Source organism: Bidens hawaiensis, unplaced genomic scaffold, assembly GCF_021521415.1.
Source record: "Bidens hawaiensis isolate Kalapana, Puna unplaced genomic scaffold, B.hawaiensis_p1.1 tig00003654_1, whole genome shotgun sequence".
NCBI classification, from domain to species: domain Eukaryota; kingdom Viridiplantae; phylum Streptophyta; class Magnoliopsida; order Asterales; family Asteraceae; genus Bidens; species Bidens hawaiensis.
In genome coordinates this window covers 2,635,550-2,707,638 of record NW_027491210.1, presented here as the reverse complement: position 1 = coordinate 2,707,638, position 72,089 = coordinate 2,635,550, and positions in this window count along the sequence as shown.

Sequence of the window (72,089 nt, the reverse complement as noted above, 5' to 3'; positions counted from 1 at the left end):
ATTCCTTTTGCTTCACAGAATTCTTGCATAACTCCATTCTTGAACTCAGTGCCATTGTCACTTCTCATCATCTTGACTGTCTTATTCAACTTGTTCTCAATCATTGTTACACAACCTTTAATCAACTCTACAGTCTCATCCTTGGTACTTAAGAAATAAACCCAAGGGTATCTTGAATAGTCATCAATGATCACCAGACAATATCTTTTCTTCCCAATACTTGGTACACTCACAGGACCAAAGAGATCCATGTGAAGTAATTCAAGAACTTGATCAACTGAATTGATGAGTTTTGACTTATGAGTAGATTTGTGTTATTTTCCCATTTGACATGAATCACAATGATCTTCCAACTTGAATTCTCTTGTAGGTAAGCCTATGACATGCTCACCTTTAACAAGTCTATTCATGTTCTTCAAGTTCACATGGCAGAGTTTCCTATGCCACAATTTTGACTCATTTTCAGTGGCTTTGGAAACAAAACATGCACCTCCTCTTGAAATAGCTTCTTTCATATTCAATTCATACAAGTTACCATTTCTTGGTGCCATCATCATAATCATTTCAGGTGGAATTATAAACTCAGGTTGTAAAATGAAACAGTGTGAATCATCAAAACTGACTTTGTAACCCTTATATCACACATTTGTGATCTATTCAGCAGATTGTACTGAAGACCTTCAACATGAAATACATTATCAAATGAGACTTTCCCATTTGTTAAGATTCCTTTTCCAACAATCTTTCCACCATTCTCATCACTCCTAAAAGCTACTGGACCTTCATACTTTTCTTCATAATTGACAAGAGATCTATTGTCACAAGTCATGTGCCTAGAACAACCACTATCCATATACCATATGTTATTTAGAGGAGTGGACTGTTCCTGCACACACAAAGAAAGTTTGATTAGTTGAGTGATGAAGTGCAAGCCTTATCAACTTGCAGCTCATCAGATTCAGTTTTAGACACAGCTTGGGAAGTGAGTGTTGTTGGTTTAGGATCTTCATGAGTCAATTCTAAGTTGTCTGAATTATCAGTTTCATAACCACACTCTCTTGGAGTTTTAACAAGTGTGGTTGGACACTGGTATTCAGCTGAGTCAGTGGCATACTCCTTTATCACATAGTCCTTCTTCTCAGAGTAGTCTCTCACATCAGCAACTTGCTCAATTTTACTCTCAGTCTTAGGTTTCCAAAGAAAACCATGTGGTTCATATCGATGCTTTAATAGAAACTTCTCATCACCAGTGAGTTCTGTTGGTTTCTTTCTAGAATGTGCATCTTTTCTTCTTGTTATCTCACTGTTTGATGATCCTTGAGAACCATCAGATTTGACTGATTGACTGTCTTGTCTGATTTCCATAGGCTGATAATTCTTCTTCACTAATTTCTCATTTTTCTTAGAAGACTCACTTCTTCTTACTGATTTAGTCATTTGTTTCTTTGTTGTTACTTCAGCTTTCTTCTCAATCTTTGTTTCCTTTGCAGATTTCTTTTCTTCTCTGTTTATGGTTTCATTTCCACACACCTTTCCTTTTCCCAGATATACATCATACTTCTGTTTGTACAGGACAAAGTCTTGGCCATACTTTGTTCCATCTGGGACATGAAATGGTTGAAATTTCAATCTCTCATTGCATGAGTCTGTGTGGTGACCGTATTCATTACAACTTTTGCACCAAACCTTTCCTTTGAATATTTCATGTTCTTTTGGTTTCTTGAATCTTTCACTTGGCTTAGGTGACTTGACTCCTAGAGTCTTCTGATTCTTTAAGCTATCAAAGTTAATTGAGAATGGCACAAACTCCTCATTCTTAATGTCTTGTCTTTCAAGTTTGCTTTTGACAAAGACAACTTTTTCAATAATCATAGGTTCTTCATCACTGCTTTCTCTAACCCTTGACTGTCTTTTCTCATACTCTTCCATAGTTTCCACTTCTCCAACATCCAACACCTCATGACTAGAAAAGATTGGATATGTTGGAATTTCATATGCCCGAGACACATATTTATATTAATGTGGCTAACTGTGTTTGATCCAAGTCGGGTCATACCCAATAACAAGCTAGACAACACCAAATGTATTCTTTTAGTGATTTGATCACTTAAACGAATACCGAACACTGCGCAATTAGAAAATTGGTTTTCTAAACAATTACACTTGAGGATTTAAATAAATTATCTGGATAATTTATTTATGTTAATTAATTATTTGATTGGTTAAATAATTATAATAGCATGTATGTTTTATAAATTTAATTTTATAAAATATGAGATGGAGATGTTTTAAATGGTTAAAAAAAAAAAAAAAAAAAAAAAAGAAGAAACCGTCCACCCCTCAAGTGGGTGGAGGTTTTGGTCCAATTAGATTGCATGCTACCTTTGCATGTTATGATGTCTTGTTTTAAAAACACTCCATACAAAATACATGCAATTAACCTACTCTTGGTATCTTTTCAAGTGTTTTTCAAGCTTCAAAAATCTCTCTCTCCCTCTCTAAAACTCACGGCAGCAGCAGCAGGTTTTGGGAGAGCTTTGTGAGCTTGTTTTGTGTTCATAAATCCTAGCAAAACAACTTGGTGTTGTCACAAATAGCTTGGGGTATCACACTCTTGAGGTCTTCTTCTTTGGAGGCTTGTCATTCATCCACCATCCCCTTCAACAACCCACTTGTTCTTCTAAAGGTAGAAGAAGGTACAATTTACATTTTGTGAGCATCTTGTTCTTGTAATTTTGATCCTTGGCTTCGGGTTTTTAGTTTTAACATAATGGTATGTTCATTAACAAGTTTTAAAACACTAGCTTCCGTTGCGTTTTCTAGTTAAATATGGTTAACTTAGACTTTGATAAACTTGCATAAAACCCAACAATGGCATCAAGAGCCGGTTACAAGGACTTATGCTTCTTTTGTGTTCATACTTTTCGGATTTTTTCATGGGTGAAAAGGGAGGTCCGAAAATTTGGTGGATTTTACCCCTCATGGTTTTGTAAGATCTTGACATGCATGGAAAGATCTTAGGAAACCATTTAACATTTGGATGATGAAATATCAAAATTGTAAAAAAAAAAAATTTTGGGGGGGGGGGGGGTGGCCGTAGCCTCATGGGGGGGGGGGCCGTTTTTTTTTGGTGAAATTTGGGCATTGGTTGCTTAGGTTGCATGCTTAGAACATTTGGTATGTTTGGATGTGTCATAACCGAAACCTAGACCTTGGATGTGTTGATTGTTGTTATGTGTATTTTGATTATGTTTATTATTCAATATGGTTGTAATAATTCATAATCTTAGGCTTGTGTAATTTATTTATTCATAAGTTGGTATGTAATAAGTAGATTAGTTGCATTTTCTTTTTTTTAGAAAAATATGTATTAGGATACATTTTGTAAAAAAATTAGAAGATGCAAGATTTGGTGAAATTGGTTGGGCCGAAATTTTGGGCTTGTTGGGCCTCACCGGCCCATCATGGGATTCAAGCCCATTAGGCCCATAAATTTCACTCTTGGGCCCAAGAAGACTTTTGGAAGTTTGGAGCCCATTAACAAGCCCAACAAGAACACAACAACTTGGAAAGGATACTTGAAGCATTTGGATGCAAGATCAAGTGGGAGTCAACATTCCATCCTTGTGTCATGTTTTGTCCCTTAGGTGTGACTAATGACCTATACTTGTTTCGGCTAACAAGTATGGTCAAATTTAGCGGTTTTCGGTTATGACTATATTTTGCATGTGTATGCTTGGTTGTTTGTTTTACTTAATGTAATGTGTGGTTGATAGATATTAGGATATCCAAACCGTCACATAGGAACGACAACAAGCATAAAACGGGTTCTAATATATATTTGGTAATATCGCGTCAATTAGTTTAATTAAATGGGTTTATTAAAACTAAGCGATCACTCACATATAATAAAATTGGTTTTATTATATCTAGAACCTTGAAAATTGGTTTTCAAAATCGCCATATTACTAAATGCATGTTAGGATATGGCATAATGTTTTTCAACTAGAATATTTGAAAATTTAAAATCCCTTTTTCATATTACCAAGGAAACAAGTCTAACACCATCCTTTTGTATGACACTTAACGTATTAGGGAACTTTTAATGGGATAAAGGTCACCTAACCATTTTGAGCAAACTAATATACTTAGGGTAATATTAACATATTTGTGGGATAAAGGTCACCTAACCACTTGTATGTTAATCTTACATGTTTATACAAGAAGGACGACTTGAATTGGAAACCATGTGATAAAGGTCACCTAAGCATGGGATCCAATGGTGTTGATGGGATAAACATGCCAACACGAAATAAGGATTTCGAATGGTCCCATACATCTAGAAGTTGCAAAGGGTTGCAATTGTCAAGGTTGACTACCTTGTTAAATCAAATAACGGGATAAAGGTCACCTAACCGAAATTTGATTTATCGTTGGATTCTAGAATTTAATTATTATTTTAAAATCTGGAATAAAAGGGTATTAATAATTAAATTGTTTATAATACTAAATTAGAATTTTGTTAAATTTTGTAGATGGCCGCTAACAATGCCAACACCTCTACCCATAACACCCGTAACCTATCCTTAAGAACCATCCTTGAAAAGGATCGTCTAAACCATAATAACTTTATGGATTGGTATCGCAACTTGAGAATAGTTCTCAAGCAAGAAGAGATATCATATGTCTTAGACGATCCCATTCCCGACGAGCCTGACGTGGAAAATGAGGAGGCTTACAACGATTGGGTCAAGTACACCAAAGATTCGGTACAAGCCTCTTGCCTCATGTTAGGGACTATGATTCCCGAAATCCAAAAGGATTTCGAGCATCATGGGGCATACGACATGATAACTCAATTGAAGGAAATGTTCCTTCAACAAGCTAGAGCGGAACGTTTCGAAACGGTTCGAGCGTTTCATGCATGTCGTATGGAGGAAACCCAAACCGTCTCATCTTATGTCCTAAAGATGAAAAGCTACATCGAAAAGCTTCGTAGGTTGAATTGTCCCGTGTCTAATGAGTTGGCTACGGATTTGATCCTCAACTCTTTGACCAAAAGGTTTGAAACCTTTGTCATGAATTATAACATGAATGGGTGGGACAAAAGCATTGGTGAGCTTCACGCAATGCTAAGAACGGCCGAAGCGGGAATGGGTAAAAAGGCTTTACCCGTTCTAACAATCGATGAAGGAAAAAGGGGACATAACTCCAACCCCAAAGCAAGTGTTGCTAAGGGCAAGGGCCACGTCCGAGGAAAGGGAAAGAGGAAAGCCATCACGCCCACCAAACCGAAGGAAAAGAAGCAAAAGGTTGCGGCGCAAGATCCATGCTTTGAGTGTGGAGAGATAGGTCATTGGAAAAGGAATTGTCCGACCTATCTCAAAGCGTTAAAAGATAAGAGGGATGCGGGGCATACCTCAGGTATTATCTTTACTATACATATTGAACTAAATGTTATTTCTTCAAATACATGGGTACTTGATACCGGATGTGGAACTCACATTTGCAATTTGTTGCAGGGGTTCAAAAGAAGTAAACAACTCAACAAAGGGGACATTAGTCTCTTTATGGGCAATGGAGCAAGAGTTGAAGTCCAAGCCCAAGGAGACTACATGTTAAAGCTTCCAAGTGGTTTGGAAGTAATTTTGAAGAATGTTTTGTATGCTCCTAAGTTAAGAAGAAACATTATTTCCGTGTCCCTTTTAAAACAATGTGGCTTTGATCTTAAATTTATAGATTATGATATTCATGTTTTGATGAATGGCATATTTTATTTTAAAGCTATACCCATGAATGGTATATATGAAATAGATCAAATTGGTGCGTCACATAGTAGTTCAATGTACAATGTCAACACCAAGAAACTCAAGAAGGACTTGGGTGATTCCTATCTTTGGCATTGTCGCCTTGGACATATAAGCAAGAATCGCATGCAAACTCTTCGCAAGAATGGTATTCTAGAAACAAATGAGTATGATTCATTTGATGTATGTGAATCTTGTTTACAAGGCAAAATGACAAAGCAACCCTTTAATAAAACTTTTGAAAGGTCAAAAGAATTATTGGGTATCATACATTCGGATGTATGTGGTCCTTTTAGACCAATGACTAGGAATGGTGAAAGATACTTCATTACCTTTATTGACGATTATAGTCGATATGGTTATGTGTACTTAATGAAACACAAAGATGAAGCTTTTGAAATGTTCAAAGAATTCAAAACTGAAGTAGAAAGACAACTCAAGACCACAATCAAAGTACTTCGTAGTGATAGAGGAGGTGAATACCTAAGTGGTGTTTTTCAAGATCATCTTAAGAGTTGTGGAATTATTTCACAACTTACTCCACCTGGAACACCACAACATAATGGTGTGTCTGAAAGGAGAAATCGTACCCTATTAGATATGGTTCGATCGATGATGGCTAGAAGCACTTTACCTCTATCATTTTGGGGCTATGCTTTACTTTCCGCCGTTCGCATATTGAATATGGCTCCAACCAAGAAAGTGGAGAAGACACCTTTTGAAATATGGCATGGAAGGGTTCCATCGCTATCATTCTTAAAAGTTTGGGGTTGTGAAGCTTATGTAAAGCAATACACCCCAAACAAATTAGAAGTCCGATCCACTAAGTGTATCTTTATAGGTTATCCTAAAGATGATTTAGGATATTACTTTTACGACCCTAGTGAGCAAAAGGTTATTATTGCTCGAAAGGGTAAGTTCTTGGAAACTAAGTTCCTTAAGGAAGGAACTAATAATAGAACAATGAAATTTGATGAGGATCAAGAACCACAAAATGATACAGAATTGGTTGATACTAGCACTCAACAAGAGGTTGTTGAAAGTGATCAAGTGGTTGATCAAAACACACAAAACGTTCGCAGATCTGGTAGAGTTAGCAATCCACCTGAAAGATATGGATTTTTTGTAGAAGGTTGCTACGTGGTAGATTCGGATGAACCAACCACATACCGTGATGCAATGTCCAAGAATGATTGTGACAAATGGCTTGAAGCCATGAACGTTGAGATGCAATCCATGTATGACAACCAAGTTTGGGAATTGGTTGAACCACCACTCAACTCCAAAGCTGTTGGAAGTAAGTGGGTTTTCAAAAGAAAAACTGATATGCATGGAAACTTGGATACTTATAAAGCAAGACTTGTAGCTAAGGGTTTCACTCAAACTCAAGGGGTTGATTATGATGAAACTTTTTCGCCTGTGGCAATGCTAAAGTCTATTAGGATATTATTTGCCATAGCTGCACATTATGATTATGAAATTTGGCAAATGGATGTCAAGACCGCTTTCCTAAATGGATATCTTGAGGAAGATGTCTATATGGTTCAGCCTGAAGGTTTTGTCGATCCGAAACATCCTAATAAAGTATGCAAGTTAAAGAAATCAATCTATGGATTGAAACAAGCATCTAGAACTTGGAATCATCGTTTTGATGAAGAAATCAAAAATTTTGGATTCATCAAGAACGCTGATGAGGCTTGTGTGTATAAGAAAGCTAGTGGGAGTATAATTACCTTCTTAGTATTGTATGTCGATGACATTCTACTATTTGGAAATGACATTCCAACCATGGAAAGCGTTAAGGCTTGGCTTGGAAGTAGATTTTCCATCAAGGATCTTGGTGAAGCTGCCTATATTTTGGGAATAAAGATCTATAGGGATAGGTCAAGGCGCTTGATAGGTTTGAACCAAAGTACATACATTGATAAAATCTTGAAAAGGTTCAAGATGGAAAGCTCCAAGAAAGGTTTGGTACCTATTCAAAGAGGGACTATATTAAGTTCAGCTCAATGTCCAAGCTCAAAGGGTGAGCAAGAGATAATGAAACAAATCCCATATGCTTCTGCTATAGGATCCATCATGTATGCGATGATATGTACTAGACCGGATGTGTCATGCGCTTTGAGCATGACAAGCAGATACCAACAGAATCCAGGAAACAGTCATTGGATGGCTGTTAAGAACATATTGAAATACCTTAGGAGAACTAAGGATATGTTTCTGATATATGGATCTGGTGAGGAGGAACTCGCTATAAAAGGTTACACGGATGCGAGCTTCCAAACTGATCGAGATGATTCTCGATCACAATCTGGGTATGTGTTCACTCTTAATGGATGAGCTGTCTCTTGGAAGAGCTCAAAACAGGAAGTGGTAGCATTGTCCACTACAGAATCAGAATACATCGCCGCTTCATTGGCAGCTCAGGAAGCTGCATGGTTGAAGAAATTCATTACTGATCTAGGGGTGGTCCCTACCATTCAAGAACCCCTAGAAATCTTTTGTGACAACGAGGGTGCGATTGCTCAAATCAAGGAACCTCGTTCGCACCAAAAGACAAGGCACATAGAGCGGAGATTCAACTACATAAGGGATGAAGTTGAAAAAAGAAAGATATGTATTCGCAAAGTTGGAACTGATCAAAATCTTGCGGATCCATTCACGAAGCTCCTAGAAAGACCGAAACATGAGCGTCATGCGAGTGGCTTAGGACTTCGATATTCTAGTAATTGGATTTGATCTATTTTGTATTTACGTTTAAAAGACTTTTGTAATTTAACTCTTTTATATGATTATGGAATCTTGAGTTAAATTCTAATTTTGCATGTTTAATCCATGAATAAATTATCTTATTCTAAAAGTCCGTAGTCGATCATATTTGTGGGAACAAATATGAAGCAAGACTATTATGAACTAGGATTGGTGGATATTCATAAGGAATGAATATGGAGCATAGGTTTGCTGCCAAGGTTCATAGATATTTGTGGGATACAAATATTGGACTGACCCGCTCTCAATATTACTACATGGAGTCGATGGACCTGATCATTAGTAATTTTGAGTAAAGGAGAATTTCATATTATCCTTAGACCTGAGATGTATACTGGGTCTTGATTTTCACCAAATATTACACTTTGACTCTCCCCTTCGCTATTCGTAAAAGATGGTACATAAGGATGAGCTCGGGTGGAATATAAAGTGATAATGAGAGGCGTATACAGTCAAGATGGAATTTATTCCTCTTATGTGTTGAGAGTTTAGATGTCTAAGGCCTGATAAAGTTGAATTGTAAAGAGAATGATCGCCTATGTCTCTTAGATCCAACATGACATCTAGTAACAAAGGGATATAATGATAGATTCACCTAAATCATATCAAGTAAGGGACTTGAAGGGATGATGTTATTGAATGGCACTTCGTCAAACACATTAGGGGTGGTGAACTTTTGTTAGGCGGTATTCACCACTTGCATTAATTTTCTATGTATCTCGTGCAAGTGGGAGATTGTTGGAATTTCATATGCCCGAGACACATATTTATATTAATGTGGCTAACTGTGTTTGATCCAAGTCGGGTCATACCCAATAACAAGCTAGACAACACCAAATGTATTCTTTTAGTGATTTGATCACTTAAACGAATACCGAACACTGCGCAATTAGAAAATTGGTTTTCTAAACAATTACACTTGAGGATTTAAATAAATTATCTGGATAATTTATTTATGTTAATTAATTATTTGATTGGTTAAATAATTATAATAGCATGTATGTTTTATAAATTTAATTTTATAAAATATGAGATGGAGATGTTTTAAATGGTTAAAAAAAAAAAAAAAAAAAAAAAAGAAGAAACCGTCCACCCCTCAAGTGGGTGGAGGTTTTGGTCCAATTAGATTGCATGCTACCTTTGCATGTTATGATGTCTTGTTTTAAAAACACTCCATACAAAATACATGCAATTAACCTACTCTTGGTATCTTTTCAAGTGTTTTTCAAGCTTCAAAAATCTCTCTCTCCCTCTCTAAAACTCACGGCAGCAGCAGCAGGTTTTGGGAGAGCTTTGTGAGCTTGTTTTGTGTTCATAAATCCTAGCAAAACAACTTGGTGTTGTCACAAATAGCTTGGGGTATCACACTCTTGAGGTCTTCTTCTTTGGAGGCTTGTCATTCATCCACCATCCCCTTCAACAACCCACTTGTTCTTCTAAAGGTAGAAGAAGGTACAATTTACATTTTGTGAGCATCTTGTTCTTGTAATTTTGATCCTTGGCTTCGGGTTTTTAGTTTTAACATAATGGTATGTTCATTAACAAGTTTTAAAACACTAGCTTCCGTTGCGTTTTCTAGTTAAATATGGTTAACTTAGACTTTGATAAACTTGCATAAAACCCAACAGGATAAACTGAGATAAAATTTTATGTATCAACTTTTTCAGTCACCATCTTCCTTTTGTTGTTCTGCTTTATCCTACCCAATACAGCCTTGCTTGGTGGTCTGACTGCATTGTAGTTTATCTTCCTCCTTTCACAAATGTCAAAAGAAACATGTTCTCTTTTCATTTTATCATTCTGTTTCTTCAATCTTGGTGGGACTGGTGGATACTTTGGAAGTTTATTAACAGATTCCGGTTTCTTATATTTTCTTCCTCTTTCAGCAGCTTTGATTTCCTCTTCAGTAATTTGGTCACTCAAATCACTCAAGTCATCTTGATCCAATTCAACTGAATCAAAGTCATTCTCAGAGACTTGAAATACAATTGACTTATCCTCTTTTACTTCTTTCTTAATCACAAATTCTCCTTCTTCATTCACTTCTACCTTTTTGTACAAATCACCAAATTCTTCCTTGTCTTGAAAGACATCTCTGAGTTGTTGCAAGTATGCATCTCTTTTCTCTTTGTCAACTTTTGGCATGAAGTTGTTGTTGAATGGAGGTGGAACTGCTTTGTATTTGTCTTGGTCCTTCACCTGGTTCAGTATACCACATATGTTGCCTGTTGAGACCAAATTCTTCAGAAATTCAGTTTCAACCTTCAGTCTTGTGTTTTGCACCTTTTCTTCAACCAACATCTTCTTTAATCCATCAATCTCAATGATGTATCTGGTTTGAGTTCTGTAATTGATCATGCAATCATCTTCAAGGCTTTTAATCTTTTCTTCACTGATCATCTCACTTGCCTCATTCCCATTGATGATACTTTGTTTTCTTAAACACTCACTTTCCAGCTTGCCTACTTTTGTTTTCAATTCAATGATAAGTTCATTTAAATCAACAGTAGGAGCAGAGTGTACCTGAGATGATGATCCTTTTTCTTTCTCAATTATGGCCATGAATGCCACATTTGCTTTCTTGATATCATCTGCAATGTCTTCTTCATGATTGCTCCAATCAAAATTTCCTTCATGTTGTGTAGTCACTGCCACATTTCCTTGATTTCTGATCTGATTTTGATTTGCTGGAACGGTGTTGTTAGGAATATTTTGAGCTGCTTGAAGATTTTGATTGTTATTCATTTGAAAACCTTGAGTCTGTTGCATACTTTGTTGTTGATTATTCATTTGAGGCTGAAAGTTGTTGAAGTTGGGGTTAATTGTTGTTGGGATTGAATTTGTTGTTGAATCTTAGCTGATTTTGTTGGTAATGCTGCTGACCTCTTGGTTGATTTTGTTGATATTGCTGCTGACCTCCTGGTTGTTGATTATGGTATTGATTCATTTGAAAGTTTCTTGGTTGATTGCATTCTCTTGCAAAATGACCAGGTTGCTGAAAATTGTAGCAAATTGCTTTTGACTTGTCAAATCCAATCCTGTCATTAGGACCAGAAACCAGAGACCTACCAGTTCTGTTATACAACCTCTTACTTCTCAAGGCTAACATTGCAGCTTGCCACTTCAAATCCATGTCCTCCAAGTCATCTGCATCAATTTGCTCTAAATCATCTTGTACCACACTTGTGTGAATTAGGTTCTTTGCAACAAATGCATTATATGACTCAGTAAACATAGACAACAATGCATTTGTTTCATTTTTTTGACCATTTACACCACTAGAGTGATGCACATTCCCACTTATCATTGAGGCAGTTTCAGTATCATCAATCAGTTGCACATTGAACCTCTGTTGATTTCCTTGATTACTTATGCTACCTCCAATGAAAGATTTTGGAGTAACAACATTATGTTCAGCTGGTTCTTCAATAATGGGAATTTGCTGTTGATTCTTGGTAGACAGATTTTCCATGGGTGCAATCAATGCATTTGAAACATTGAAGCATGGTCTATCTTCCTTAATCATCTCATTCTCTATCATTTCAAGTTCTGCAGCCTGAAGAAAGCATACTACATCATCCAATTTCAATTCATTGAATTTATGCTTCTGAAGGATGAACTTGCAAGCAGTATACCATTCTTTTGGCATTGAGTTGAGTAACTTTGTATTTAAATCAAAGTCAGTCATTACATAATCAGTTGTCCTCAACTCATTCACAATACTTAGAAAACGTTCTAGTATTGATTTCAACCTCTCTCCTTCCTTATACTTGAACCTTTCCAACTGTTGCTTCAATCTTTGCTTCTTTATGTTCTTTAGTTCAGTATTCCCTTCATACATCTCAAGGATGGCATCATACATTTGCTTGGCAGTTGTGTGATGTGCCACCTTGGTCAAAATCTCCCAAGATAAACCTAGCTTAATCATAGCTAAGGCTTTGTCATCCACCTTTCTCATTCTTTCTCTTACTGCAGCAGTTGCAGCTGCATTTGCATCTTCTTCAACAGCAGCTTGTGGACCATTCTTGATGGAGTTCCACATATCAATATCATTGTAGCATACAGCTGCTTCAAAGAGTACTTTCCATTTTATAAAGTTTTCCTGTCCATACAACCTTGGTATCTTGTTAGTAGACACCTCTTGTTCCTCATCTCCAGACATTTTGAGAAATCAAAAATCAGTTTCTTTATAAACACAGAGTTTCAATATAATCAGATCTGAAAACAGAATGCTCAGATCTGATGTGTCTGATGTGATTAGAACAAAATTTAGATATAAAGATTAGAACTTTAATTGAAATAAGGAAGAGAAAACACCGGTAGATTGTAGATCTGGATAAAAAATAAAAAACAGGGCTGCTGACGTCACAAATCAATCGAACAGTGGTCTGCTTACGTCATTCTTCTTCAAATCTTCAACCAGCAAAAATCTTTCCAAAATAGCAGTAACAAGCTCTGATACCACTTGTCAGGCCCCTCGATTTCAGCTGGATCTTACTTAATCATGTCATAACTCACACAGATTAATGTGCCGACAAGAGAGTTAATGACGGGTTGCTCTATTTGAAAGATATCCGTTTGTTAAAGGCGGAGTCAATAACAAACATACGGTTACAATGAATAATCAATGGTAGAAAGCACACACAGGATTCACTCAAAAGATTTCCATCTATATAATTTTCATCATACAAAGTGGATAATCGATTTAGGGTTTTAGGAATCCTAGGACAGCCGTCACACGATATTCTATCTCAATAAATGTGTCTGTCTATCCTTATTGTGCCTCCTTTTGGCGACGTGCCCTAAACATTGTATTTATAGGCCTGCCAACCTAGGACAGATGTTATTCCTTCTAGAAACCCTAAATACAATCATATATATTCAAATTACATATTCAAAATACAACTAAGTTTAAAACAAGTCTTCCGGGTAGGCTTTTCATAAATCTTCATTTTCTGAGTACGCTGTGTACTCTGCCATCCTTCAGGACTTGGTAACACAGAAGTGTACTCTGAATCAATTTTCGGGTAGACTTTACTTGAAGAGTATTTTACCATGTAAAATACTCACCGGGTAGACTTCAGTCTTCTTGACTTTGCCAGACTTTGCCCGATAAACCCTTACGAGCAACCTTGTTCTTCAATGATCCATTTCAGCTCTTTGCTATAAAATAACTTATTAGCAAAGTGTACTCGGGAGTACTGTTCCTTGCTTGAGCTGAACCTTGCCCGATATTACTTAGAGATATTCCTTTAGATCATCAAGCATACTTGGACCATACTTATTAATGAATATCTTGCCCGGTCTTCCAATCACTTGGCTTCTTGGACTTGGTTAACCAAACCTTACTCGGAAGAGTAATATACTTGGCTCTGAAGAACAAACATGCTTGATAAAGTGAACCTTGCCCGGATTTACATAAACTAGTGTACCTTGCCCGGAAATGCACTAATTTGCAAACCCTGCTCGGATATCCACTAAAGAAGACTACTTGAAGATAACCTTGCCTGATAGACAAAATGTCGTACCCGGGTAAGTAAAACCTTGCTCGGATGTCTAAGGTGTGCCCGGATCCATACTTAGCGAATTCTGAGGAGGTTGAGAAGATTCCAATCTTCCATATACTTCATTATGGTCAAATCTTTGACTCAACAATCTCCCCCTTAGGTCAATTGTTTGACTCAACACAGAAAGTTTGATTTTTAACACTTATGGTCCTTGAACTTAAATTAGATGTGTTTCTAGCTAACGAGAATGAGGCGCAAGATGGAAAAAAGCACATAAATAAATAAGTTCAACCGGGTCGGGTTTCAGAAACTGATTTTGACGAATGTCATAGTGATTGTAATGATTTTAGCGGTCGTGCCTCAACTGAGAGTCCTAAGTTTTCTGAGAAGCATGATGAATGGATGTGTAAATATGCGAGAAAATCACGAAGAACATAATAAGCCATGCTGTTGGTTTAGATCTATACTGACGACAAAGTAAAAATGAAGAAAGCGTTGTCAGAGAAAGAGTGGAAACACAGATCATCGTCACTTGAGGGAGCCGCACTTGTGGAAGAGCTCACCTAGCTGATGGTTTCTGACTTTCTGATGTTAAGTTCCAGGAAGACAAAAATACTAGGGCTTTTAGAGAGCATATTCAGGGGAAAATTAAAAGAATAGATTGATTCAACTCTACATTTTATTTCTTGAAGACAAGCAATGTTCTTGTTGGATGATGTGTCACAATATATACATATAATTTATACATAATTTTCCATATTTAATGGTTTTGTATTGAAAATTCAATAAGATTGTGATACTTATTGTCTATCAATCACTAACTAATGAATGGATTCATAATCTATTGTAGGATCTAGTCTTTGATATCGTTAATGGTGGTTAGGTATTAACTATGAGTTAGTATGTGTTTTATGGAGAGAATTGGATAGAGTAACGAGGCAATTCAATAAATTGATTGATTCGTTAATTATAATATATGTTATTGGGGTATATATTGGATATGAGCCATTTGCTGATATCCCTCAGCGAATGGCCTCTCATTCGTCTACCCATTCGTCTACAAATCAGACGAATGAACCAACTAAAACTAAACAAATGGTCCATACGCCTACATTCCAGGCGTATGGCCTAACCAAACCTCATACAATTATCAACCAAGCGTATGAACACAAAAGAGGTCCACTCTCCTACAAGCCAGGCGAATGGCCTTTCATAAATTACGTTTAAGCCCCTAAACTTATTACAAAGACCAAAACTCGATTACAAAGACCAAGACGACACACAAATGCAGTAGCAAACCCTTCTCGTCTTGAGCTTTGTCTTTATGTCTACCCATTCGTCTACAAATCAGACGAATGAACCAACTAAAACTAAACAAATGGTCCATACGCCTACATTCCAGGCGTATGGCCTAACCAAACCTCATACACTTATCAACCAAGCGTATGAACACAAAAAAGGTCCACTCTCCTACAAGCCAGGCGAATGGCCTTTCATAAATTACGTTTAAGCCCCTAAACTTATTACAAAGACCAAAACTCGATTACAAAGACCAAGAAGACACACAAATGCATTAGCAAACCCCTCTCGTCTTGAGCTTTGTCTTTATGTTTTTTTTACTTCCATTAGGTCTTCCACGTTCCCCTGACGTGAATATCAAAAGCAAAACAAACATGAACCACACGCTGAAACTGCAAAGCCAACTAATTGTCTTTACTATTGATGTATTAGAATTTATACATCTTTTAAACACTAAAATATCTTCATATAAGTGGAATATCAAAAAAATTTATTAGAATAAATAACCACTAATGTCTATAACTTCTATCTATAGGTAAATATAGCCCCGAGGAATAAAATGAGCTGATATATGAAGAAAAACGGAGATCAATGGTGAAAACAGACTCAACACACCCTATGGTGAATCAAGAAATAGCCATACCTAGACCATACAAAGTAAAGACAAAACTCAAGAAGCAAAACATGGCCATGTTAACCTAGACACACCCATGTTATCAAGAACAAGAGGAAGAGACAAAATAGAAGGTTTTGAATCAAAACATGGCCATGCCTTCAGTACAAGAGAAAAGGACAAAACTGGATGAGATTTGTACTGTTGTGGACTCAACACGGTCGTGCCTAGCTTAACACAGCCATGTTAACCCATGTTGTACGAACTATTGATGAAGCATTTAATACAACAGGACATAAAAAGTCATCACGACCGTGCTATACTCAACACGACCGTCACCTGGACAGCCTATAAATTGAACGCTCATCTTCATCATTCAATACACATCACAACCTCTTTTACTCCACCTCAACCACCTCTTTTCACCACCATTAATAAGGGAATTAATCTCATCCATACAACCCTTGAAGATTGAGTAGATTTAGCTCTTGAAAGAAATCATTAGCATCAAAGATTAGTCATCCAAATTGGTTAGATTGTTTCAATTTGATCATGTTTGTATTTATTACTTTGATGCTTAACACTATGTTTGCTATTGGCTAAACTTTCATAGTATCATCTTGGTTTATAATGATCTTAATTGAAGTTTAATGATGATAGCTAACATGTGATTGGATTTTAATATTTAATGGTTATTATTCAGTTATCACTTGATGAGGAATGCTAAAATACTTTTAAAAGATACCTCAAGGGCCAAGCTTGACAATAAATTGAGAAATTGTTAGTCTTGCGAAGCCTTGACGAACCTTAAAACAGACACCAAGTTCTGAGCTTGACGATAATCCGGGGAACTGCCACTCTTGTGAGGACTTGGTTGTTAAATTAATAATCTTTAAATGAGCCGCCAAGTTCCGAGCATGGAGATAAGTCGAGGAATCGCCATTCTTATAAGGGCTTGGCTAGGGAAAAAACGTGAATCCTAGTATTGACATGGACCAAGTGGAATATTTGTAGTAATCAATCATTTTTAGAATGGGAATCCTCAGTAATGTTTATAGAAATGGATTGTTTATATTCATCCACTAAGATCGGTTAATTACTCATTAAGTGAGTGTGCAACATAACCTATTTTAACAAATCTTGGGTGGTTATTACATGAGTTCTATAATTGTCCAAGAGTTGGGTGGATTAAGATTTGGTAATTCAAGATTAATCCTTTACAACTCACTTGGTAATTTAAAGGATTGTCTCATCTTAAGAGTTATATATTTTATAAATACTTATCATAAACCACCTTCTTACATATTGTAAATTCTTTCAATTCTTTCCATCTTAATTAGCCCTTACGATCATTCAACCATCGCCACTGACTCCATTGCGGACTTCATTTCAGTTGAATTGATAATTTGAAAACTGATTTCAACTTATAGAAGTCTAAATACCTTCCAAATTTGTTCATATGATGAAATCGATTGTCGATTGACAATTTCTTGATGATTACGAGATTATATGTAGTGCTTTCAGCGTTCATTTTCATGTTACAGATAGTTTAATTTCAAATCTGAGCTTCTGAGTGTTTAAAGGTTTGTTTAGAGTGTTTAAAGTTTTTCACCCGAGTGTTCAAAATTTTTCCTGAACTTCTTAACTTTTTTTGTTTATGAAGTTCTTGAACTTTAGTTTTGAACTTCTAAACTTCTTATCCTTTTGTTATAAAGTTCTTTGATTTTTTTTCTGAACTTCTAAACTTAAACGTTTAAAGGTGTTCGTTTTGGTCAGAACGTTTACATGTACATAGTCTTTTACCCGCAAAGGCAATGTAGGTATTGGGTTCAGCAATAATGATATCCCCCAACATACCAAAACTAGCTGTCACCCCACCGGTAGTAGGAGATGTAAGGATTGGTACATAGAATAACTTTTTATTGGATTGAAAATCATATAAAGCAGAAGAGATTTTAGCCATTTGCATCATGCTCAAACTTCCTTCTTGCATGCGTGCCCCTCCAGAAGCACACATTATAATAAGAGGTAGAAATTCTTTAGTAGCGTATTCAATCAAGCGGGTAATTTTCTCCCCAACTACGGATCCCATACTACCCCCCATAAACTTGATGGGTTTTATACAAGCTTATCAAAGAATCAAGTTAACCATTTTAACAAGAAAACGCAACGGAAGCTTAGATTTTATAACTTGTTATGAACATACCATTATGTTAAAATTAAAACCCAATGAACAAGGATCAATATTACAAGAACAATATGCTCACAAAATGTAAATGTACCTCCTTATACCTTATAGGAAGATGTAGGTTGTTGAAGGGGATGATGGATGAAAGGCAAGCCTCCAAAGAAGAAAACCTCAAGAGAGTGATACCCCAAGCCTTTTGCAACAACACCAAGTTATTTGCTAGGATTCTTGAACACCAAAATTAGCTTACCAAGCTCTCCCAAAAAGCCAAAGTGGCCGTGAGAATTAAGAGAGAGTGAGGGAGAGTTAGTTGTTTTCTTGAACCAATTTCAAAATAATAACTAACTTGCATGTATTGAAAAAGGAGAGAGGAACCATTTTGCATGTCTTGTGATTGGAGAAGGGGTCAACACAAAAGGACAAAGTTTTAAATGGGACCAAACCTTCCACCCACATGGGTGGCCGGTTTTGATTTTTTTTTTTTTTTTTTTATTTTTTTTGTTATTTTGTTTTAACATTTAAAACATCTCCATCTCCATTCATTTTATAAAACTCACTTATATAAAATGTACATACATATATATATAATTATTTAACCAATTAAATAATTAATTTATATAAACAAATTATCCAAATAATTTATTTAAATCCTCAAGTGTGTTTGTTTAGAAAACCAATTTTCTAAACGCGTAGTGTTCGGTATTCGTTTAAATGATCAAATCATCAAAAGAATACATTTGGTGTTGTCTAGCTTGTTATTGGGTATGACCCGACTTGGATCAAACACAGTTAGCCACATTAATATAAATATGTGTCTCGGGCATACGTAATTCCAACAATCTCCCACTTGCACGAGATACATAGAAAATTAATGCAAGTGGTGAATACTGCCTAACAACAGTTCACCACCCCTAATGTGTTTGACGAAGTGCCATTCAATAACATCATCCCTTCAAGTCCCTTACTTGATATGATTTAGGTGAATCTATCATTATATCCCTTTGTTGCTAGATGTCATGTTGGATCTAAGAGACATAGGTGATCATTCTCTTTACAATTCAACTTTATCAGGCCTTAGACATCTAAACTCTCAACACATAAGAGGAACAAATTCCGTCTTGACTGTATACGCCTCTCACTATCACTTTATACTCCACCCGAGCTCATCCTTATGTACCATCTTTTACGAATAGCGAAGGGGAGAGTCAAAGTGTAATACTCGGTGAAAATCAAGACCCAATATACATCTCAGGTCTAAGGATAATATGAAATTCTCCTTTACTCAAGATTACTAATGATCAAGTCAATCGACTCCATGTAGTAATATTGAGAGCGGGTCAGTCCAATATTTGTATCCCACAAATATCTATGAACTTTGGCAGCAAACCTATGCTCCATATTCATTCCTTATGAATATCCACCAATCCTAGTTCATAATAGTCTTGCTTCATATTTGTTCCCACAAATGTGATCGACTACGGACTTTTAGAATAAGATAACTTATTCATGGATTAAACATGCAAAATTAGAATTTAACTCAAGATTCCATAATCATATAAAAGAGTTAAATTACAAAAGTCTTTTAAACTTTAATACAAAATAGATCAAATCCAATTACTAGAATATCGAAGTCCTAAGCCACTCGCATGACGTTCATGTTTCGGTCTTTCTAGGAGCTTCGTGAATGGGTCCGCAAGATTTTGATCAGTTCCAACTTTGCGAATACATATCTTTCCCTTTTCAACTTCATCCCTTATGTAGTTGAATCTCCGCTCTATGTGCCTTGTCTTTTGGTGCGAACGAGGTTCCTTGATTTGTGCAATCGCACCCTCGTTGTCACAAAAGATTTCTAGGGGGTCTTGAATGGAAGAGACCACCCCTAGATCGGTAATGAATTTCTTCAACCATGCAGCTTCTTGAGCTGCCAATGAAGCGGCGATGTATTCTGATTCTGTAGTGGACAATGCTACCACTTCCTGTTTTGAGCTCTTCCAAGAGACAGCTCCTCCATTAAGAGTGAACACATACCCAGATTGTGATCGAGAATCATCTCGATCAGTTTGGAAGCTCGCATCCGTGTAACCTTTTATAGCGAGTTCCTCCTCACCAGATCCATATATCAGAAACATATCCTTAGTTCTCCTAAGGTATTTCAATATGCTCTTAACAGCCATCCAATGACTGTCTCCTGGATTCTGTTGGTATCTGCTTGTCATGCTCAAAGCGCATGACACATCCGGTCTAGTACATATCATCGCATACATGATGGATCCTATAGCAGAAGCATATGGGATTTGTTTCATCATGTTTTGCTCACCCTTTGAGCTTGGACATTGAGCTGAACTCAATATGGTCCCTCTTTGAATAGGTACAAAACCTTTCTTGGAGTTTTCCATCTTGAACCTTTTCAAGATTTTATCAATGTATGTACTTTGGTTCAAACCTATCAAGCGCCTTGACCTATCCCTATAGATCTTTATTCCCAAAATATAGGCAGCTTCACCAAGATCCTTGATGGAAAATCTACTTCCAAGCCAAGCCTTAACGCTTTCCATGGTTGGAATGTCATTTCCAAATAGTAGAATGTCATCGACATACAATACTAAGAAGGTAATTATACTCCCACTAGCTTTCTTATACACACAAGCCTCATCAGCGTTCTTGATGAATCCAAAACTTTTGATTTCTTCATCAAAACGATGATTCCAAGTTCTAGATGCTTGTTTCAATCCATAGATTGATTTCTTTAACTTGCATACTTTATTAGGATGTTTTGGATCGACAAAACCTTCAGGCTGAACCATATAGACATCTTCCTCAAGATATCCATTTAGGAAAGCGGTCTTGACATCCATTTGCCAAATTTCATAATCATAATGTGCAGCTATGGCAAATAATATCCTAATAGACTTAAGCATTGCCACAGGCGAAAAAGTTTCATCATAATCAACCCCTTGAGTTTGAGTGAAACCCTTAGCTACAAGTCTTGCTTTATAAGTATCCAAGTTTCCATGCATATCAGTTTTCCTTTTGAAAACCCACTTACTTCCAACAGCTTTGGAGTTGAGTGGTGGTTCAACCAATTCCCAAACTTGGTTGTCATACATGGATTGCATCTCAACGTTCATGGCTTCGAGCCATTTGTCACAATCATTCTTGGACATTGCATCATGGTATGTGGTTGGTTCATCCGAATCTACCACGTAGCAACCTTCTACAAAAAATCCATATCTTTCGGGTGGATTGCTAACTCTACCAGATCTGCGAACGTTTTGTGTGTTTTGATCAACCACTTGATCACTTTCAACAACCTCTTGTTGAGTGCTAGTATCAACCAATTGTGTATCATCTTGTGATTCTTGATCCTCATCAAATTTCACTGTTCTACTATTAGTTCCTTCCTTAAGGAACTTAGTTTCCAAGAACTTACCCTTTCGAGCAATAATAACATTTTGCTCACTAGGATCGTAAAAGTAATATCCTATATCATCTTTAGGGTAACCAATAAAGATACACTTAGTGGATCGGACTTCTAATTTGTTTGGGGTGTATTGCTTTACATAAGTTTCACAACCCCAAACTTTTAAGAATGATAGCGATGGAGCCTTTCCATGCCATATTTCGAAAGGTGTCTTCTTCACTTTCTTGGTTGGAGCCATATTCAATATGCGAATAGCGGAAAGTAAAGCATAGCCCCAAAATGATAGAGGTAAAGTGCTTCTAGCCATCATTGATCGAACCATATCTAATAGGGTACGATTTCTCCTTTCAGACACACCATTATGTTGTGGTGTTCCAGGTGGAGTAAGTTGTGAAATAATTCCACAACTCTTAAGATGATCTTGAAAAATACTACTTAGGTATTCACCTCCTCTATCACTACGAAGTACTTTGATTGTGGTCTTGAGTTGTCTTTCTACTTCAGTTTTGAAGTCTTTGAACATTTCAAAAGCTTCATCTTTGTGTTTCATTAAGTACACATAACCATATCGACTATAATCGTCAATAAAGGTAATGAAGTATCTTTCACCATTCCTAGTCATTGGTCTAAAAGGACCACATACATCCGAATGTATGATACCCAATAATTCTTTTGACCTTTCAAAAGTTTTATTAAAGGGTTGCTTTGTCATTTTGCCTTGTAAACAAGATTCACATACATCAAATGAATCATACTCATTTGTTTCTAGAATACCACTCTTGCGAAGAGTTTGCATGCGATTCTTACTTATATGTCCAAGGCGACAATGCCAAAGATAGGAATCACCCAAGTCCTTCTTGAGTTTCTTGGTGTTGACATTGTACATTGAACTACTATGTGACATACCACTTTGATCTATTTCATATATACCATTCATGGGTATAGCTTTAAAATAAAACATGCCATTCATCAAAACATGAATATCACAATTTATAAATTTAAGATCAAAGCCACATTGTTTTAAAAGGGACACGGAAATAATGTTTCTCCTTAACTTAGGAGCATACAAAACATTTTTCAAAATTACTTCCAAACCACTTGGAAGCTTTAACAAGTAGTCTCCTTGAGCTTGGACTTCAACTCTCGCTCCATTGCCCATAAAGAGACTAATGTCCCCTTTGTTGAGTTGTTTATTTCTTTTGAACCCCTGCAACAAATTGCAAATGTGAGTTCCACATCCGGTATCAAGTACCCATGTATTTGAAGAAATAACATTTAGTTCAACATATATAGTAAAGATAATACCTGAGGTATGCCCCGCATCCCTCTTATCTTTTAATGCATTGAGATAGGTCGGACAATTCCTTTTCCAATGACCTATCTCTCCACACTCAAAGCATGGATCTTGCGCCGCAACCTTTTGCTTCTTTTCCTTCGGTTTGGTGGGCGTGATGGCTTTCCTCTTTCCCTTTCCTTGGACGTGGCCCTTGCCCTTAGCAACACTTGCTTTGGGGTTGGAGTTATGTCCCCTTTTTCCTTCATTGATTGTTAGAACGGGTAAAACCCTTTTACCCATTCCTGCTTCGGCCGTTCTTAGCATTGCGTGAAGCTCACCAATGCTTTTGTCCCACCCGTTCATGTTATAGTTCATGACAAAGGTTTCAAACCTTTTGGTCAAAGAGTTGAGGATCAAATCCGTAGCCAACTCATTTGAGACGGGACAATTCAACCTACGAAGCTTTTCAATGTAGCTTTTCATCTTTAGGACATAAGATGAGACGCTTTGGGTTTCCTCCATACGACATGCATGAAACGCTCGAACCGTTTCGAAACGTTCCGCTCTAGCTTGTTGAAGGAACATTTCCTTCAATTGAGTTATCATGTCGTATGCCCCATGATGCTCGAAATCCTTTTGGATTTCGGGAATCATAGTCCCTAACATGAGGCAAGAGGCTTGCACCGAATCTTTGGTGTACTTGACCCAATCGTTATACGCCTCCTCATCTTCCACGTTAGGCTCATCGGGAATGGGATCGTCTAAGACATATGATATCTCTTCTTGTTTGAGAACTATTCTCAAGTTGCGATACCAATCCATAAAGTTATTATGGTTTAGACGATCCTTTTCAAGGATGGTTCTTAAGGATAGGTTACGGGTGTTATGGGTAGAGGTGTTTGCATTGTTAGCGGCCATCTACAAAATTTAACAAAGTTCTATTTTAGTATTATAAACAATTTAATTATTAATACCCTTTTATTCCAAATTTTAAAATAATAATTAAATTCTAGAATCCAACGATAAATCAAATTTCGGTTAGGTGACCTTTATCCCGTTATTTGATTTAACAAGGTAGTCAACCTTGACAATTGCAACCCTTTGCAACTTCTAGAGGTATGGGACCATTCGAAATCCTTATTTCGTGTTGGCATGTTTATCCCATCAACACCATTGGATCCCCATGCTTAGGTGACCTTTATCACATGGTTTCCAATTCAAGTCGTCCTACTTGTATAAACATGTAAGATTAACATACAAGTGGTTAGGTGACCTTTATCCCACAAATATGTTAATATTACCCTAAGTATATTAGTTTGCTCAAAATGGTTAGGTGACCTTTATCCCATTTAAAGTTCCCTAATACGTTAAGTGTCATACAAAAGGATGGTGTTAGACTTGTTTCCTTGGTAATTATGAAAAAGGGATTTTTAAGTTTTCCAATATTCTAGATTGAAAAACATTATGCCATATCCTAACATGCATTTAGAAATATGGCGATTTTGAAAACCAATTTTCAAGGTTCTAGTTATAATAAAACCAATTTTATTATATGTGAGTAATCGCTTAGTTTTAATAAACCCATTTTATTAACTAATTGACGCGATATTACCAAATATATATTAGAACCCGTTTTATGCTTGTTGTCGTTCCTATGTGACGGTTTGGATATCCTAATATCTATCAACCACACATTACATAAAGTAAAACAAACAACCAAGCATACATATGCAAAATATAGTCATAACCGAGAACCGCTAAGTTTGACCATACTTGTTAGCCGAAACAAGTATAGGTCATAAGTCACACCTAAGGGACAAAACATGACACAAGGATGGAATGTTGACTCCCACTTGACCTTGCATCCAAATGCTTCAAGTATCCTTTCAAAGTTGTTGTGTTCTTGTTGGGCTTGTTAATGGGCTCCAAACTTCCAAAAGTCTTCTTGGGCCCAAGAGTGAAATTTATGGGCCTAATGGGCTTGAATCCCATGATGGGCCGGTGAGGCCCAACAAGCCCAAAATTTCGGTCCAAGGCCCAAATCCACCAATTCTTGCATCTTCAATTTTTACAAAATGTATCCTAATACATATTTTTCTAAAAAAAAAAAATGCAACTAATCTATTTATTACATACCAACTTATGAATAAATAAATTACATAAGCCTAAGATTATGAATTATTACAACCATATTGAATAATAAACATAATCAACATACACAAACAACAATCAACACATCCAAGGTCTCGGTTTCGGTTATGACACAATCAAACATACCAAATGTTCTAAGCATGCAACCTAAGCAACCAATGCCCAAAATCACCAAAAGGAATCGGCCCCCCCCCCCCAAGAGGCTACGGCCCATCCCCCCCCCCAAAATTTTTTGCAATTTTGATATTTCAACATCCAAATGTTAAATGGTTTCCTAAGATCTTTGCATGCATGTCAAGATCTTACAAAACCATGAGGGGTAAAATCCACCAAAATTTCGGACCCCTTTTTCACCCATGAAAAACCCGAAATCTATGAACATGTAAGGAGCATAAGTCCTTGTAACCGGCTCTTGATGCCATTGATGGGTTTTATACAAGCTTATCAAAGAATCAAGTTAACCATTTTAACAAGAAAACGCAACGGAAGCTTAGATTTTATAACTTGTTATGAACATACCATTATGTTAAAATTAAAACCCAATGAACAAGGATCAATATTACAAGAACAATATGCTCACAAAATGTAAATGTACCTCCTTATACCTTATAGGAAGATGTAGGTTGTTGAAGGGGATGATGGATGAAAGGCAAGCCTCCAAAGAAGAAAACCTCAAGAGAGTGATACCCCAAGCCTTTTGCAACAACACCAAGTTATTTGCTAGGATTCTTGAACACCAAAATTAGCTTACCAAGCTCTCCCAAAAAGCCAAAGTGGCCGTGAGAATTAAGAGAGAGTGAGGGAGAGTTAGTTGTTTTCTTGAACCAATTTCAAAATAATAACTAACTTGCATGTATTGAAAAAGGAGAGAGGAACCATTTTGCATGTCTTGTGATTGGAGAAGGGGTCAACACAAAAGGACAAAGTTTTAAATGGGACCAAACCTTCCACCCACATGGGTGGCCGGTTTTGATTTTTTTTTTTTTTTTTTTTTTTTATTTTTTTTGTTATTTTGTTTTAACATTTAAAACATCTCCATCTCCATTCATTTTATAAAACTCACTTATATAAAATGTACATACATATATATATAATTATTTAACCAATTAAATAATTAATTTATATAAACAAATTATCCAAATAATTTATTTAAATCCTCAAGTGTGTTTGTTTAGAAAACCAATTTTCTAAACGCGTAGTGTTCGGTATTCGTTTAAATGATCAAATCATCAAAAGAATACATTTGGTGTTGTCTAGCTTGTTATTGGGTATGACCCGACTTGGATCAAACACAGTTAGCCACATTAATATAAATATGTGTCTCGGGCATACGTAATTCCAACAGGTTGTCAAACACACCTTCATCCATACCCTTAGTAAGCATCAAACCTTTGAGGGTCTGATCTTGTTTTCGTCTTCCCATGGCTCAACATACTCAACTGGCTCATCCTTCACAAACACCAACGGAGGAGCCTTAGAAGCTTTAGATGATTCAGTCTTTACACGATCAAATTTCTCCTTCTCAAACTTATACATGGATAGATTTTCCTCCTTGCTCAAGCTCTTTGTTTCATTACCTCTACCCCTTGCCTCCATTAATCTATAAAATAATTTGATCTGTTCTTCTTCCACTGCATTTTCTCTTTCTCAGCAAGAGTCATAATTCTAGGCCTTTTTGTTGATGCTTCAAATTGTATTTTTCTTGATAATTTTTAAAGTGTGTATCCACCTATTCCCTGCTCAAACTATCAACAAGTTCTATTGAAAATCCATCATCAATCAGCAGTTTACACTTTCTTCCAAATTTTGCGTATAATCTTTCAAGTCTTACAAGTTACGTACCAGCCTTCTTCATTCTATATTTTATCTATTTTAAGAGCTTCAACAGTTGTATTTTTAGGCATTTTCCATTTCTCCAAACTTCATGTGGCTTAGCTGTTTTTCAGAATGGCCATGTATTCTCAAATAAGCCCTGAACTTCTGAGAATCTCGGTTTTTCTTCTCCATTTTTTTCATTATATCTTCCACCTCGTCATCTAATAATTTTTGCAACTCCTAATCAGACATGGGAGCCAGAGTATCAAACTTGTATCCACGATTGATCAGCCACAAAATTTTTCGATCATTTCTTTTTGCTTCATCCAACATAATCTGAATGATTTCCCAATTTTCATTAGTCATATCAACATCCGGGGAATCAACAGTATTATTCTCTTCCTCTTCAGATAAATATTCATGTGCATCAATTTTTGGTTCATTGACCTCAGGTTCATCTTCAACTTCATCAGGTCTGACCACCTGAAGGGGTATTGCATGATTAGGAACATCCTTCACAGGATTCTTCTTTTTTGGTTCATCATCATTATCATTTTTGTCATCCCTCTTCCTTTTTCTTGAATACTTATTACCAAATTTTTCTTCATCATCCCTATCTCAACTATCCTTCTTCATAGACAAGTCTTTTGCATATTTTACCCATTTTTAGATAATGTCTTGGTTATAGACTCTCCAACTTCATCAGTGGTCAACTACTTGTTTGAATCATCATTAACATTTTCAGCAGTTATTGGGATTGTTCCCTAAGGTTCAGACTTTCTTGATTCAGCTTGCTTGAGGTTAACAATGACCAGGGCTAGGGTGTTGTCAACTTCTTCAATTTGTTTGAGTTTAATAAATATTTCAATAACCCCCTGGTCCGACTCCCCTCTTCATTCAAAATTTTTTTAATCTCAGCCTTCTCTAACAAAATCTCCTGTTCAATCTCCTTATCATTTAAGAATCTTGTGATCCTTTCTCTTTGTATAATTTCATCAAAGATATTGTTATGCGTTTTGGCAGCTTGTTCAACACTTTCATAAATATCCAAGATATCATCAATGGATTTGGTCTTTTGAGATTTTAAGGGTTGCATTTGATTTTCATTTTCAGCAATTGATTTCCCCTTTGCTTTCCTCCTTTCCTCCTCATCAGTTTCCCTCACCACTTCTGGTTCACTGGGAAAATTATCAATCTTAGCAAAAAGGTCTTCCATCTCCACATCTATAGTTTTAACATTTCATCTGTTAAGACAATCTCCTCTGTATCTCCACCCTCATCAGCGATCATATCATTTTGTGGTTCAGTAGCTATAGCATCAGTTTCTATGGCTTCAGTTAAAGTATTTTCATTTTCATTATCAGCCACATTCTCACTAGACTCAACCTCCTTTTCAATCACCTTCTCCAACTCCTTCTCTATCATCTCATCATTTACATCATAAACTGCTCACCCCAGTCGGATTTTTCGCCTTCATATTCATCTTCCTCATTTCTCTCCTTATCACTCTCATCACCACTACTTCCATACAAGTCACATAAATGTTTCAAACTATCCTCCCTCACCACAGAAGTATCCACTTCCATAATATCATCCCTTATTACATTGACCACAGGCGGATTCTCCCCTATATTTGGTATCGATGAGGTCTTCTCAACCTCAACTATCATGGTATGAATCCTTTGTTGTACCTGTGCCAATAGGGATTCCAACTCAGCATTACTCTTCCTTAACTCTTCATTCTCCATTCTCAACCCAGTATTTTCAATCGATACATCCAAATGTCTTCCAAATAAATGTTCACCAGGGGAAGGGGATCTAATAGGAGAATCTGAGAATGGGTCTGTTTGGTTGTTTTGGGTTAGTTGGTTTCATGTGGTGGGCTTTCAATGAAGTTGGAACTTGTGGAGGGTAATGGGTTTAGGGTTCTAACGGTCGGAATGTGAGTGTGTATAATTTCAAATGTTGGTTGATCTGTTTTTTGGGATTAGGTTGGGGATTGATATGGTGTGTTAGGCTGGTTTATTAGGTTGGCTGGAACATATTAAGGAATATATGGTTCATGGATAGGCTGGTTTTTGATTTGGGTTAAAGGTTGGTGTAAGGTATGGGTTTGGGTTTGAATTGGTGATTGGGTAGGGATTTGGGTTTGAGGTGGGCTTGGGTTTTGCCTTGTGTTGATGTTGGTGGAGATGGGATATGATTTGGGGAGGTGATATGGGTTGGTTTAGTGGCTGGTTTTGGGGTGAGGTTGGTGGGGTAGGGATGGGTTGGTTCTCCCTTGAGCCTCTGCGTTAGTGTTTTCTTCATCAATTGCTAAATCACCTCCTCCATCATGTTCACCATTACCTCCATCATCACCTCCATCATCAGAATCATCATCGTCATTATCACTCTCCTCCTCATAAGTCACACGTGGTGATTCTGGAACTGCCATGATTTCCAAATCATTGTTAAACAACCATGGTACAATATCAGAATCCACATCTAGATTGAAGTTTCATGTTGCAGCCAACTTAGCTATCCTTTTATAAAAATTTGGATCTTGTAATGTATGTGTAATGCCCATGGTTAGCAAATCAGGTAACACCCGATTAAAGATGATCTGCAAGAATCTTGAATAAACCAAGAATTTTTCTTTATCTGCTTTCCTCAAATTTGCAGCCCATCCATCAAATATCATCTTTGAAAAGTTAAATGGATGTCTGAAGACAATAACCACTGTAGCATTGGCAAGATCTTGACTCATCAACGTCCATAACCCCCTTCTAGGTACAAAACCCTGAACAATGTGGTGTCTCAAGAAACTGTAAAGATTAGGGAACATGCCCTTTTTGAACTGTCCTTCATGGACATCACCCTGGTTGCCCGTAGTCTCCTAGAATATTGTCAATAAACGGTTTGTTCGAGAAATGGATTGAGGCTTCCACAACATCATTTAATTAGAGACTGGCCCTTATGAGTTGTTCAGTGATTATAATCTCCTGCCTGGCAACAGTATCCTCTATACGCCTACCTCCAGCATCTTCAATCACTTGTGCTGAATGCCAGAAATCAAGTTGATGATTTCGATGTTTGACCGGGCACACTGTCAATGAATATATTAGATTTGATTTTTGAAGCCATCTTATCATCAGAGCAAAGGTTGATTATCATGAGTTATTTGGAGCAGCGCACACATGTTGGGTTTCTTTTCAAATGGATACATCGCCATAACTTTTCAAACACCAACAAAAAAACATTCAAAGTAAAAAATTAGTTATAAAGTTCACAACTTTGATATGTTTTAAGTTACAATTTAAAGAATAAATGAAAGATATTCTTTATTAACCTGTGCTTCGATAAATGGTAAACCTACATGGAAAAACAGAGATGTTAGTTAAGATGAAAATTAAAGCCCCAATTCCATATAATGAGTGTCAGAAAATATTCAATTGATGCTTAATATAGTTTTCATGTCCTAACTATCTTGGAATTTTGTTAGTTGACACCTCTTGTTAATCCACTATTCCAGACATGTTTTTGGTACTTTAAAAGATTTTTGAAATGTAAAATTATGTAAAATTTAATAAACATTGAAAAATAATCAAATATGTGAAATAAATCCTCAGATCTGATGAATCTGGATGGATAATACCAATATCTAGACACAAAAGGAAATAAATCAAAGTTAATCTGAGTAAAGAGCACTTTTAAACCTTAATAAAATAGTAGATATGAGAAAAATGAAAACAGGCCAGCTGACGTCACAAATCAATGGAACAGTTGTCAGCTAACGTCATTCTTCATCTTCAAAATCAACAGTTTTCAGCAACAAATCAACAATAGTTCTTCACAAATGTAGCAACACAAGCTCTGATACCACTTGTCGGGTCCTGCTTATCTCACTTATTCACCCACTAATCAGTCTCTTAACCAAAACAAACGTTTTGACAATGTGGTTACGAAATTATTCTTTTGTGAAAAACCAATGAATATTTAAGGAGGAATCAGTAATACTCAAAATATTGCTTAACGGACAAAAATGTAACAAACACATTAAGTAACTCAAAATGTTTCCATTTATATTGTGAGTAATATAATGCAAATCAGTTAGGGTTTCTTGGTGGAATGTATGAATTTTTAGCAGCTTCTCCATACAAAGATATTATTTTCAAGAAAGAGTTAGCCGTTAAATCACAATATTCGCTCTATGTCAGTTGTCATAGGCGTGACCTAAAGTTTCCATAAATAGGCCTGCCCTTACACCTTCTAGAAACCCTAGTGATTGATTCTTAACATATTCAAACAAATTACAAAATATTACAAGTGTAAACAGATCTTCGAGTAAGCTAGTAAGCTTTTGTCCTTGTCGAGAAAACATGATAACCATCAAGTATGCTTGGAACAGTTCTCCGAGTAAGAATATTTTCCTTCAAGCATACATTAAACTTCATGTTAATATCAAACTTTGCTCGATATATATCCTACGAGCAAACTTGTACTTTTTTGGGTCCCTTCAACCTTTTGTAACTTAACTTATTGAACAGGTTCAAGTGTGCTGGTGACACTATAGCCTGGTGAGGTTGAACCTTTGTAACGATTCCGACGAAACCAGGTATACTCTAACCGGTAGACTGTAGTTACGTCATATTTAATGTCGGGTACATGAATTACCATAGTAATCATACGAGAATACATGGTTCATGGTACTGATTGTACGTGAATATATAATTCACCGTATTGAATATGCGATCAATCGATCGATAGTTATTGAAACCCGAATGGATCGAGGGTTCAATTATAGACGAGATATATGATATTTAGTGATGTTACGAAGTATTAAAGCTTCGGGATAAGTGGATTAAAGCACAGAAAAAGGATTTCGATTTAATAGTGCGTCGGTACGTTAAACGAAACCTTTAATACCAAACCGAGCAAGAGATGATCGATCAAGCCGATAAAGATGCACAATTATTAATACTATGATGTTTTAAGTTAATAAATGTCATGGTTTGAGTTTTTAAATCGGTTTTATATAAATTTCATTTTTAGCCGAAAAACGACCGTTTTAGCCTCGTTTTATGCCGAATTAAACGTTTAACCGAAAAACGAACTGAACCAGATTATCCAAAACATTATCCGGATTACGAGAATCCAAACATGTGGCTAGAATTGAAGGGGTGGGTCCCACCCCACCCCATTAACAATTCCGATCGGAATCCCTATCCCCATTCCATTCTTTCATTTTTTTTTCACAAGTATTCCATATTATCCATCCTTCCTCTCCACAAGATGATTCAAAAACCGAGATTTTAGCAAGAGAACCGAGGTAAAAAGTCGACTTATGTACGTTTCCATCTTCGTTTCTTGAGTTTATTTGCAAGAAAATGAGGTTTCAAAGATGAAAACCGATTCTTGCATGATCAAGTGATGTATACAAGTTATACAAGGGATCTTGGTCCAAGAAAGGAGTTAAACGAGCCAAGAACGAATTTTTACGGTTAAAACCTTTGTTTTTATATCATAACCGAAACTATAGTGTAAGAGGCTTGATCGTGAATGTAACTTGCTTGGTATTGTGGTATGTTGATTGTAGGCTCTGTATTTAGTGGTAGATAAGGCGGAAAGACGAGTTTGTAGCTCGTAGTGGCGGAAAACGAAAGGTATATTCGGTTATGTTCAGTTTTGGGAAATTTGGACAGATTGTTGATGCTTTAGAGTTAGGTCATGAAATTTTACAGAGGTGTTAAACACATGAAAATATGAGTTCTGTGAATTTTTGGTAATTTTTGGATAAAGGATGAATATTTGGTGAATTTAATGCTTGTTTTTGGCCAAAAATGGAGAAAAATAGTTAAATATCATGAAAAATTCTGGAAAATTTCAGATAAACTTTTCATATCATGTATAAGTCACACACAAAATTTGAGGTCCGTTGGAGGAGTCTAAGTAGGCTTTTCGGATAAACGAGTTCTTGGAATTTCTAGCTCGGTTTTAGTAAAAAGGGCATGTAAAATTAGATTTCGGTTCTGGAAAAATTACAGGGGACTATGTGGATGGCAGGGGACATCCAGGAAAAGTTTGGGATTTTTCTAAGATCGTTTGGTATTTACGAAATATTTAGTGTTTAAATGGTGTTTAAAAATAGATAAATAAATTTTAAATATAGAAATTAATTCTGGAAATATTTTTATAAAATTCCCCACTGTTAAAAAGTGATTTGTGCAAAATTTCAAGATCCGAGAGTGAACGGATAATTATTTGTGCTAATTATCAAACTTTTAAAGTTAGAACGCGTAAACCGGTGAAGTTCGCTTAAGCGAGCTGACTGGTGTATAAAAACCCTAAAAATGAACTATTTTCATGTAAATGAATTAAACAAGTAAAAATAAATCATCCGAAAATAATTCGGATGATTTGAGTAATTTTAACATATTTTAACAGTTTCCGGTATGCTAAAGACAGAAACGGGTCCCGCGGCCAAACGGGGCGTCTAAATCGAGCTCAAATTTCACAACTTTACTTAAACTATCAGTCAACGACTATTTTCGGGTCGTGTGTGACCAAACTCATTTTTGAAACATAAAAACGAATAACCGTGCTAGGCACGCAAAACGAGAAAAAACGACTGATAGTAATGGTGACCATGGAACTCTAAACGACATCACAATCTGAATCCGGAGAAGTGTTTATGGGTTAACATTGCCCCCGGAACAGGTACAGTACTGGGTTAACAGTGTCCACAGATGTACCAATTAATAAGGTTAAAGATTATGTAAACAATAATTGTATAGTAATGATCGTAGGGATCATATTACAGATTGGACGGGTTAACTGATATTGATTGTTGTTACCTGCTTGCATGTGCTAAGGTGAGTTTCACGAGCCCATTTTTACTGAACTGTTTTAAATATTTTCCCTGGGCGGGAAGCATGTTTCTATCAAAATGTTTAAGTACATACTGAACGCATGGATTTGCGTGGATTTTACTGAACGCATGGATTTGCGTGAATTTATATATATTGTTTTTTGTACGGGAATCGTACGGAAATGTACTAAGATGGTAATTGTCTGAGTTGTTAATATTGTAAGGTCCCGCAACAGTGTTTCTGGGTTAACAGTGTCCCCAGAGGATATTAAATGGGTTTCTGGGTTAACAGTGTCCCCAGAGGATATTAAATGTGTTTCTGGGTTAACAGTGTCCCCAGAGGTTATTAAATGGGTTTCTGGGTTAACATTGTCCCTAGAGGGTATTAAATGTGTTTCTGGGTTAACAGTGTCCCCAGAGGATATTAAATGTGTTTCTGGGTTAACAGTGTCCCCAGAGGTTATTAAATGTGTTTCTGGGTTAACAGTGTCCCCAGGGGTTATGGGATGTGTCTCTGGGTTAACAGAGGTTGCACTTGGGGGCTCAGCATAATTACATCGATAATATATGATTATTATAATGATTTGTCATCGTTTACTTAACTTAGTGAAACTCACCAACTATTCGTAGTTGACCCGTTTTCTCACATGCTTTTCAGGTACAATTAAGATGAACTGATTGCTTACGTGCTAAGTGTTTGATGTGTGTAAGATTTGCGTGCGGGATGTTAGGATACATTATGACAGATAGAATTATGTATCGTATGGTATGATGTGTGTATCACCTAGACGGTAATGAAATACGAGATAATGTAATTTTGAAGTATATTAATGCATTCAGTTTTCTTTATAAACAATGTGGTTGATATCAGAGGTGTCTGTTGCATCCCGTTTACGTTTCCGCTGCGGTTGCGGGGTGTTACAGAACTTGGTATCAGAGCCATTGGTTATAAAAGAATTAGGATGTCTTTAAAAAGATACCTAAAATATAACCAGTAGCTCAAGTATTATAGGATCTGAATATCAACTAATAATTTATAGTGACGAGGTCTGGATGAACTTGGATGGACAAGTGAGTTGTTATGGTCCGGAACATAATAACAGACTTGTCCGCACGAGGGAATTCAGGGGAAGTCACGGGGTACATTAATAGGTAAAAATGGCAACATATGTGTAAAGTATATAATATTATTTATGTGTGCTAATGTGTATATATATATATATATAAGTGCATATCTTGTGGGTACATGTATTGAGAAATGGGACCCGGATAAGGAACCGGGGGATGAAATAATAAAAGTACCGAGGATGCCGAAATTTTTAAGAGCATCGGTTGATGATGAGTCTGACTTATCGGGTCATAATTATGATAGTACCAAGTTAGATCTCCCGTTTGACATTAACCAGAAATATCTAGTAACCGTCACTCCCAACCAAAATTGATTAATCCCTTACCCTACCAACACCGGTACCGTATATTCTAATAACCCCAGATGTTCACTCGAACCGTCGACCCTCACGTACAGACGGATCCGTACCTGAACCCATTCTTATTCCATTAAGGTAAAGGAGTAAATAAATAAATAAAATAAAATAAAATAAAATAATATATAGAAATATATATATATGTATTGCTCACTCACAAACATATGAGACAGACCAACTTCAGATCGAGAATTGCCGATTTTAGCAAACCTAGAACGCCTGAGGACATTGACTGAGCAAGTGTAGAGTTTCCCATAATAGTAATTAATAATATTTGAAGGCAACCCATGTTGCGCAATTACCTTGAACCTTGCAACTCCCTATGTTATCCTTGCATCCGTTAGATGTCTACACCCATGTATGCTCGAATAGAATGATTACCTATACACAAAGAAGTGCTGGAATCATTATAGCATAGTTGGTTGTTCGTTCGTAGGAGGTATACTGTGTATGCCGGATATACGAATAAACACGGACATTATAACTCCATGGTATGTAATCGTTTAGTGCTCATGGTGAGCATGTAACGGTTATGCTGACATGCAGAAGGATATTGAACTCAAGCATATTAAACATTGATCTTTGTTGAGAAAGATCTCTATGTCAGTTGGTGACAAGGGTTATGAAGCGTATTTAAAAGTTAACCGACGTCAGGTTAAGTCCATATGTTATTATACTTGTGGGACATATATACTAGATACTGGTATGTGTAATATGTATGATAATATTTGATGTGTATGTGTACCTGCTGTTATGATTGAACTGGTAACGAGTTATACGGTGAGATTAGTATTGATTACTGCGTACGGGATGAGTACGGCAGAATGACATAAAAAGAGTAACTCCAATGATGGAGATTGATATGATTCGGTTGATTGCTCAAAGATAGCAGATGATACCGAATGTGGTATCACAGATCACTGCTAGTGTTGATGCAAATGTAATCGCAGAATTATAGATCGAGCAATCACATGATTATGAATATTTCAATTCTTAGTGGTATTACTAAGAGTGATAATGTCCCAACGAATGCTATTATGACTACAAGTATTAGTTATAAACTAAACATGAATAGTAGTCGTAATGAATTAGATCCGGTATGAAGGATATGTTTATCGGTTGTGTTAAGGGGATTATTAATAGTTTACTGATGGTAAAGGGAGGAATAGATTAGCGAGTGGATAGAAAAGATCGAAATGGTTAAGGATATTGGTAAGAGTCTAGAACATTGTGTAGTGATGTATGCTACAGATATGTTGGTAGATTATATTGTATCGTGATGGAACACGATGGTACAAAATAATAGTTAGAAAATTTTTGCTCAGATGATGTGGTCGGAATTTAAAATTCTTGTGCTAGAGTACTTTTATTCGAGTAATTAAGTTCAGAGGTTGGAAACTGAACTATGGAAGGTTGAAATGTTGTATGCTGATCACTTAGAAAACGCTAATCGTTTGAAGGAATTGTCATGTCTGGTAACATGGCTAATTACTCCTGAAACTAAGCGAAGTGAACGCAATATTGGGGACTAACTCCATCGATAAGGAGTATAGTCAACCCTGTAAAATATACAACTTTTGGAAGGGTTGTGTCACAAGCCAACCTTGATATATTTGACTCTATGGGAAGCGGAATGGAAGGACGTTAGGTGAGACGTCGAGTGTTAAAGAAGAGAAATGATAAAGGAAGAAGAATGTCGAGTGATAGTAGGCCACATGTGTGGTAAAGATGGACGTAATGCCACAATTGTAGAACCAAGTGAAGCCCTGTGAACCGACGACCCCAACCCATTCGTGTACAACCACTCCGAACCCAACAACTTCAATAACAATCCATCCAAAGAAATCAAATTATGCCAAACAGTTGTACTTGCTATGAATGTGGCAGTACAGAACGTTTCAAGAGAAATTGCCCAAAGTGAACCAAGGTGTTGTTGGAAGATGAACCTCATGTCAAGCATCAACCTCTGATCAAGCAAGGAGCCGTGCTTTTGTGAGTAATTCAAATAAAGCACGTCATGATCCAAAAGTGGTATTAAGTACGTTGTAATTTTAAATCAATAGGCTTCAGTGATATTTTTACGGTCGTCGATAGAAGTTAGTTCCTGCTAACCACCTACCAATTGGAAAGATACCGATTAGTGAAACTATAGAACCCCATACGGTAAAATCGCTAACGGTAAATCCCTAATTGTTAATTAAATTGTTCGGAATTGTCCTATTATTCTGAACGATTAACCTTCCCTTATTAACCTACGACCAGTAAAGTTAAGAAGTTGTGACGTATAGTTAACGTGGATTGGCTAACTCAACATGAAGCTGAGATCAAATAGGACAAGAAGATGATTAGAAGCTCTCTTTCGGTCGATCAAGCGATTAGATACAGAGAAAAGTGTACGGTATTATGTTACCACTCTAATCTCATCTTGAGATGTTATAATATTTACGACAGGAAGACGTGGTGTATTTAACAAACGCGATTGCCAAAGTATTTAAAAGGAAACATATAGAAGATGTTTCGGTGATACTTAGATATCTAGAAGTTTTCCCAGAAGAACTTCCTGGATTACCGCCAACCCGACAGGTCGAATTCAGAATCGATTTAATACCTCAAGCTGGCCCTGTTGCTAAAGCATCCTACCGACTTGCACCGTCCGAGATGCAAGAATTATTCTATCAGTTACAAGAATTGTTGGATAAGGTATTATACGACCTAGTTAGTCACCATGGGGTGCACAGAGTTATTTGGGAAATGAAGGACGGAAGTGATAGGATATGTATTGATAAGGGAGAATTGAATAAAGTGACGATCAGGAATAGGTATTCACTTCTTCGAAGTAAATGATCTATTTAACCAATTGCAAGGGGCGATTTATTTTTAGAAAATTGATCTTAGATATAGTTGTCACCAAATGAAAAATCCAAGAGGAGAACGTTGCAACAACAGTGTTCGGACTCGTTACGGCCATTATGAATTCTTAGTTATGCCTTTCGGGCTAACAAATGTGCCGGCAGCATTCATGGAACTCATGAACCGAGTCTGTAAACTTTATTTTGACAAATTTGTCATAAAAATTCATTGATGATATCTTGATATATTCGCAACGTGAAGAAGAGCACGAACGACGGATAAGGAAAATTGTGGAAATGTTAAAGCAAGAGGAGTTGTACGCGATGTTTTCGAAATGTGATTTTGAATAAAGAAGGCATAATTCCTTGGTCATATTGTAAAGCAACAAGGATTTCACATAGATCCAAATAAGATGGAAACCATTAAAATTGGCAGTCACCCAAGGCGCCAAAGGGAATGCGCCAATTTTTAGGACTAGCCGGAGACTATCAGCGGGTTATTAAAGAAATTTTAGTATTACCCAACCCATAATCCTTTGTACGACGCAATTATACAAATTTTATAGATGATAAGAGACCGCAGTCTCATATTCATCGAAGATGGGTTGAGTTGTTAAGCGATTATGACTGTGACATCCGTTATCACCCCGGCAAGGTTAACGTCGTAGCCGATGCCTTGAGTAGGAAGGATCGGTTTAAGCCTTTGCGAGTGCGAGCGCTGGGGATGATAGTTCAGTCGAACCTTCCGGACCTGATTCGAGTCGCTCAACGTGAGGCGTTGAGAGAGGAACAATTGGAAAAGGAGGAACTTTACGGCAACGAGAAGAATACGAACAAGCGCGTGGACGAAATTCTCTATTTCAAAGATCGGGTTTGGATCCCGACCCTCCATGACCTTCGTGAATTAATCATTGACGAAGCGCATAGATCGAAATAATCCATACATCCGGGATCGGATTTGACTATTGATGATACGGATATCTGAAAGGATTTTTATTAATGGTCGAGTTTGGAGAAAGATATGGTTACGTGTATTGGTGAATATTGAGTTATGCAAGAGATAAGGCTGCACACCGAAAACCCTAGGGAACGCCGCAACGAAAGAAAAAAATTCGCCAATGATAGTGGGAATAAATTACAATGGATTTCGGGACGCAAATTCCCATGATATATCAAAGGCATGAGGTAAGTTAGGTAATCGCGGATCGATTAACCAGTCCTCGCATTTCATCCCAATCTATGACGATTACCACAATGAATTCTCGCCCAAATTCATGATGATGAAACGGTAACTCGTCGTGGAGTACCATTTTCAATGATCTCAGATCGAAATAGTCATCCCACTTCCATTATTGGAAGGAGGGGAAGGAAGCATCGAGAGCTTGAAGCTTTCTATGGGTGAAGTAGTTATCACCAATTTGTTAAATTGAAAATGGGCGTCGATCAAGACATAAGATCTGAATTGATTCGAGAAACAACCAATCGGATTTATAATATTTAAGACAAGTTGAAAGCAGCGCGTGATTGGCAAAGGGTTTATGCCAACGTTCAAAGGAAACCATTGTCACTGAATAGAGGTGACAAGGCATTTTAAGGCATCACCTTAGAGGGAGGTGATATGAGGTTTGGCAAAACCGAAAATAGCTTCTTAATATATTGGACCCCATGAGAACTATCTCCATGGTTGGTCATTTAGTTTATCGATTAAAGTACTCCAGGGGCTAAGTACTATACATGATGTTTTGCCATGTATACGGATTGAAAAGTGCCTAAGCGATGAGGCAACGAAAGTACTAGTAATAGAGGTACTCATAGAAGACATGCTTGATATCATAACTAATTCCGTAGAGATAGTAGACGGGAAAACTAAACAGTTTGAACATACCAAGCTTTATTGATTAAAATTAAGTGGAATTCACAGCGAGGACCAGATTATACTTGGTAACGCGAGGGTGAATTCTGAAGGAAATACCCCCCACCTTTCTCTCGAAAGGGGATAGTGGGCGTGTAAAATTTCGAGGACGAAATTTCTTAACGGGGGGAGAATGTAACGATTCCGACGAAACCAGGTATACTCTAACCGGTAGACTGTAGTTACGTCATATTTAATGTCGGGTACATGAATTACCATAGTAATCATACGAGAATACATGGTTCATGGTACTGATTGTACGTGAATATATAATTCACCGTATTGAATATGCGATCAATCGATCGATAGTTATTGAAACCCGAATGGATCGAGGGTTCAATTATAGACGAGATATATGATATTTAGTGATGTTACGAAGTATTAAAGCTTCGGGATAAGTGGATTAAAGCACACAAAAAGGATTTCGATTTAATAGTGCGTCGGTACGTTAAACGAAACCTTTAAATACCAAACCGAGCAAGAGATGATCGATCAAGCCAATAAAGATGCACAATTATTAATACTATGATGTTTTAAGTTAATAAATGTCATGGATTGAGTTTTTAAATCGGTTTTATATAAATTTCATTTTTTGCCGAAAAACGACCGTTTTAGCCTCGTTTTATGCCGAATTAAACGTTTAACCGAAAAACGAACTGAACCAGATTATCCAAAACATTATCCGGATTACGAGAATCCAAACATGTGGCTAGAATTGAAGGGGTGGGTCCCACCCCACCCCATTAACAATTCCGATCGGAATCCCTATCCCCATTCCATTCATTCATTTTTTTTTCACAAGTATTCCATATTATCCATCCTTCCTCTCCACAAGATGATTCAAAAACCGAGATTTTAGCAAGAGAACCGAGGTAAAAAGTCGACTTATGTACGTTTCCATCTTCGTTTCTTGAGTTTATTTGCAAGAAAATGAGGTTTCAAAGATGAAAACCGATTCTTGCATGATCAAGTGATGTATACAAGTTATACAAGGGATCTTGGTCCAAGAAAGGAGTTAAACGAGCCAAGAACGAATTTTTACGGTTAAAACCTTTGTTTTTATATCATAACCGAAACTATAGTGTAAGAGGCTTGATTGTGAATGTAACTTACTTGGTATTGTGGTATGTTGATTGTAGGCTCTGTATTTAGTGGTAGATAAGGCGGAAAGACGAGTTTGTAGCTCGTAGTGGCTGAAAACGAAAGGTATATTCGGTTATGTTCGGTTTTGGGAAATTTGGACAGATTGTTGATGCTTTAGAGTTAGGTCATGAAATTTTACAGAGGTGTTAAACACAAGAAAATATGAGTTCTGTGAATTTTTGGTAATTTTTGGTAAAGGATGAATATTTGGTGAATTTAATGCTCGGTTTTGGCCAAAAATGGTGAAAAATAGTTAAATATCATGAAAAATTCTGGAAAATTTCAGATAAACTTTTCATATCATGTATAAGTCACACACAAAATTTGAGGTCCGTTGGAGGAGTCTAAGTAGGCTTTTCGGATAAACGAGTTCTTGGAATTTCTAGCTCGGTTTTAGTAAAAAGGGCATGTAAAATTAGATTTCGGTTCTGGAAAAATTACAGGGGACTATGTGGATGGCAGGGGACATCCAGGAAAAGTTTGGGATTTTTCTAAGATCGTTTGGTATTTACGAAATATTTAGTGTTTAAATGGTGTTTAAAAATAGATAAATAAATTTTAAATATAGAAATTAATTCTGGAAAAATTTTTATAAAATTCCCCACTGTTAAAAAGTGACTTGTGCAAAATTTCAAGATCCGAGAGTGAACGGAAAATTATTTGTGCTAATTATCAAACTTTTAAAGTTAAAACGCGTAAACCGGTGAAGTTCTCTTAAGCGAGCTGACTGGTGTATATAAACCCTAAAAATGAACTATTTTCATATAAATGAATTAAACAAGTAAAAATAAATCATCCGAAAATAATTCGGATGATTTGAGTAATTTTAACATATTTTAACAGTTTCTGGTACGCTAAAGACAGAAACGGGTCCCGCGGCCAAACGGGGCGTCTAAATCGAGCTTAAATTTCACAACTTTACTTAAACTATCAATCAACGACTTATTTCGGGTCGTGTGTGACCAAACTCATTTTTGAAACATAAAAACGAATAACCGTGCTAGGCACGCAAAACGAGAAAAAACGACTGATAGTAATGGTGACCATGGAACTCTAAACGACATCACAATCTAAATCCGGAGAAGTGTTTCTGGGTTAACATTGCCCCCGGAACTGGTACAGTACTGGGTTAACAGTGTCCCCAGATGTACCAATTAATAAGGTTAAAGATTATGTAAACAATAATTGTATAGTAATGATCGTAGGGATCATATTACAGATTGGACGGGTTAACTGATATTGATTGTTGTTACCTTCTTGCATGTGCTAAGGTGAGTTTCACGAGCCTCTTTTTACTGAACTGTTTTAAATATTTTCCCGGGGCGGGAAGCATGTTTCTATCAAAATGTTTAAGTACATACTGAACGCATGGATTTGCGTGGATTTTACTAAACGCATGGATTTGCGTGGATTTTACTGAACGCATGGATTTGCGTGAATTTATATATATTGTTTTTTGTACGGGAATCGTACGGAAATGTACTAAGATGGTAATTGTCTGAGTTGTTAATATTGTAAGGTCCCGAACAATGTTTCTGGGTTAACAGTGTCCCAGAGGATATTAAATGGGTTTCTGGGTTAACAGTGTCCCCAGAGGATATTAAATGTGTTCTGGGTTAACAGTGTCCCCAGAGGTTATTAAATGGGTTTCTGGGTTAACAGTGTCCCTAGAGGGTATTAAATGTGTTTCTGGGTTAACAGTGTCCCCAGAGGGTATTAAATGTGTTTCTGGGTTAACAGTGTCCCCAGAGGTTATTAAATGTGTTTCTGGGTTAACGGTGTCCCCAGGGGTTATGGGATGTGTCTCTGGGTTAACAGAAGTTGCACTTGGGGGCTCAGCATAATTACATCGCTAATATATGATTATTATAATGATTTGTCATCGTTTACTTAACTTAGTGAAACTCACCAACTATTCGTAGTTGACCCGTTTTCTCACATGCTTTTCAGGTACAATTAAGATGAACTGATTGCTTACGTGCTAAGTGTTTAATGTGTGTAAGATTTGCGTGCGGGCTGTTAGGATACATTATGACCGATAGAATTATGTATCGTATGGTATGATGTGTGTATCACCTAGACGGTAATGAAATACGAGATAATGTAATTTTGAAGTATATTAATGCACTCAGTTTTCTTTATAAACAATGTGGTTGATATCAGAGGTGTCTGTCGCATCCCGTTTACGTTTCCGCTGCGGTTGCGGGGTGTTACAACCTTACTCATTAGAAGTCCTTTGAGTAATATCTTCATTAACATACTTCAAGTTTGCTTGGACCACTGTTTATTAACAAACCTTGAACGATCCACCAAATTACTTGGTTTTAGCTTTGTTTAGTCAAGGGTTTTCTCTTAAACCAATCATGCTTGAATTGAAGAACAACCTTGCTTGATGAAGTGTAGTTTTCTCGAAATAACACTTAGAAGACTTCAAGAAGATTACCTTGCTCGTAAAGAAAAATACCTTGCTTGACTAAGTTTAAGCTTGCTCGAATGTCTAAGTTTGCTCGGTTCCATACTTAGGCGTTTTCCAATGAGGTTGAGAAGATTCCAATCTTCCTTTACCATATTATTATCCCAACAATCTTGTCATTCTTTATCTATCTTGGATAACTCACTAAATCACTGTCGTAACCCACACCTAAGTGTCGACAAAAATGTTAATGACACTACTATTTTGTGAAGAATGCTTGAGTATTAATGGCGGAAACACTAACACTCTAATTGTTGCACACTGAACACTAAAGTAACAAACACACAAAATAACTCAAAAGATTTCCATTTAATATTGCGAAAGATACAAATGAAAGCCAATTAGGGTACAAAGGTGGAATGCGACGATTCTTTAGCAGATTTCCGTACAGGATTTGGCCTGCCGTCAAAATCACTATTCTATCGCAGGTGTTAGGTGTGTCATAGGCGTACCCTAAAATATTCTTTTTATAGGCCTAGCCCTGACATATTATATTCCACTTTTGGAAACTCTAATCATTGATACATGATCAAATGTATTACAATAAATTCTAAGTGTAAAACAGGTCTTCGGGCAGGATTTGTAGCATTTGTCTTTATCGAGCAGACCTGGTAACCATTAAGTGTGCTGGGAACAGTTCTCCAAGCAACTTTACTTAGAATGTTTTCCTTAGAAAATATTCACCTAGCAGACTTCAATCCTCTTGACCATATCAAATTTTGCTCGATATAGTCCTACGAGCAAACTTGTTCGTCAGAAATCCCTTCAACCCTTTGTTAATCTTAACTTATTGAACAAACCCCAAGTATGCTGTAACACTTTAGTTTGCTCTGAGTTCAACCTTTCACGACAGAAGTCTTCAAATAATTTCTTGATCAACTTCCTTGAAGCTTGCTGAGACTACTGTATATTAAGAATAAACCTTGCTATATTTACCAAAAGACATTTCTAGGAAACAAACCTTGCTTGACTTGAAGAACAAACTTTCTAGACAAGGTGAGACTTGGTCGGTGTAACACTTAAGAGGAATTTTAGAATATAACCTTGCTGGGAAAGCAAAATACCTTGCTCGGATACGTAAAAGCTTACTAGGAAGCCTGAGCTTGCTCAGATTCCATACTTAGCCGTTTTCAGAGAGTTTGAGAAGATTCCAATCTTCCTTTGGTATTTTATCATCTCAACAATCTCCCCCTAGATTGGAACAACATCAGTTGTACCAAAACACCTCCAAGGTTACTTACACTTAGCCAAAATACACATCAAATTTCAAAAGAGAAATTACATATCATAACGAATAAATATTACAATTTGGAATTATGTCCCATGGACATTACAAAGTAAGCCTAAGCTAAAAATAATCTCATCTTCTTGAGCTTGAGGCTTCCATCCTTCTATCAAACCTAACCATTGCGGCACTTTCTTTGAATATGAATAACTAATTGTGGTGAGGATTCTGATAGGGTAGAGTCCATCTGGTTATATACTCTAGATCCTCCACATGTAGAATTCCATATCAGTGTCTTCCTTGATGACGTCCAAGGCCAGTCCATCTTTCTAAGAATTAATGATTCATCTTTAGGTTCAAATACAATTTGTGTAATCCTTCAATTCCTATGGACTTCATAAGTGGTCCTTGTCATCTGCCGCCTCATGCTTATGCACTTCATCATATTAGCAAGAGGGTTGTGGTGCTTTCTCTTCTGATGGTAAGAAGCTTTAGTGAGTCTTATATCCAACATCCTCCTCTGCCTCTTCTTCCTTCAAACTCCGATAACTCCCACTTCCTCTTCAAATTCAGCATCGGGAATCCTTTCCTTTCTTGATCTCTGAGATGTTTAGAGAGTTCATTATGTTGTCCTCTAGCAATGGAATTCCTGTTATGATAATCAAATAGGCTCATTCTGGCCATTTCTTCCAATTGCTCCCTTTTGATGTCCACAAAATCATCTCTGAATATTTTTTCCCACAACTCACCACTAGTTATAATGACTTTCAAAGTTTCAGTTTTAGCATCGAAGTATAGCTTCCTTGGCAGGTCCTCTTTGTTCTCTTTCATGTGAAGCTATAGTGGTTGGGATCGGGACATTTACAGTGGAAGGCCTAGAAGTGTATTTCTTTTTGGGAATTGGCCTTTGCACAAGCATGGACTCTCAAACATGGCAATAATCATCTCCCTGGTCAACATGATCAGCTCCAAATAATTTTCTCCTTCTTTAGGTAATGTTGGGATCATGCCTATAATGTCCTCATCAGTTTGACCTGCCGGGACATGTCTTTCACCCTTGGGTCTACATTCAAAGTTCATTAAATTTCTCTGTTCAGCCTCTAACTTCTCCCACTCAGTCTTTTCTGAATAAAGAAGTTCTTTCTGTTGACTTGTACCGAGGTTGTCTAACACACCTTCAGCCATATCCTTATTAAGCATCAAACCTTTGAGGGTCTTGATCTTGTTTTCGTCTTCCCGTGGCTTATCATACTCAACTGGCTCATACTTCACAAACACCAACGGATGAGCCTTAGGAGCTTTAGATGATTTAGTCGTTACACGATCAAATTTCTCCTTCTCAGACTTATACATGGATAGATTTTCCTACTAGCACAAGCTCTTTGTTTCATTACCTCAACCTCTTGCCTCCATCAATCTATAAAATAATTTGATATGTTCTCTTCCCACTGCATTTTCTCTTTCTCAGCAAGAGTTATAATTCAAGGCCTTTTTGTTGATGCTTCAAATTGTATTTTTTTATATTCTTTTAAAGTGTGTAACACCTGTTCCCTGCTCAAACTATCAACAAGTTCTATTGAAAATCCATGATCAATCAGCAGTTTACACTTTCCTCCAAATTTAGTGTATAATTTTTCAAGTATTTCATTTTGGGTACCGGCCTTCTTCATTCTCTAGTTCATCTCTTTTAACAGCTTCAACAGTTGTATAGTAGGCATTTTCCATTTCTCCAAACTTCATATGGCTTAGCGGTTTTTCAGAATGGCCATGTATTCTCAAATAAGTCCTGAACTTCTGAGAATCTCGGTTTTTCTTCTCCATCTTTTTTGTATATCTTCCACCTTGTCATCTAAAAATTTCGGCAACTCGTCATCAGAAATGGGAGCCAGAGTTTCAAACTTGTATCCACGATTGATCATCCCCAAAATTTTTGGATCATTTCTGTTTTGCTTCATCCAACATAATCTGAATATTTTCCCTATGTGCATCAGTCATATCAACATCCGGGGAATCAACAATATTATCCTCTTCTTCTTTAGATAAATATTCATGTGCATCAATTTTGGGTTCATTGACCTCAGGTTCATCTTCAACTTCATCAGGTCTGACCACTTGAAGGGGTATTGCATGAATAGGAACATCCTTTACATGATTCATCTTTTTCGGTTCATCATCATCATCATCATTTTTGTCGTCCCTATTCCTTTTTCTTGAATACTTCTTACCAAATTTCTCTTCATCTTCCCTGTCTCAACTATCCTTCTTCTTTGACAAGTCTTCTACATATTTTACCCATTTTTTAGATAAAGTCTTGGTTGTAGACTCTCCAGCTTCATCAGTGGTCAACTGCTTGTTTGAATCATCATTAACATTTTCAGCAGTTGTTGGGATTGTTCCCTCTGGTTCAGACTTTCTTGATTCAGCTTTTTTGTGGTTAACAATGACCAGGGCTAGGGTGTTGTCAACTTCTTCAATTTTTTTGAGTTTAATAAATCTTTCAATAACCTCCTGGTCCAACTCCCCCTCTTCATTCAAAATTTTGTTAATCTCAGCCTTCTCTAACAAAATCTCTTGTTCTATATCCTTATCAGTCAAGGATCTTCTGATCCTTTCAATTTGTATATTTTTATCCAAGATATTGTCATGCCTTTTGGTAGCTTGTTCAACACTTTTATCAATATCCAAGATATCATCAAAGGATTTGGTCTTTTGAGTTTTTTGGGGTTGCATATGATATTCATTATCAGCAATTGATTTCCCCTTTGCTTTCCACCTTTCCTCCTCATCAGTTTCCCTCACCACATCTAGAACACTGGGAAAATTATCAATCTTAGCAAAAAGGTCTTCCATATCCACATCTACAGTTTTTTCAATTCATCTGTTAAGACAATCTCCTCACTATCTCCACCCTCATCAGCGATCATATCAGTTTGTGGTTCAGTAGCTATAGCATCAGTTGCTATGGCTTCAGTTAAAGTATTTTCATTTTCATTATCAGCCACATTCTCACTAGACACAACCTCCTTCTCAATCACCTTCTCCACCTCCTTCTCTATCATCTCATCATTTTCATCATAAACTGCTCACCCCCGTCGGATTTTTCCGCTTCATATCCATCTTCCTCATTCATCTCCTCATCACTCTCATCATCACTACTTCCATACATGTTTTATAAATGTTTCAAAGTATCCTCCCTCACCACAGAAGTATCCTCTTCCATAATATCATCCCTTATTACATTGACCACAGGCGGATTCTCCCCCTGTTTTGGTACAGCTAAGGTCTTCTCAACCTCAACTTCCAGGTTTTGAATCCTTTGTTGTGCCTATGCCAACAGGGATTCCAACTAAGCATTTCTCTTCCTTAACTCTTCATTATCCCTTCTCAACCCAATATTTTCAATCAATACATCCAAGTGTCTTCCAAATAAATGTTCACCAGGGGAAGGGGATCTGATAGGAGAATCTGAGAATGGGTCAGGTATGGTTGTTTGGAGTTGGATGGGTTCATGTGGTGGGCTTTCAATGATGTTGGTACTTATAGAGGGTAATGGGTTTATGGTTCTAATGGTAGGAATGTGAGTGTGTACAATTTCAAAGGTTGGTTGATCTATTATTTGGGACTGGGTTGGAGATTGATATGGTGTGTTAGGCTGGTTTATTAGGTGGGCAGGAACATATTGAGGAATATATTGTTCATGGATAGGCTGGTTTTGGATTTGGGTTAAAGGTTAGTGTAAGGTCTGGGTTTGGGTTTGAATTGGTGATTGGGTAGGGATTTGGGTTTGAGGTGGGCTTTGGGTTTGGTCTTGTGGGAATGTTGGTGGGGATGGGATATGATTTGGGGTGGTGATATGGGTTGTTTTAATGGTTGGTTTTGGGGTGAGGTTGGTGGGGTAGGAATGGGTTGGTTCTCCCCTTTAGCCTCAGCATCAGTGTTTTCTTCAACAATTTCAAAATCACCTCCTCCATCATGTTCACCATCACCTCCATCATCTCCTCCATCATCAGAATCATCATCGTTATTCTCACTCCCCTCCTCCTCATAAGTCACACGTGGTGATTCTGGAACTGCCTGATTTCCAAATCATTGTTCAACAACCATGGTAGAATATCAAAATCCACATCTAGATTAAAGTTGCATGTTGCAGCCAACTTAGCTATCCTTTTATAAACATTTGGATCGTGTAATGTATGAGTAATGCCCATGGTTGGCAAATCAGGTAACACTCGATTAAGGATGATCTGCAAGAATCTTGGATAAACCAAGAATTTATCTTTATCTGCTTTCCTCAAATTTGAAGCCAATCCATCAAATATCATCTTTGAAAATTTAAGTGGATGTCTGAAGACAACAGGCACTGTAGCATTGGCAAGATCTCGAGTCATCAACGTCCATGACCCCCTTCTAGGCGCAAAACCCTGAAAAATGTTGTGTATCAAGAAACGGTAAAGATTAGGGAACATGCCATTTTTGAACTGTCCTTCATGGACATCACCCTGGTACCCATAGTCTCTTAGAATATTTTCAATAAACAGTTGGTGGAGAAATGGATTGCGGCTTCCACAACATCATTTAATTGGAGACTGGCCCTTATGAGTTGTTTAGTGATTATGATCTCCTTCCTGGCAACAGTAGCCACTATACGCCTACCTCCTACATCTTCCATCACTTGTGCTGAATGCCAGAAATCAAGTTGATGATTTCGATATATAACCGGGCACTCTGTCAACGAAAATCATAGATTTGATCTTTCAAGCCATCTTATCATCTGAGAAAAGGTTGATTATCAGGAGTTATTTGGAGCAGCGCACACATATTGTGTTTCTTTTCAAACGAATACATCGCCATAACTGTTCAAACACCAACAAAAAAACATTCGAAGTAAAAATTTGTCATAAAGTTCACAACTTTGATATGTTTTAAGTTACAATTTAAAGAAGAAATAAAAGATTTTCTTTATGAACCTGTGCTTAGACAAATTATAAACCTACATGGAAAAACAAAGATGTTAGTTAAGATGAAAATTAAAGCCCCAATTCTATATAATGAGTGTCTGAAAACAGTTAATTAATGCTTACCGAGTCGGAATTTGTGGACTGACAAATTTCGGTTAGGAAATTTTGATGAATGAGTGTTTAGGCAATAATGCCATTGTGGGAAGAGAGAGAAGTGTGAAATGGAAAATTTCTTTAAGTCCCTCTTAAATACCTTTTGAAAGTGGATTTTAAATGCATTTTATCATTTTTTTAATGAATAGTGCCAAAAATTCATTTTTAAATGTATTATCATTAAGCTTACTTGTTAAAGATTATTTTCCAAAGCTTGCTAGGTATAGTTAAAATTACAAAGCTTGCTCGTTCTAGAATTGTTCAGATATTTAAAGTAATTAAAAATAACACTAAGTGGATAAGATGAAAGAAGGTTACTCGAATATACAATATTGCTCGAGAAATAAATCACAAGACAAATAATCAAGTATAAAGCATCAAATAGGCAACCTTGCTATGAGTCAATAAAGAATCCACAAATAATAACTTAGGGATACTTCTAATTGTCAACATTGCTCGAATATTTGAAGTTCACACACCTTACCCGATATACTTATAAAGTTAACAAATATTCATTCAAGTATACTTTGAAACAAAGGTATGCCCCAAAATACTTTAGGAGTGCAAAGTGTACTAGAGAAGACTTATTTATCCTTTGATATACAAGTATGCTCTAAACACAAAGTGTACCCGAAAAGTGAAGTCCGCTGGGGATTTTCTGAAGTTTACAAATATGCTGGGAGAACACTTGTAATGGGTCTCCATTTGACAAGTGTGCTCTGAGCATGAAGTTTGCTCGGTAAACAAAGTTTACTTGAAAACCCTTGTAATTTCAGAAAATAACACAAAAACGATGAAGTATGCTAGACAAATACAAATTTCAACTAAAACACTTAAGTTTACTCGAAACAGACATGTAAAGCATATTCATGCATGTATCACATAATTATCAAGTGTGCTAGATAAAAACAACTTTCTAAACATCCAAGTTTACTCGAAAGCATAAAGTTATCAGAGTCAACCCGATAATACATGAATAATTAATTTAAGTACATAAAATCATTAAGCTTGCTCCAATATCTTAAACATTCAATCAAAACAACTAAGTTAGCTAGAATAGTTCAGAAACAATTAAGCTTGCTAGAATCAACAAATTCAGACATATTCAAGTATTAAGCATGCTCGAATGAGTTCGAAATCCTATCAAAACAACTAAGTTTGCTAGAAAGTTCAAAAATCATTAAAGCTTGCTGGAAGTAACATATTCAGACATTTTCAAGGTTAAACTACAATTATTTTGGTCTTAAACCATATTTCAAACAGTTTTATCATTGAATTTCAAAGTCTAAGAGCAAATGTTGCATTAAGAGATCAAATTTCAGTTATTTCTTTTCAAATCTTTTTCTTTTATGAAAATATCTCAACATGGGATCATACTGATGAAGTCACCTATCAATACATCATTCTTAACATTATTATAACATATCAAACAGCTTAATAGCAAGTCCAGACTTAGCATGAATTTCATTACATATTGGTGATATGATTAAGGTTCAACTAATTTACATAATTCAAAAATGGATAACACTTATTATGTAATGATGTCCCATATCTATTCTCAAAGCCTATTTGGCTTTCCCCAGATCACCCCAATTTGACTAAAACCCCCTAATATTTGGTCAAAATATTTTGTATAACAGAACGTATAGATTTTTATGGATTTTTTTTTCAATTCAAAGATTTCAAACATATTGAGGTTGAACGTTGTACAAACATGCCATGCAATACGGACTTACACGCCTTTCATTCAAGATGTGACAGGACTTATTTTTGTGCACCCCATCTTTGTAGTTCTATAGTTAACCCTCATGTTTGCATTTTTCTCAAAATTTGTAAACATTTTTCAACTTTTGGTTGATAATAAAACTTTGCTCACATTTGTTCTTTGTCATATGTATAAAATGTTTCATTTTTGGTGAGCAAATATCAACAGGCTCGTGAATTAATGGGTAATCACTTTTCTGCCTATCATTCGGAGAGATTTATCTTGAAACATTCATATTCAACAATGTATCTCCACAATAAGATTTGCATTTTCATTTTGTTTATATCACCTCGGTTTTATACATCATGGAAAGCAACCATACGTATTAATGACTGCACTAATAGTCTTTTTATCCTATTAAATCCATATGATTAGCATAAATAACCAATGTACTATCATTTCCAAAAAGGTTGGATCAATTTTCATTGAAAACCTTTTAAGCTTCTACAAAGCTTTGAACTGAATAATCTTATCATGTACCTGCACCATACAACTTGCTCACTTTGTCAAAAACAATTTTCTTGGAAAAACTTTTTTTGGAATATATTCATTTAAGCATACAAATTTGACATACAAACTTAGTATTGACACAAGCAGTAGGTAACATATTCATGAATAATCAAAATATCAATGACACATTTAAAACAAGCAGACTTAACATAATGTACATCCAAGACAGCTAATGCAAAGGCTATCATATTCTAATCACTCATCAGTTCAAATTATCCAAGTAATCAAGAAAATCAGATAAGCACTCAGATTCATTATTCAAGTCATATTCAAACACACTTATCCTGATATCACACATATTCACCGAATATAAGTAACCTAAGCATCAAAAACACTTAAGTCACACAAATGATTATTCAAAGCACATATCAGTTAAACATGCACATAGTTACAACTTTTACTCATAAGACCATCAAAGATAATCGGTTAGCACAGTGAGCACACATCGTTAATCAGATCTCATCAGAGTTGGTCAATCCCAATGCTTTCAGGAGAAAGTTGAATTTGGTTTTATCTAGTGTCTTGGTGAATCGGTCAGCCATGTTGTCACTAGTGTCAACTTTTTTTCGTTTCAATTAGTTCTTTCTAATTGCAATCTCTAATTAAATGATGTCTGAGTTCAATGTGCTTGGTCTTAGAGTGTCGGACCGGTTTCCTAACGATTAACAAAGAAGCAATATTGTGAATAAATATAGGAGTGTTCATGAATGTCAAAACATAGTCCAGCAGTTGGTTTTGAATCTAAAGGACTTGTGCACAGCAGGCAGATGCAGCAATGTACTCAACTTCAACAGTTGAGATAGACACTGTAGTTTACTTCTTGCATATTTCAAATAGTTTAATCATTAAAATTCATTGAGAGAAAATAGTGCATTAAGAGATCAAATTTCAGTTATTTCCTTCCAAATCTTTCTCTGAAAAGATCTCAACATGGGATCATATTGATTAAGTCACCTCTCAATACTTTATTCTTAGCTTATTATGACATATCAGACAGGTTAATAGCAGGTCTAGACTTAGCATGAATTTCATTACATATTTGTGATATGATTAAGGTTCAACTAACTTACAAAACTCAAAAATGGACAACACTTATTGTGCTATGATGACCCATATCTCTTCACAAAGCTTATTTGGTTTTTCCCAGATCACCCCAATTTGACTTTAACCCCCTAATATTTGGTCAAAATATTTTGTATAACATAACGTATAAATTTTTATGGATTTTTTTTCTTTTCAAAGATTTCAAACATATTGAGGTTGAACATAGGACATACATGCCACACAATACGGACTTACACGCCTTTCATTCAAGATGTGACAGGACTTATTTTTGTGCCCCCATCTTTGTAGTTCAATAGTTAACCCACCTGTTTGCATTTTTCTGAATGTAAACATTTTTCAACTTTTGGTTGATAATAAAACTTTGCTCACATTTGTTCTTTGTCATATGTATAAAATGTTTCATTTTTGGTAACTAAATACCAATAGGCTCGTGTATGAATGGGTAATCACTTTTCTTCCTATCATTTGGAGAGATTTATCTTGAAACATTCATATTCAACAATGTATCTCCACATTAAGATTTTCATTTTTATTTTGTTTATATCACCTCAGATTACACATCATGTAAAGCAACCATACATATTAATGACTGCACTAATAGTCTTTTTAGTCTATTAAATCCATATGATTAGCATAAATAATCAATGTACTATCATTTCCAAAAAGGTTGGATCTATTTTCATTGAAAACCTTCTAAGCTTCTACAAAGCTTTGAACTGAATAATCTTATCATGTCTCTGAACCATACAACTTGCTCACTTTGTCAAAAACAATTTTCTTGGAAAAACTTCTTTTGCGAAATATTCATTTAAGCATGCAAGTTTGACACACAAACTTAGTATTGAGACAAGCAGTAGGTAACATATTCATTAATAATCAGAACATCAATGACACATTTAAATCAAGCAGACTTAACATAATGTACATCCATGACAGCTTATGCCAAGGCTATCCTATTCTAATCAAATCATCTGTTTAAATTATCCAAGTAATCAAGAATATCATATAAGCACTCAGATTCATCATTCAAGTCATATTCAAATACACTTATCCTGATATTACACATATTCACTGAATATAAGTAACCTAAGCATCATAAACACTTAAGTCACACAAATGATCATTCAAAGCACAAATCAGTTTAACATGCATATAATTATAACTTTCACTCATAAGACCATCAAAGATAATCGTTTAGCACAGTGAACACACATCGTTAATCAGATCTCATCAGAGTTGATCAATCCCATTGCTTTATAGAGAAAGTTGAATTTGGTTTTATCTAGTATCTTGGTGAATTGGTCAGCCAAGTTGTCACTAGTGTCAACTTTTTCTCATTTCGCTCAGTCCTTTCTCATTGCAATCTCTAATGAAATGATGTCTGATTTCAATGTGCTTGGTCTTAGAGTGTTTGACCGGATTCCTAACAATGAACAAAGTAGCAATATTGTCAATAAAGATAGGAGTGTTCATGAATGTCAAACCATAGTCCAGCAGTTGGCTTTGAATCTAAAGAACTTGTGCATAGCAGGCAGATGCAGCAATGTACTCAGCTTCAGCAGTTAAGATAGACACTGTAGTTTACTCCTTGCATTGCCAAGAAACCAGCCTGTCTCCCATATTTCAAAACAGTTTTATCATTAAAATTCATTGAGAGAAAATGGTGCATTAAAGATCAAATTTCAGTTATTTCCTTCCAAATCTTTTTTTGAAAAGATCTCAACATGCTGCATTACTCACACTGTTTCATCTTAAAACCTGAATTTGTAATCCCACCTAAAATGATTATGATGATGGCACCTAGAAATGGCAACCTATATGAGCTCAACATGAAGGTAGCTGTTTCAAGAGGTGGTACATGCTTTGTTTCCAAAGCCACTGAAAATGAGTCAAAATTGTGGCACAGGAAACTACGTCATGTGAATAGGAAGAATGTGAACATACTGGTTAAGGGTGAGCATGTCATTGGCTTACCTACAAGAGAGTTCAAGATGGAAGATTATTGCAATTCATGCCAAAAATGCAAGTAGCACAAATTTTCTCATAACACAAAACTCATCAACTCAATTGATTAAGTACTTGAATTACTTCACACGGATCTCTTTGATCCTGTAAGTGTACCAAGTATAGGGAAGAAAAGATATTGTCTTGTGATCATTGATGATTATTCAAGATATACTTGGGTTTATTTCCTAAGTACAAAGGATGAGACTGTAGAATTTGTTAAGAGCTGTGTAACAATGATTGAAAACAAACTGAATAAGAAAGTTAAAACAATGAGAAGTGATAATGGTACAGAGTTCAAAAATGGAGTCATGGAAGAATTTTGCACAAAAAAGGGAATATTCCAGCAATTCTCAGCTCCTAGAACTCCTGAACAAAATGGTGTTGCAGAAAGAAGAAACAGAACACTTATTAAAGCTGCAAGAACCATGTTAGCATATGCAAATCTACCAGTTACATTTTGGGCTGAAGACATCAATACTTCCTGCTATGTTCAGAACAGGGTACTTGTTAACAATAGGCATAACAAGACACCATATGAAATTTTCAACAATAGAAAGCCTTATATCAAGTTTTTCAAGCCCTTTGGATGCAAATGTTTTCTTCTGAACACCATTTGAAAGTTTCAAACTAAATCCTTGGATTGCTTCTTTGTTGGATATTCAACACACTCAAAAGCCTACAGAGTATATGTGAAAGACCATTTGAGTGTTATTGAATCATCTGACATAATCTTTATTGAGAATCTGTTCAACACAGTTGATGGTGTAGCATGGTTGTTTGATTATGAAAAATTGATAAGGTCTTTCAAGATTTATCCTGAAGACTTTGATGACTCATTCTACAAGACCAGTGTACGTGAAGAGAAAAAGAAGAAAACATTGGACTTAAAAGGGTTATGGAAGAAGGTTGCTAGAAAAGAAAAGGGGTATACATTTGTTAAGGGTATCTCAGGTGACATTGTTTAACAAGAAGAAGATAGTGAGGACAATCAAAGTCCAGAACAAGATCATGCAGATCTCAATCAAGACAATCAAGAAGTAGAGAATGATCAAGTTCAGACTGAGGAGAACCCAAGCAACCAAACAAATGAAGAAGCTGTGACTACTGCAATATTTCAAAATTTGATTGAAATAATGAATCTAGACAACTCTGGTGCATCTACTTCAAGACAGAATCATGAAGAAGCACCATGTAATGAAAGTGAAACAACTGATTTGATCATTGAAGAACAAGAGCTCAATGAATCAAATCTTGACACAACTGTGTCTGTTGATATGATAGTTCAAACTCCCTATGTAGAAAAGAATCATCCCTCTGAAAACATAAATGGAAGAGTTACAAGAAGCCACTCTGAAACTGCAAACATTTGTTTATACTCCTGCTTTCTATCCCAAATAGAACCAATGAACATTGTTCAAGCACTAAAGGACAACAGTTGGGTGGAGGCATTGAAGGAGGAATTGGCATAGTTCAGAGATCTACATGTTTGGGATCTTGTTGATAGGCCAAGAAACAAGGCAGAAATTGGCACAAAACGGGTTTTCAGAAACAAAAGGGATGAGAGGCGTTTGGTGATTAAGAATAAAGCTAGGCTTGTGGCACTGGGATGCCTTCAAGAAGAATGATAGACTTTGAGGAAGTCTTTGCACCAGTTGCAAGACTTGAGGCTATCATGATTTTTCTTGCATATGCTGCCTCAAAGAACATTAAGGTGTTCCAGCTTGATGTGAAGTCTGCATTCCTAAATAGAAAGATTGATGAAGAGGTGTATGTTGCTCAACCTCCAGGTTTTGAGGATCCCATGTATCCAAACAGGGTGTATAAGCTACATAAAGCCCTTTATGGACTGCATCAGGATCCTAGAGCATGGTCTGATGAGCTGTCAAATCATCTTCTTGAAAATGGTTTCCAAAGGGGAGCCATTGACAAGACACTCTTCTACAAAAGAAAGGGATCAGATTTGCTGCTATTACAGGTCTATGTAGATGATATCATCTTTGGTTCAACAAATGAACAAATATGTATGGAGTTTGAAGGGGTAATGAAGTCCAAATACATCATGAGTTCTATGGGAGAAATGAACTTCTTTTTAGGACTTCAAGTTCAACAGAAAGTTGAGGGAATCTTCATTCACCAAAGTAAATATGTGCAGGACATTTTGAACAAGTTCAAATGTCATGAATACAAGACATCGTTAAATCCAATGGACACCAAAGAAAAGATGATTGCTGATGAAAATGGGGAGCCTGTGGATGAACATGAATATAAAGCCAAAATTGGATCCCTGATGTACCTAACTGCTACAAGACCTGACATTATGTATGCTGTATGTGTATGTGCAAGATTCCAAGCAAGTCCAAAAGTCTCCCACATGAATGCTATCAAGAGAATCTTTAGATACTTGAAGGGAAAACCAGACTTAGGAATTTGGTATCCAAAGAATCAATCTTTTGACCTCAATTGCCTACACAGACAATGATTATGATGGCTGCAACTTGAGAAGGAAGTCAACTTCAGGTGGATGTTAATTTTTGGGTGAAAGGCAGGTGTCATGGCAAAGCAAGAAGCAAACGACTGTCTCAATCTCAAACGCAGAAGCTGAATATGTTGTTGCATCTGCCTGCTGTGCCCAAGTTTTCTGGATTCAGAACCAAATGCTAGATTATGGTTTGAACTTTCTGAACACTCCAATTTTCATTGATAATACTGCTGCATATTTTACTGTTAAAAATCCAGTGCAACATTCTAAGACTAAGCACATTGAAATCAGACATCACTTCATAAGAGATTGTAGTGAAACAAGTTTGATTGAAATTCAAAGAGTTGATACAAGTGACAACTTGGCTGACCTATTCACCAAGCCACTTGACAGAACCAAATTCAACTTTCTTTTGAAAGCCCTGGGAATGATCAACTCAGATGAGGATGTGTGCTTAGTGTGTGTCTCTATGTGCTAATTGATTATTCTTGAATAAAGTCACACGCACTGATGTTGATTGAATATGTTATGAATATGTTACTTGTTTGTTGTTAACTGATATGTGTTTAAGTGATTATCAGTGCAATTTAGATGTCATTTGCTAATTTTGATTGCTTAACAGTTAACTATATTTGATATTATGATAAGTAGTTTAGATTGATTAAACTGATTAAATGCTTATGTAATGTCATGAATGATTATGTGTCAATGATTGCTTGAATATGTATGTTATCTGATCATCTTGATGTTATTAGGATAGGACATACTATGAATGTTAGAAATGTCTACTTTTTTTGATGATGTTAAGAATGATTATGATTTGAATATGTTGCAACTGTTTGTGTCAAAATGAGTTTAATGTCAAAATTAAATGATAAAATGAATTTTCCAATAAATTTTGCATAATAACTAAATTTTGGTCAAAACATGAGCAAGTTGTTAATGGTGAAGAGATATGATAATACTATTCAGTTCAAGCTTTATAGAATCCTAAAAGAAGGATTTTTCAATGAAAATTCTCAAGTAGTCATCTTTGCTGAAAATTATGTCATTTGCCCAGTTGGAAGGACATACACTTGTGTATGATTGGTCCTGTAATCTGCAAAGATTAAAAGGATAGCCAGTAACCAGAAAACTGAAAGCATTTGGGGAAATTATAACTTGTTTTCTATTCATTCACTTAAAACTTTGTCAATAGCTCTGACTTTGAAAGAACATATATTCACATGTATGTTTGGTCCTGTTGACCACTTGTGGTCAAAAAGGTTAGCCATTTACCTGACAATTAAGAGACATTGGGGTGATTGAATATTAAACTGAATATTAATGGGAAATGATAGTACATTGGCTACATAGCCAATCATATGGATTTATTAGGCTAAAAAGACTTTGAGTACAGTCATTAACATGTATGGTTGCTTTCTCATGATATGTAAAATCTTAGGTGATATAAACATAAAGAAACTGCTAAGATTTATGTGGAGTTACATTGTTGTCTATGCATGTTTCAAGATATATCTTTTCAAATGATAAGTAGAAAAGTGATTATCCAGTTATACACAAGCCTTTTAGTTTTTGTTTACCCAAAATTGAAACATCTTTTAAAGAATGACAAAGAACAGCTGTGAACTACTTTAATTTCAAATATTTAATCAACCAAAAGTTGATTTGTGTTCACAACTTTTTATTAAGAATATACAAACATGAGGGTTAATTCTAGAACTACAAGGGTTGAGGCAATCATATAAGTCCTATAAATATCCTGAATGAAAGGCCTGTAAGTCCGAATTGCGTGGCATGTATGTCCAATGTTCAACTTCACATATGTTTGTAAATTTGAAAAGAAATATCTTATAAATTTTCAAAAATATGCTACGTCATTAAAAGTTTTAGACCAAAACCATGGGGTCAAAGTCAAATTGGGGTGATTTGGAGAAATCCAAATAAGCCTTGAGGATAGATAAGGAGCATCAGAATACAACATGTGTTATCCATTAAATTTTCTGCAAACTTAATTGAAACTTATAATATCACCAAAGAGATGAAAATCATGTTAAGTCAAGACCTGATGTTGACCTGTGTTTGTAGTCATAATAATGCTAAGGATGAAGTATTGAAAAAGCTACTTAGTCAATATGATCCCACTCTTGAGATCTTTTCAGTTAAAGAAAGAAAATATTTTGAAAAGAAAAACGACTGAAATTTGATCTATAAATACACCATTTGCTCTTAAACTATGATCTGTAATGATACATAACTGAAAATTGTCTTTGACAAGTGGTTTAAGTCAAAAAGTGTTGCATTTTGCCTTAATTAGGTTGAATATGTAGGTTCGGGCAAGGTTTGATGTTTGCTAACCTTCCCGGGCACAAAACAGTTGAATATGATTGAATATGTATTTTCGGGTAAGGTTTAATGTTTTATAACCTTTCCGAGTACACTTAGATACTTTTATCTAAGTTTACTATTTTCGGGCATGCGTTTAAGTATTTGATAATTTTCGGGTAGAGTTTACTAAGATTAGTCACTTTCCGGGCAAGCCTGACTGTTTATGATTGAATATGTTTTTCGGGTAAGGTTTTATGCTTTTCAACCTATCCGGGCACACTTAGATGTTTTTATCTAAGTTTGTCATTTTCGGGATTTGAAGTTTTTCTGGTAGACTAATCTGTTTAGTTTAGTTTCCGGGCATACCTGATGTTTTGAATATGATTATCCTAGCAAGCTTTGTGCAAACATAGGATTTCAGGGAAAGCTTTGAAAATTTAGACTATAGCACACTTAGGTGTTTTATGTTTAGTTCCAAGCATGCTATGTGTTATTTGTGATTATGATTTCTTTGAAATTACAAGTGTTTCCAGGCAGACCTTATCTTCCAGGCACACGTTGTTGGGTCAAGCGTTTAACCCAAATGAGGAGATTTGACCAAAATGAAGAATATGGATGATTGGAATCTTCTCAACCTCCTCAGAAACGGCTAAGTATTGAATCCGAGCACACCTTGGAACTCCGAGTAAGCTTTTACTTAAGTGGATATCCGAGCAAGGTATGCTTTTTAGTGATTTCCCGAGTAAGGATCACTGATTTGGCATCTCCGAGCAAGGTTAACTTTGTCAAGCAGGGTTGTTCTTCAAGACCAAGTATTTTACTCATCCGAGTAAAGGTTTGGTTAACCAAGTCCATGAAGCCAAGTGATTGGAAGACCGGGCAAGGTATTCTTTAATAATTATGGTCCGAGTATACTTGATGAGTTAATGGAATATCTCTAAGTTATATCGAGTAAGGTTCTGCTCAAGTAAGGTATGTACTCCCTTGTACGCCTTATCAACAAGTTATTCAATGAAAATGAGCCGAACAGGACCATAGAAGAACAAGGTTGCTCGTAAGGATTTGTCGGGCAAAGTTTTATAAGTTCAAGAAGATTGAAGTCTACTCGGTGAATATTTTACTTGGTAAAATATTCTTTAAGTAAAGTCTACCCGGAAACTGATCCCGAGTACACTTCTATGTTTACCAAGTCTGAAGGAAGGCCGAGTACACTGCGTACTCGGAGACTGAAGATTAATGAAAAGCCTACCCGGAAGACTTGTTTTACACTTAGCTTATTTTGAATATGTAATTTGAATACGTATGATTGTATTTTGGGTTTCTAGAAGGAATGACAGCTGTCCTAGGTTGGCAGGCCTATAAATAGAATATTTAGGGCATGCCGCCAAGGGGAGGCAGATGGACACATGATACGGATAAGACCGACACATTAATTGGGAATATTTTGTGTGTGCCGGCTGTCCTAGGATTCCTTATAAAACCCTAAGTTGATTACCCCGTTTGTATGATTAACATTATATAAATGGAAATCTTTTGAGTGAATCCTGTGTGTGCCATCTATCTTTGAATATTCATTGCAACCTTATGTTTGTTATTGATTCCGCCTTTAACAAAAGGTTATCTTTCTAAACATAGTAACCCGTCATTAACTCTCTTGTCAACACGATTAATTTTGTGTGAGTTATGACATGATTGATTAAGATCCGAGCCTAATCGACCATATGAAGGGACCTGACAAGTGGTATCAGAGCTCTATACTGCTATTTTTAGAAAGAGTGTTGCTGATTGAAGATTTGAAGAAGAATGACGTAAGCAGGTACTGTTCGATTGATTTGTGACGTCAGTAGCCCTGTTCTTCATTTTTCTTTCAGATCTACAATTTTCGGTGTTTTCTTTTCCTTGTTTAAATTAAAGTTTTAATCTTTATATCTAAATCTTGTTCTAATCATATCAAACACATCAGATCTGAGCATTCGGTTTCAGATCTGATTATTTTTGAAAAACTTTTTATCAAAGAAACTGATTTTTGATTTCTCAAAATGTCTGGATATGAGGAACAAGAGGTGTCTACTAACAAGATACCAAGGTTGTATGGACAGGAAAACTTTATCAAATGGAAGGTACTCTTTGAAGTAGCCGTATGCTACAATGACATTGACATGTGGAACTCCATCAAGAATGGTCCGCAAACTACTGTAGAAGAAGGTGCAAATGCTACTACAACTGCTGCTGTAAGAGAAAAGATGAGAAAAGTGGATGACAAAGCCTTGGCTATGATTAAGCTAGGTTCGTCGTGGGAGATACTGACCAAGGTGGCTCAACACACAACTGCCAAACAAATGTATGATGCCATCCTTGAGATGTATGAAGGGAACTCTGAACTGAAAAACATAAAGAAGCAAAGATTGAAGCAACAGTTGGAAAGATTCAAATATAGGGATGGAGAAAGGTTGAAATCAATACTAGAACATTTTCTGAGTATTGTGAATGAGTTGAGAACAACTGATTATGTAATGACTGATTTTGATTTGAATACAAAGTTACTCAACTCAATGCCAAAAGAATGGTATACTGCTTGCAAATTCATCCTTCAAAAGCAGAATTTCAATGAATTGAAATTGGATGATGTGGTATGTTTTTATCAAGCTGCTGAACTTGAAATGATTGAGAATGAAATGATTAAGGAAGATAGACCAAGCTTCAATGTTTCAAATGCATTGATTGCCCTTATGGGAAACCTGTCAACAAAGAACCGACAACAAATTCCCATCATAGAAGAACCAGCTGAACATAATGTTGTGACTCCAAAATCTTTCATTGGGGGTAGCACAAGTACTCAAGGAAATCAGCAGAGGTTCAATGTGCAACTAATTGATGATTCTGACTCTGCCTCTATGTCTAGTGGAAATTTTACTAACCCTGTAACAAGACATGTTCAAAACAATGAGACACAAGCTTTGTTGTCTAGGTTCACTGAGTCATATAATGCATTTGTTGCAAAGAACATGATTCACACAAGTGTGGTTCAAGATGATTTAGAACAAATTGATGCAGATGACTTAGAAGACATGGATTTGAAATGGCAAGCTGCCATGTTGGGTTTGAGAAGTAGAAGGCTGTATAACAGAACTGGTAGAACTCTGGTCTCTGGTCCTAATGACAGGATTTGGTTTGACAAGTCAAAAGCAATATGCTACAATTGTCAGCAACCTGGTCATTTTGCAAGAGAATGCAATCAACCAAGAAATTTTCAGATAAATCAATTTCAGAATCAACAACCAGGAGGTCAGCATCAATATCAACAGAATCAACCAAGAGGTCAGCAACATTACCAACAAAATCAGCCAAGATTCAACAACAACAGCAATCAAATGAACAACTTCAACAACAACAACTACAACCCAAACTTCAACAACTTTCAGTTTCAAATGAATAATCAATAACAAAGTATGCAACTGAATCAAGGTTTTCAAATGAATAACAGTCAAAACCTTCAAGCTGTTCAAAATGTTCCTAACAACACTGTTCCAGCAAATCAAAATCAGATCAGAACTCAAGGAAATGTGGCAGTGACTACACAACATGAAGGAAGTTTTTTATTGGAGCAGTCATGAAGAGGACATTGCAGATGATATCAGGAAAGCAAATGTGGCATTCATGGCCTTAATTGAGAAAGAAAAGGGATCATCTTCTCAGGTACACTCTGCTCCTACAGTTGATTTAAATGAACTTGTCAGTGAACTAAAAACAAAAGTAGGCAAGCTGGAAGGTGAGTGTTTTAGAAAGCTAAGTATCATAAATGAGTATGAGGCAAGTGAAATGATTACTGATGAAAAGATTAAAAGCCCTGAAGATGATTGCATGATCATCTACAGATCTCAAACCAGATACATCACTGAGATTGATGGTTTAAAGAAGATGTTGGTTGTTGAAAAGGTTCAAAACACAAGACTAAAGGTTGAAACTGAATTTCTGAAGAATTTGGTCTCAACTGGCAACATATGTGGAATACTGAATCAAGTGAAAGAACAAGACAAATACAAGACAGTTCCACCTCCATTCAACAACAACTTTATTCCTAAAGTTGACAAAGAGAAAAGAGATGCATACTTACAAAAATTCAAAGATGTCTTTCAAGACAGGGAAGAATTTGTTGATTTGTACAAAAAGGTAGAAGTAAATGAAGATGGAGAGTTTGTGATTAAGAAATAAGTGAAAGAGAAAAAGTCAATTGGAGTTCAAGTCTCTGAGGATGACCTTGATTCAGATGAGTTGGATCAAGATGATTTGAGTGATTTGAGTGATCAAATTACTGAAAAGGAAATCAAAGCTGCTGAAAGAGGAAGAAAATACAAGAAACCTGAATCTGTTGATAAACTTCCAAAGTATCCACCAGTCCAACCAAGATTAAAGAAACAAAATGATAAAATGAAAAGAGAACATGTTTCTTTTGATATCTGTGAAAGGAGGAAGATAAACTACAATGCTGTCAGACCACCAAGCAAAGCTGTATTGGCTAGAATAAAGCAGAACAACAAAAGGAAAATGGTGACTGAAAAAGTTGAAACAGAAAATTTTATCCCAGTTTATCCAATCTTTTCTAGTCATGAGGTGTTGGATGTTGGAGAAGTGGAAACTATGGAAGAATATAAGAAAAGACAGTCAAGGGTTAGAGAAAGCAGTGATGAAGAACCTATGATTATGAAGAATGTTGTCTTTGTCAAAAGAAAAGTTGCAAGACAAGACATCAAGATTGAGGAATTTGTTCCTTTTTCAATTGATTTTGATGGTCTAAAGAATCAGAAGACTTTAGGAGTCAATACACCTAAGCCAAGTGAAAGATTCAAGAAACCAAAAGAACATGAAGCCTTCAAGGGCAAGGTTTGGTGCAAAAAGTGTGATGAATATGGTCACCACACAGATTCATGTAATGAAAAATTCAACCTCAAACCATTTCATGTCCCAAATGGAACAAAGTATGGTCAAGACTTTGTTTTTTACAAACAAAAGTATGATATGTATTTGGGAAAAGGAAATGTGTGTGGAAAGGAGACAAGTAACAAAAAGAATGCTGAAATCAAAGGAAAGAAACAAATGACTGAGTCTGTAAGAAGAAGTAAGTCACCACATAAGCACAAGAAGGTGACAAAGAAGAAAAGTCAGTCATTGAAGATTAATCAAGACATTCAATCAGTTGAGTCTGATGAGTCTCAAGAATCATCAAACAGTGAGAAGACAAGAAGGAAAGAAATTTATCTGAGAATAAAACCAAATGAACTGACTGGTGATGAAAAATTCTTGATGAAACATGGATATGAACCACAAGGTTTCACTTGGAAACCTAAAGCAGAAACTGAAATTGAAGCTGTGACTGATATAAGAGACTACTCAGAAACAAAGGACTATGTCTTGAAAGAGAATGTCACTGACTCAGTTGAGCCTCAATGTTCAGTTTCACTTTTCAAAACACCTAGAGAATGTGGCTATGAAACTGATTCAGATAATCTGGAGATCACTCATGCAGATCCTAAACCTACAACACTCACTTCCCAAGCTACCACTGAAAATGACACTGATGAGTTGCAAGTTGATGAAGCTTGCGCTTCATCACTTAACTAATCAAAATTCTCTTTGTGCAGGAACAGGCCACTCCATTGAATGATATATGGTATATGGATAGTGGTTGTTCTAGGCACATGACTTGTGACAAGAGGTCACTTATGAACTATGAAGAGAAATATGAAGGTCCTGTTGCTTTCGGGAGTGATGAAAATGGTGGAAAGATTGTGGAAAAATGAATCTTGACAAATGGAAAGGTGTCATTTGATAATGTGTTTCATGTTGAGGGACTTCAATACAATCTTCTGAGCATATCACAGATGTGTGATAAAGGTTACAAAGTTAGTTTTGATGATTCTCATTGCTTCATCTTAAAACCTGATTTTGTAATTCCACCTGAGATGATTATGATGATGGCACCCAGAAATGGCAACTTATATGAGTTAAATATGAAAGAAGCCATTTCAAGAGGTGGTGCATGTTTTGTCTTCAAAGCCACTGAAAATGAATCAAAATTGTGGCATAGCAAATTGTGTCATGTAAACTTAAAAAACATGAATAGACTGGTCAAGGGTGAACATGTGATTGGTTTACCTACAAGAGAATTTAAGTTTAATGATCACTGTGACTCATGTCAAAAGGGAAAACAGCACAAGTCTACTCATAAGACAAAGCTCATCAATTCAATTGATCAACCACTTGAGTTACTTCACATGGATCTTTTTGGTCCTGTGAGTGTGCCAAGTATTGGAAAGAAAAGATACTATCTGGTGATCATTGATGACTATTCTAGATATACTTGGGTCTATTTCCTAAGTACCAAGGATGAGTCTGTTGTGTTACAATGATTGAGAACAAGTTGAATAAGAAAGTCAAAATGATGAGAAGTGACAATGGTACAGAGTTCAAAAATGGAGTTATGGAAGAATTCTGCACAAAGAAAGGAATATTTCATCAATTCTCAGCTCCTAAAACTCCTGAACAAAATGGTGTGGCAGAAAGAAGAAACAAAACTTTGATAGAAGCTGCCAGAACCATGATGGCTTATGCAAATCTGCCTGTCACTTTTTGGGCTGAAGCAATCAATACAGCATGTTATGTTCAGAACAAGGTACTTGTAAACAAAAGGCATAACAAGACTCCATATGAAATTTTCAATAATAGAAAGCCTTACATCATGTTTTTCATGCCCTTTGGTTGCAAATGTTTGTTGAACACTAGAGATTATTTGAACAAGTTTCAAACTAAGTCACTAGATTGTTTCTTTGTTGGATATTCTACTCACTCAAAGGCATACATAGTTTATGTGAAATATCACTTGAGTGTGATAGAGTCATCTGACATCATTTTTAATGAAAATCAATTCAACACAATCAGTGGTGCAACATGGTTGTTTGATCATGAAAAGTTAATAAAGTCATTCAAGATTTATTCTAAAGACTTTGATGATTCATTCTACAAGACCAGTACACATGTTGAAGAGAGTAAGAAGAAAGAACTAGACTTGGAAGAGTTGTGGAAAAAGGTTGCAAGAAAAGAAAAGGAATATACTTTTGTGAAAAGCTCCTCAAGCAATGCCATTGAACAAGATGAGGAAGTAAACAATCAGGACATTCCAAATGTACAAAATGATCATGTTCAGAATGGGAGTGACACATGCAACCAATCAAATGAAGATGAGAATGCTTCCACAGCAAGATTTCAAGACTTGTTTCAAAGCTTGAATCTGGGAAACAATGGTGCATCTACTTCAGGACAAATCAATGATGAAGCACCGGAGTTTCATGATGAAGAAGCTGATTTGATCATTGAAGAACATGAACTTAATGAATCAAATCTTAACACAAATTTATCTACAAATATCATAATACAAACTTCTACTGTTGAAAAGAATCATCCTGCTGAAAATATCCTTGGTGACTTGCATGAAAGAGTAACAAGGAGTCATTCTGTGATAGCAAACATCTGTCTGTACTCTTGCTTTATATCCCAATTAGAACCAAAAAATATTGCTCAAGCATTAATAGACAATAGTTGGGTAGAGGCTATGCAAGAGGAATTGGCCCAGTTTAGAAATTTACATGTGTGGTATCTTGTAGACAAGCCACATGACAGATATGCAATTGGAACCAAATGGGTGTTCAGAAACAAAGGGGATGAAAGGGGTTTGGTGATTAAGAACAAAGCAAGACTTGTAGCACTGGGATGTCTTCAAGAAGAAGGGATAGACTTTGAGGAAGTGTTTGCACCAGTTGGAAGACTGGAAGCCATAAGAATTTTCCTTGCATATGCTGCGTCAAAGAACATAAGAGTATTCCAGCTTGATGTTAAATCTGCATTCCTAAATGGAAAGATTGATGAAGAAGTGTACGTGGCTCAACCACCAGGTTTTGAGGATCCCATGTTTCCAAACAGGGTGTATAAGTTAAACAAAGCCCTTTATGGATTGCATCAGGCTCCTAAAGCATGGTATGATGAGCTATCAACTCATTTACTTGAAAATGGTTTCACAAGGGGGAGCATTGACAAGACACTCTTCTACAGAAGAAAAGGGTCAGATTTTTTGCTTTTACAAGTCTATGTTGATGATATCATCTTTGGTTCTACAAATGAAAATATGTGTTTGGAGTTTGAAGAGGTGATGAAGTCCAAGTACAGCATGAGTTCCATGGGTGAAATGAACTTCTTTTTGGGGCTGCAAGTTCAACAAAAGGTTGAAGGGATCTTCGTTCACCAAACTAAGTATGTGCAGGACATTTTGAATAAGTTCAACTGTCATGATTACAAGACTGCTTCAACTCCAATGGACACCAAAGAAAAAATGATAGCTGATGAAAAGGGGGAGTCAGTTGATGAGCATGAATACAGAGCCAAGACTGGATCTTTGATGTATCTGACTGCAACAAGACCAGATATCATATTTCCTGTGTGTGTGTGTGCTAGGTTCCAGTCAAATCCAAAAGTCTCCCACATGAATGCTGTTAAAAGAATATTCAGATACTTGAAGGGAAGACCAGACTTAGGGATTTGGTATCCAAAGAACCAATCCTTTGATCTGATTGCATATACAGACAGTGATTATGATGGATGCAATATGAGTAGAAAGTCAACATCAAGGGGATGCCATTTTTTGGGAGAAAAGCTAGTGTCATGGTAATGCAAGAAACAGACTACAGTATCAATCTCCACTGCCGAAGCTGAATATGTTGCTGCATCTGCCTGCTGTGCACAAGTTCTATTGATTCAAAATCAAATGCTGGACTGTGGTTTGAATTTTCTCAACACCCCTATTCTTATTGATAATACTGCTGCATATTTTATTGTTAAGAACCCTGTGCAACACTCTAAGTCTAAGAACATTGAAATCAGACATCACTTCATCAGAGATTGCAGTGAAAAAGGTTTGATTGAAATGCAAAGAGTTGATACAAGTGATAATTTGGCTGACTTATTCACCAAACCACTTAATAGAACCAGGTTCAACTTTCTTTTGAAAGCCCTAGGGATGATCAGCTCTGATGAAATCTGATTAAGGATGTGTGCTTGGTTGGGTACCTCTATGTGCTACTTGAATATTTTAGAAGAGGTTACACTTGCTGAATATGTTGCTGAATATGTTGCTGAATATGTTACTGAGTATGTTAAATGTTATGTGACTTAACTGTTTCTATGTGTGTCTCTCTGTGATAACTGATTATTTTATTAGAGATCACACATATTGAATATGTTTCAACTGAATGTTGATTGAATATGTTTTGATTATGTCACAAGCTTGAAGTTAACTGATAGGTGCTTAAGTAACTATCTGTGCAATTTGTTTGAAATTGATGATAATTCTTGACAATCATGTTAACTGATCTGATGTTATGATAAGTAGTTTGATCTGTTTAGGTGAAATTGAATGCTTATATGATGTCATAAGTAATAACATGTTTATGGTTACTTGAATATGTTCTTAATCTTATCTTCTGATGATGTCAAGATAGGATAGACATTGAATGCTAGTACAGTCTGTTTTTCTTGATGATGTTAAGAATGATTAAGATTTGAGTGTGTGATGCAACTATTTGTGTCAAAATGTGTTATATGTCAAAATTAAGTGATTCAACGAATTTTATAATGAATTTTGCATAAATACTATATTTTGGTCAAAACATGAGCAAGTTGATTAATTGTGTAGAGATATGATAAGATTATTCAGTTCAAGCTTTTAAGAAGCTTAAAAGAAGGATTTTTAAAGAAAAGTCTCAAGTAGTTGTTTTTGCTGAAAATTATGTCATTTGCCCAGTTGGAAGGACATATACTTGTGTATGTTTGGTCCTTAAATCTCTATAGATTCAAAGGATAGCCATTAACCTGAAAACTGAATGCATTTCGGGCAATTATGACTTGTTTCTTCTTCCTTCACTTAAAACTATGTCAATAACTCTGACTTTGATAGGACATATACTCACATGTATGTTTGGTCAAACAGGATAGCCATTAACCTGATAATGAAGAGATATTAGGGTGATTGAATATTAAACTGTATTTTTATGGGAAATGATAGTACATTGACTACTTAGCTGATCATATGGAATTAATAGGCTAAAAGACCTTAGTATAGTCATTAACATGTATGGTTTCTTACCCATGATGATGTAAAATCTAAGGTGATATAAGCATAATGAATATGCTAATCTTCATGTGGAGATGCATAGTTGTTTTGCATGTCTCAAGATAGATCTCTCCGAATGATATGGCAGAAAAGTGATTACCCAGTCATACACGAGCATGTTGTTATTTGGTCAACCAAAATGAAACATCTTTAAATATGACAAAGAACATGTTTTAAGAAAATTTGAGAAAATATCAAAAACAAGGGGAAGAATGATTAAATCAACCAAAAGTTGATAAGTGTTTTAAATATTTTATCAAACAAGAGGGTTACAACAAGAACTACAAAGATGTTGGCAAAATCTGTCTCATCTTGAACGAAAGGCATGTTGCTAACTGTAAGTCCAACGTTCAACCTCTATATATGTTTGAATCTAAAAATACAAAAATACAATAAGTTCTGTCATACAAAAACTATTTTTGACCAAATACAGGAGGTTGGAGTCAAATTGGGGTGATCTGGGGAAAGCCAAATAAGCTTTGAGAAGAGATATGAGGCATCATAGCACAGTGTTGACCATTATTGAATTATGCTCAAATTGAACTTTAATCATATCACCAAAGAGATGAAAATCATGCTAAGTTTATACCTGTTGTTAACCTATCTAAGTTGTCATAATAATGCTGAGAGTGATGTAATGAGATAGCTACTTAGTCAATATGATCTCATTCCTGAGATCTTTTCGGTTTATCAAAGATATTGTTTTGAAATGAATTATAACTGAAATTTGATCTCTAAATGCACCATTTGTTCTTAAACTATGTTCTGAAATAATACATAACTTATAAATGTCTTTGACAAGTGGTTTAAGTCAAAAAGTGTTGCATTTTGCCTAAAATAGGTTGAATATGTAAGTTCGAGTAAGGTTTGATGCTTTATAACCTTCTCGAGCACAAACTGTTTGAATATGTATTTTCGGGTAAGGTTAATGATTTATAACCTTTCCGAGTACAAAACAGTTGATTATGTGTGAATATGTAAGTTCGAGTAAGGTTTGATGCTCTATAACCTTCTCGAGCATAAACTGTTTGAATATGTATTTTCGGGTAAGGTTAATGATTTAACCTTTCCGAGTACAAAACAGTTGATTATGTGTGAATATGTTGTTTCGGGTAAGGTTTGATAATTTTCAAACTTTCCGAGTAAGCTTAGTCATTTCTGACTAACTTTATGATTTTCGGGCATGCTTTGAAGTGTTTACACTTTCCGGGTTGAGTACACTGTTGCACTCATTTTCCCGAGTAAGCTTGAAGTCTTGAGATGATTATGTGTTATTATAGCTGTCTTTTAACAAGAAATTCTTGTTTCGAGCAAGCTATGCATGTTATATGCTAGTTTCGAGTAAGCTATGCATGTTATATGCTGATTGTGTTTCCAAGCAAACTTTGTGAACTTAAGTGAGTACACCGAGTAAACTTTGTGTGAATATGTTGTTAGGAAAGGCTTGTTAATCTTTCCGGGCACGCTTAGATGTTACTGTTTAAGCTTGTCATTTTTCGGGTATGGTTTGATATGTTGAGTTCCCTCGAGCAAGGGCATACCTGATGATTGAATGTGTTTATCCTAGCAAGCTTAGTGCTAACTTAGAATTTTCGGGCAAGCTCTATGAAATTTTAGACTATAGCACACTTAAATGTTTATGTGTTTAATTTCATTCCGAGCATGCTCTGTGATATGTGTGTTTACGATTTCTTTGAAATTACAAGTGTTTTCGGGCAAACTTTGTTTTCCGAGCACACTTTATATTTCGGGTACACTTGTGTTCCTTCAATATACTTGGTAATTTTCAAAAACTTGACTTTTAAAGTACACTGTCTGTCAGAATT